This window comes from Rhea pennata, chromosome 14, assembly GCF_028389875.1.
Source record: "Rhea pennata isolate bPtePen1 chromosome 14, bPtePen1.pri, whole genome shotgun sequence".
Taxonomy (NCBI): Eukaryota; Metazoa; Chordata; class Aves; order Rheiformes; family Rheidae; genus Rhea; species Rhea pennata.
Genome location: NC_084676.1, coordinates 17,110,813 through 17,181,351, shown reverse-complemented (window position 1 = coordinate 17,181,351; position 70,539 = coordinate 17,110,813). Strand labels below are relative to the sequence as shown.

At 42.0% G+C, this 70,539-nt stretch overlaps 3 protein-coding genes across 9 annotated transcripts; 1 reads left to right on the top strand and 2 right to left on the bottom strand.

Annotated features, from left to right (window-relative positions):
• Positions 1-18,077: 18,077 nt before the first annotated feature.
• Positions 18,078-26,297, bottom strand: NME5 (NME/NM23 family member 5). The gene is made up of 6 exons (XM_062587560.1): positions 26,253-26,297; positions 25,194-25,356; positions 22,776-22,981; positions 22,321-22,421; positions 21,184-21,302; positions 18,078-18,263 (listed from the first exon to the last, which is right to left on the bottom strand). The coding sequence occupies exons 2-6, from the start codon at positions 25,317-25,319 to the stop codon at positions 18,177-18,179; spliced, it is 639 nt and encodes a 212-aa protein (XP_062443544.1). The 5' UTR covers positions 25,320-25,356; positions 26,253-26,297; the 3' UTR covers positions 18,078-18,176.
• A 7,647-nt stretch (positions 26,298-33,944) lies between these two features.
• Positions 33,945-65,101, top strand: HNRNPAB (heterogeneous nuclear ribonucleoprotein A/B). 7 transcript variants are annotated; one of them, XM_062586959.1, is made up of 9 exons: positions 33,945-34,026; positions 34,313-34,605; positions 37,724-37,892; positions 37,974-38,132; positions 38,528-38,659; positions 40,330-40,438; positions 40,531-40,683; positions 40,762-40,846; positions 60,254-64,509. In XM_062586959.1, the coding sequence occupies exons 2-8, from the start codon at positions 34,349-34,351 to the stop codon at positions 40,830-40,832; spliced, it is 1,050 nt and encodes a 349-aa protein (XP_062442943.1). In that variant the 5' UTR covers positions 33,945-34,026; positions 34,313-34,348; the 3' UTR covers positions 40,833-40,846; positions 60,254-64,509. The 7 variants fall into 7 exon arrangements, with proteins under 7 accessions (XP_062442943.1, XP_062442945.1, XP_062442946.1 ...); XM_062586961.1 differs by lacking the exons at positions 33,945-34,026; positions 60,254-64,509 and adding exons at positions 34,058-34,167; positions 64,824-65,101; XM_062586962.1 differs by lacking the exons at positions 33,945-34,026; positions 60,254-64,509 and adding exons at positions 34,058-34,167; positions 64,688-64,817.
• PHYKPL (5-phosphohydroxy-L-lysine phospho-lyase) lies at positions 43,441-52,717 on the bottom strand. The gene is made up of 13 exons (XM_062586957.1): positions 52,636-52,717; positions 50,759-50,877; positions 49,734-49,893; positions 48,967-49,041; positions 48,020-48,107; positions 47,810-47,926; positions 47,497-47,579; positions 46,972-47,197; positions 46,552-46,706; positions 45,899-45,988; positions 45,561-45,691; positions 45,105-45,161; positions 43,441-43,602 (listed from the first exon to the last, which is right to left on the bottom strand). The coding sequence occupies exons 1-12, from the start codon at positions 52,692-52,694 to the stop codon at positions 45,109-45,111; spliced, it is 1,356 nt and encodes a 451-aa protein (XP_062442941.1). The 5' UTR covers positions 52,695-52,717; the 3' UTR covers positions 43,441-43,602; positions 45,105-45,108.
• Positions 65,102-70,539: the final 5,438 nt, after the last annotated feature.

Genomic DNA, 70,539 nt, shown 5'->3' with positions numbered 1-70,539 from the left:
GTTCAATTCGGGACTGTATTTTGCAATAAACACTGTAATTAAAACGACTGGCTTGCAGGATTCCTCCCAGGATGACCTTAAGGGTAAAATCGCCCGCTGCTGTGTAAAACCCGGCACTTCCCCGAGGTTCCTTATCGTCGATCCAAAGCTCACTGAAGCGTCTCTCTCGCGAGTGAAAGCTCGGGGCGAGCCGTGACCGTGCCGGCGGGCTCCCCGCTGCTCGGCGCCGGTTGCACCTCGGCCGGGGGAGGTCTAACCCGACCCCGAGCGCTCAGCTCTGCGGCGGGCCCGTAACCTCGCGTCCTTACGCAAACGTTACCTCCCCGCGATAAGCCAGGAGCGCGCGTACAAACCGCCCCGCCGCCCGCCCGCGCGGGGCTAAAAGCCGCCCGGGAGCGGCGGGACGGCACGCCGCCCGGCTGCGCGCGGCACCAGGGCTTGCGCTTGCTTGCGCTGCGTTTTTCAAGCTAATATTTATACAGAAGAAAGGAAATATGATGAGTTTGCAGGCGGCCAGAGCGGTTCCCGAGGCCTCTCCGCACAGACCCGTCGGAGGGGAGCAGGGTGCGGATATACGGAGGCTGCCGCTGCGGCCGCATCCGGCCCGGTCCCGGAGCCTCAGCGAGGGGCTCGCCGAGCCAGCGGCCGTACCCGCTCCACTGTGTTTAAATGCCGTGGAGGAAGGGATCTTCCCTGAATTTGTCCAATTGCTTTTTTTAAAATCCATTTATAGCACCCAGACTACCTAAGGCGATGAGCAAGCTTATGCAAAAAAACAAAGACGTGAATGCAAACTAAAGCGAGCTCCGCAGAAAGTTAAGTGCCGTCCCACGAGAAACAGAGAATGGGAGTTTGCAGAGATAAGACCGAGGTCTGAACATATACGAGAGACAACTATGTTACGTGGAGGTGCACCTGGACAGAGCGATCGCCGTCCTGCAGACCCCGCTTTCCCTCCCGCCCCCTCGTTGCTTAGACGCAACAGTCATCAACTCTCCCTGCAAAGCGGGAAAAACTCGGGATCGCCCTAAGCCATCACCGGCCCATCAGGGAGCCGCTGCGCCCCCCGAGCACGATTCTCGCCTTCGGAAATAACGCCGGCGCAAACGCCGCGCGTGCGGTGCGGAGCGGAGCAGAGCGGAGCGGCAAAGCGCCCGCTGCCCGCAGGGCGCCAGCCGACAGCGCTTCGGTGGCGAGCTTACCCGGACAGCAACATTTTGCGCAGCGATTTTCAAACAGCTAATGACAAACGGTGCGGTGAAAGGGTATCACCCGCCGTCTCGCAAGGGCTCCTTCTCTAGCCACAACCAGGCAGGGGTGTTCAAAGAGACTGATGGGGTCTTTAAACCTGAATGTATTTACTCATGATTACTTGAAGTCAACTCAAATTTGGGACACTAATCCCAACCACCTGTACATCATTTCATGCTTGCTGAAAAGGATAAACTGGCCTTAAAAGGCCTGGAGGAGGACTCTGATCACCCTCCAAGAACGGGAATGATTCTAATTACAACAACAAAAACAACAAAAAAAGAAAGTAAAACCCTGGATCCTGAACTCAAGAACGGCAGGAAATAGCAGCCCGGCGCCTGCCCCTAGGGACCTCCCGCCGGGAGGGTGTCGGGAAGCACAGAGGAGCGGGGGGAACCAGGCTGGGGGCATCGCTGAGCAGCCCGGGGCCCTGAACAGCTTGGACGGTCCCCGGGTGGCACCTTTACATCTGGCTCGACTTTGTCAGAAGAGCTGTTGACGTGGACTACGTATCGCTCCAGAAGGAGCAGCCTGTTCTCTAAGGAGGGTCTACAAAGGGTCGGATTGGCCCGAAATCACAGTGCTCTCTGGGCTAGCTTACTACCACCTTCCTAGCAGTATACGTGTGCCTCCACTGTGGAAAAGGATGGGTTTTTTAACTCCATTTTTGATCATGAAGTTTTCTAAGTAAAGGAACAGAATATGATTAAGCCCCAGCACTCCCACGGGCTGGGGAAGGGGTATGTCCAAGACTAACAGGGCTTCTGAAAATCAGTATTTTGATTTTCATGGTAATAGCTGGGGCTAAGCGAGCAAGCTCTGCAGGTCCTCCGGATTTCATCCAGGGCAATTCTCCACCATTTCACGCATTACCTCCCGAAAGCCCCTGCGCGCTCATCCTGCCGTCCGGGCGTGCGTCTCCCAGCATGCTGGCCGCCCGCAGCACTGCGAGCTCGGCCGCTGCGGCAGCCGCCGGCTCCTTTGCTTTTCTTCGCTTTTCTTATTCCCAGCACGCCGGCCTCGTGCGCCCCCGGGACCAGTAGGTCCCATTTGTATGGTGAGGTTGGCTAACGCACCGTCAACAACACCTGCCCGAACCCCTGCGCCCCTGACAGGTCTTTACAGAGAAACCCAGAAACAAGCAGATTCGGTTATTAAATGCAAAAAGTAGCCCCTGTCCCCCCACAACGCTCAGCCCACCCCGGACAGCCAGGGCACCAGCTGCGGCAAGTCGCTCCGACTGCAGGACCTTCCCACCGAAGCCATCGGTGGGGTCCAGGCAGCCCCAGCAAGAGCGACCTTCAGCTCCCTATTACCCTCCCCCAGGTTTATACTGGTGAAAGACAGAGAAAGCATTACGGGGAAAAGCCTAAATCCAGTGAAATCGAGAGTCACATCACTACAAGGCAACGGAGAGCAAAGTGAGAATCCTGTCTATCTAACCGAGGAGAGCGGTGCTGTTGACTACAGCAGGAACAGGACAGCGTCTGCCGGATACAACGACCAGTTCGCGAGGGAGACAGAGCTGCGAAGGTTTCGCCCTGCACAGCCAGCTTGCCTAGGTGGTCTTTGCAAAGATGGTCAGAAATGGCTGCATTTCAGCCAAGGACTGCTCATTTTCTCCAGGCTCCCTGGCAAGCTGAGGGCTGTTCTCCTCTGTGCTGTAACCCACAACAGCCCTGCCTCGGGAAGCCCGGCAACATTTCACCACCAGCCCTGCCTGTAAAGCCAGCCTCGCTTCGGCTGTTAAACTCTTTGCGTTGTGGATTACCTTTAATTTATGCTGGCAGTGCCCTTTCATGGATTATAATTCTATATGAGATGTTTGTGCTGTATCCTCCCCCCATATTAAAGTGTCAGGAACATATCCTCGGGCCATCCATCTTCAGCACTTCCGCATGGGCTTGGCAATCCTCTGACATGAATATTATGGCTCTCAATGCAGCGAGTCTCCATCACTCAAGTTGACAAGTGTTAGAATCTCCCCTCTTGAGCAGAGCCGACCTTTTCATATGCAGCGTAGATCCCCGGTCACGCTGCATCTGCTGCACTGAAACCAGTGAGTGCCAGCAATTCCCTGAAGTCTTAAAAAACAAGTCACAGGTCCTTTTCGACTTGCAAAACCAGCCCTTAGCATGACAAAGTTAAAGGGCCTTAATCAGCCCCTGCTAACTTCATCTCCATAGTGGAAGATGGAAAAGCATCTACGCAACACCTTCTGCGGGATTTATTGACAGGGATTTTGGGGGAACGAGGGATGTTTGGTTTGATTGAGTGTATAGAAAAGATTATTTATGACAAGTTAGAGACTTCAAAATTGCAGCTCTAACTTTAAGCTACATCTTTTAATTGAGGTGCTTAAAGTTAGACCCCTAAAACCCAACAGACTGATTTTCAAAGCTACTAAGCACTGATAATTCCCACAGTGAGTGCAGAAACTCCACTTAATCTATGTCTTGGAGAGAAGCAACGGGAAAAAGCAGCCCTTAAAAGCCCCTCCACTTTCATCTTTCATAGCTGTGTTGCAGTGAGGACACTCCAGTCCACCTTGCTTGGCAAAAGTGAACCCACTGAAGCTGAACTGCGTGACCATTCAGGTTAAATCCATTCTACAAAATTCAGTGCTTTACCCCAAACCTTTGGCTAAGCTGGTGTCTATTTTTTTATCCTCTCCAGAGAGCAAATGTACTTTCAGAGCAGCTTTGCTACCTTTCTGCTCCTAAGCTCTGTGCAGCAGCTTCTAGCCAGACCAGCACAACCGAAACTTGTTAACACCTTTTCAGCTCAGTCTTATTAAAGTCAATGCAATTAACAGCTTCACCATTTACAAAACAAATCCTCTTTGCAACACCTGAGAAAAGGAGTTACGAGTGTTTCCCAAACACTTCTCAGTTGGGGAGAACACCTACAATAACTGTCTACCACATCTGGTCTCTCTGCCTGTAGAAGACGGATCTATATTTACAACAAATTCACGTTGCACTTTCATCTAGGAGGCCAGATCAGCAAGCACAGGGGGTATTCTGGAAAAGTTTGTAATCCAAGGGCTATTCCAAGCAGAAACAGGCAAATAGCCAGGGTGTGAATTTATAGCTCACCTGCTAGTCCACATTCACTTCTGGTGTGAACATGCATGACTGCCTCTTGTATAAGGTAGGTTGCTCCCCACCAAAGATGTCCATACAGGAACCTGATGATGAGTAGGCAGCGTACTGCTGCTCTACACCTCTGCAGTGCTCCACAGGCTTTATTTTTCTTTCGTTCTTTTTTCTTTTTTTCCCCCAGTTCCCTGCTTTCTCCTATGGTATGTCCCATGCCCCCCACTTTGAAAATCAGTACTCTAGCTTAGTATGCAGTAAATTCCTGGCTTTCAAACAGGCCCCAAGATGAGCAATATAACAGCCGACTGATGGAACGGACAAGCAAATAAATGTAACTCGCAATGTACTTTTGAAATGAATTCCCTCTTTTCCTCTCCCATCCACTCCCCCTTCGTCCAAATACACACAGTGCCTTCCTTGTGGTATCTAATTTTCAAACAAGAAAGGTGACATGTTCCCTAACTCAAGGAGATTAAATATTATTGGAGTGCAGAGATGATCTGCAGGGCACTACTAATATTCCCCAGTGAAATCTGAATTTACCAAACAACAGATGCTGAACAACTTCACTCAAGAACCAGTCAAAGGGGACTCAATACAGACACTTACAGCTTTAGAACAGATCATGGCTAAAGCCCCATATCATCCTCTGGGGCACAAGTGACCTCTTTCAGGGAGTCTGAAATGCAGAGAGGAAGGAAGAGGGAGCTGGTGGCAACTGCAGGTACAGGAAGGAGCAGGGTGCAATGACTGCAGCTAGGAAGTGTTCAGTAAAGGCAAGGAGGAGGCAAGAAGATCAGCAGCCGCCTGAGATAGGGCCAGGAAATGCAGGACAAGAAGTCTAAATCTGCTGTAGAAGGGGAATGTAGAAGTTTACATAGAAAAAGAAAACATGATGGGAAAAAGAGAAGAAAATCTGGGGTACTATTTTAGATTTTCTTCTTCCTCTTTTCGGTCTTTCTTCAATGTCCCTATGCAACATTAATCGAAGCCACTTGTGGGCAAATCCAGGAGAGAATAGCTCGTCAGGAGACAGATAACCACAGAGCCTGGACAGTATACAGCCCTTAGTTTCCTCCTCTGATGCTTTCAATAGCTCACAGTATGCCATAAAAGATGATAATGACGAGGTCAGTATAAAGACTGTAAAACAGTGGGGAGAGGTACAAATGGTAACCTCACTTGGGCTCAAACTCAGGCCATATATGGACTGAGTTTTCTGCTTTCAAGCTCTTCTCTTTGGGACAGTGACTGCACTCCGAATCCCACCATACAGCCTGGCTGCTGGCTGCCCGTGCTCAAGACTGAACTGTGACGAGTAACGTGATCTGAAATGTTCGGGTTATGAAGTCAGTGGGACTCTTGGCACTGATTTCAAAGGCTTTAGATCAAACCCGACAGTTCAGTCAGGCACGGTCAAGGATGAGGGCAACAGTTCTCACGTCCTTCCCAACTCCACAGACATTTCCAAATCACAACATTACAGCTTCTGGCCTGACCCTTCTAGGTGCTAGTCCATCAAGAATACAGCCGGCAGCTTTAAATAAAGTAATTTATACTTTGCTGCTTTTTGCCCAATACCATAAAGTTAAAAGTGACTCAGATCTCCACCCCTACTCGTGCCTGGCTGAGACTTCTGCTGGATAACTTCCACTAACTGTTAAAGGGATAAGGCACCTCCTCCCTATCATTAAGAGGATTTCTAAGGTAATAAGCAAGAGAATAATTAAATTAACTCAGCCCAGAGTACCTCCTAAGGTGCTGAGTATTCCTGGCACTTCAGCAGCCCTGAGGTTCTCCAGAGAGAAGAATTGGCAGAGTGCAGGTAATACCGGCTCCTTGGCAGGTCGCACATGTGGCTCCAGGGGCACTTCTGTGCTGGTGCAGGAGCACCGCAGGCAGCTCGTCCAGGACAGGAGTGCTGGCAAGCACAGCACTGAGACACTCAAGATGGCTTTGCTCCAGCTAGCGCAGATCCAGAAGTAAAACAACTGCATATATAGTGCGCTGTGCTTAAGCTTAGAACACCTATCCCAGCCAAACACAGTTATACGTCTTCCCAACTTACTATATGCTATATGCTCATGGTGGTTTCTTGGCCCCTGGGGCCTTCCCCCAGGCGCTGCTGGGGATATAATCTCAAGTAGCAGTCTCTGCCTCTGTTTTACCAAAGAGCCTACTATTTAAATTCCCTGTGAAACATCTGTATGTTTTTGACAGCAGCACATTCATTCCTCCCCCACCCCATATACGACAGACAGACTCAGGCTGCAAGACCTGAATCTGGATTTCAGACAGCCCAGGGTCCAGAAGCGATCAGGTCGCAGATCCAGCTCAGCTCCATCACCAAGGTGTGCGGTCGTGAGTCTGAGCCAGTTCTTGCTAGCAGAATCAGTGACGAGGCAGACACCATGCATGCTGCAGAGCTTTATCTCACTTATCACCAGAGTGGTCACAAATCACCATCCGATTCCTTTTAAGCAGTTGGGAGCACTAAATTGTACCTTTTGTATCCAAACACCACCCGCTCCAATCTCAGAGCCAGGCCAGGTACATTGATAAGGAGATAGCGTAAATGGTCAAACAGGATGGAGCTCAAAATTCACAATTTCCTGTGCTTTAACCTAGCCAGTGTCCTATCAGTAGGGGAGTCTTATTTAGATCATTTTAGATTATCTCACTTTCTGAAGGGGACTGTTCTGAGCCAAGGATTTGCCACAGTGCTGCTTCAGTGAAGAGTATCTCAGACTTTTGCATGGAACTAAGTACAGAGTGCATTGTACATTTTCAGCACAGTTTTAATTATAACAGAAGTATTTAGGGAAAATACTGCAATAAAGTGACAATGGCAGTTTCTTCTAACGAGAAGCTGGACTGAGTCTTAAACTCCAGATGGTCACTTCTACATACTTTGCTCTATAAAGAATTAATTTCCACATCATTGTGATTTGTACAGTACTGTATGTTTAGCCACCCAGCTTTGTAACCAAGCTAACCGCTGACAAAAACTCTTTGATTCATCCCTTTCAAATTTGACTGTGGGACGACTCTGACCTCACCCAAGGGAACTATTTTCCAGAGACCTTTTTTAGCATTAGAAATGCAGTTACATCTTGCCAAGCTATTAAATCCACATATGAAAATTAACTTGTAAATGCATCTTAGCTTAATTTTAAGGAGATATAAATGCATTAAAACATTTCATTAAACCAATCTACATAATTTGCTTTATTTTCCCAGACAGGCTATTTGTCCATTGAAGATTTTTCAGCTTTTGGTAAAAATATATCAGCTAAGGAGTCATGGAATAAAAAAATTGTCCTTCAAGTGCTACACGCTGGAATAAATGCCACCCTGGCTTATGTTTTGAGTGACAGCTATTTAAACAGATCTGTTCAACCATTAGATACTTCCTTTTCACAGCCACGTGGTAATGAAGAAAAAAGTAAGGCTTGAAGGCTGGAAAAATTAAAACAAAAAGCAGCAAAGCACTGCTGAGAAAAGTAAACCAGTGCTTACAGGAGCCTCGAGAGACCTGCCAAAGAGACAGGGCCCCCAGTAGCCGCTCTCAGCGGTAGTTTTGTCATTAGGACTGCAGATGTCTGAAGGGAGCGGTGGACGCTCGCGGCAGGCCCATACCTCGTGTTCTCTGGTCTGTCAAGTGAATGTCCATCGATCATCATTCAGCGTCTATTGAACAGGATAGGTGCTCCTCAATCAGCACCTGGCTGCAAAAGACAGGCAGTGAGCAATAGCACATGAAATCCTCAGTCTCCCCAGTGTGTAGCAGTTTCTGCAACAGACCAAAGACGTATCCTTCTTTTCTGGCATACCAGAGAAAGATCATACAGTTCTTCGCTTGCTGGAAGATAAAGATTTTGAAGACAGCTAAGTGAAACAGCCCAGTAAATGACTAATGGCAAAAAAAAAAACAAAAAACCCAGGCAAAATCCTTAAGAACAAGGATTCTGAGGCACTAGCCTTCATTCTTAACACTAGCTGTATCTCTACAGCCATGTTCACAGAGCTTTTCAATCTGTTCACCTACTAGTCCTCAAAGAAAAGGAAGAAAACCTTTCTGAGCTTTCACCTGAGCTAGTAGTAGTCCTCACTTCTCTAAGACAACCCAGCTGGTAAGACAGTACTTTACGGTCCCAACAGCTGTTGCTGCAATGGAGTGGTTTCCATTGCAAATCATGTAACAAGTTACAAAATGTTCTTTTTGCTGGAATGGCCTTAGTAGGCACAAAAAGCAGCACGAAACCCCCTCATCAGCCAGTCATAAGCCCCTGCAGCCTCCACCGAGAAGGCAGGTGGAGGGGATGCTTGACTCCACCAAGACTGTGCACACAAAACGGGAAAGCTGGAGGAGCTGAAATGTAGCACTGAATGCCCTTTGGAATTTACTGAAGAACCACAGCAGGCTAGTGGCCTGGAGCAACCTCTCTTTGGCTTCTCACTCCTCTGCCCTACTGGCAATAAGGCTTTGAGAACACTAAGAGCTCACCCAGAAACACTTCCAGTCTGTGGATAAGCTGGATTGCCTCCTTACAACTATAAATCTGTGCTTTTTAGGCTGTTAGAAGGATCTGCTGGAAGAGTGCGATGTGGCCTTATTTAGCCTTGAGCTTGCTGGCAAACTTCTGATGTAGTACTGTTTATAAGCTTAGTTGCCCAAAGACAACCTAATAGCAGGTCTAGGTGGACAGGAAATACATTATCTAGCAGGACAAAAGTGCTTCAAGATCACCCTGCTGCTATTCTTCCTTCCAGAGCTGCCAGGCAATGAGGGGACAGAAAGGCAAATTTCTTTTGATTTGGCCTCAAACTCCTGTTACTTTAAGTATTTCAAGGAATGTTTTGATTCTCTGGCTGTTTGTCCACTGCTATGCAAGAGTATACAATTTGCTTCCTAGACTCTGTCACTCTGCATGGTGGCGAAAAACAGATGGCAGAGTAAGCTGTTTTCACATCAGTATATGTTTTCACATTACTTTGCATTATGAACTAATGCTTCTATGTTTGCATACCGAGTGTACACTCCTTCCATATTAATCACATAGGAGGAACAAAAACCTTTTGTGCCATGCCAGTGTATTGACACTTGCACTGGAGAGCCTTTCCCCCAGGGATTGCTCACTCCATGACAGAAGTTGTGTTGGTCAAGCATGTTGGTAAGCCAGACTGTCAAAGCAAGATTGTCACACTTGGACATCTGAGGGAAGAAAGTACAAGGGAAGCTTGTAAGAAAGGGAGTAAATTCATGCTTCCTGCAATAATGAAGGCAGATTTACTGATTGGGCCTGAAAGGATTTGAGAAAAGAAGACCTTTATCTTTTCCGCAGCACAAATTGCTAGAATAGGCCTAAGCCAGCAACAGAGCCTACGGATGAGTGATAGCTCAACTGAATTCATAAACTTTATCTCTTTTAGAAGCAAACTCTAGTCCATAAACCAGTTTTTGAGTGTTTCAAAATGCCCCACTGCGATCAAGTAAACTTGGAATAAAGCTGGCAAGTCACCATGCGAAGGCAGGCCGCTGCTGACCCACAGCTTTCTGGGGACAGCTGATGTAGCAAGCCAGAGTAAGTCAAGTCTAGAATAAAGCATGCAGTGAGCTTTTACTGCTGCTCCCTGTGAGCATGGCTCCATTTTTAGGTGGGCACTTTTCCTTCAAAGCGAGGGTCTAGATACCTTCTCAGAACATTGTCTCTAATTATAGTCATTCAAGGAACCATTAGCTCTGCAAAACTAGAGAGTGATGACGAAAGGACTTGATTTTCCCAAAGGAAAGTCGGGTATGACTGCACTGAAGACCAGACTGCCCAGTCTACCTGCAGACTTCACAAAACCCCAAGGTAATACCTCAGCCCTCTACTACAGCCTTGATTCAAAGATGTTAGTCTCCCCTCATCGCCAAGTGCCTTACAGATTTAGCTGAATGGGTTAATTGTGACTCATCTTATTATTTCTTCCAAAGAAAAGATCCAGAAAGTTGCTGCATTCCCATTAGGTGTCTGCACCCCCTACTGTGGCTTGAACTTAAGACACCAGAGGAGCTGCAATATTAGCTGCACAGGAATGTTTTGGTTTTCCCTTGCAAAACAGGCCCATCTTTCCAAGTGTGAATGTGCTTCAGTTACCAAAACACACTTGAGAAGGGAAAAAGAGAAATTTCCATTTTTTCTATTTAACTAAAGAATTCCCGCTTCTGTTGAAACCAAACCAAACAAAAAGAAAAAAGACATGCCTTAACATGTTCCCCCTTTTTCTATACACCAAAATAATACCAAATTTTTAAGACTTTTTTTTTTCTAAAGATTATATTCCCTTAAGCAATCCGTCATCTCTGGACCAGTGCTTAAATCCCATGACCTCTGTAAGCAGAGGCAATTTAATGTTACATGCACACATGTGCACATAAAAAAAAACAACATTTATTTCTGGAAAAGATATTTGGCACCAGAAACTAGTATTTTACTTGCACAAGGGGCTTGGCACGTATTAATGGTGACTTCTTAAAATTCTTTTGTATTTAAACTTTGTCAGCTATAAGGAAGAAAACCTGTTACAAATCAGTTAATTAATTAATACTATATTCAAATGAATCAGATGATTTTAATTGGAACTATATAGATAAAGGTCTAATTTCTTGTAGGTACAAAGGAGTGAAAACAAAAACCTGCCAGTTTACACTATGAGGGCTCCATTCTCAGCGCATGCTCAATGTGGCATTCACCTCAGCAGAACTGCACCAGACTATATGACCTCAGGATGTGGCCTCTGATTTTCTTCTTCAGTAACTCTTTAAGAAAAAACATTAATATTGTTCACTTCATTTTAAAAATACACTTTGCCTCACACCTTTTTCCTCCCATTACCTGATGCAGGTCACAATACCTATTTGCACCCAGAAAACAGCGGTTAGAGAAAAAAATAGCTAGAAAGTTTAATAGTCCGCCTGTCTTTTTGCTCTCTCCGTCCATGGCACACTGGCAAACACACACCTGTGATTCTCACCGAGGTGAGTTTTGTTCAGTAAGATTATTAACGTTTGCAAGGTGGAGGCTTAGGGAAATTTTTATTATATTGACTTGCAGGAACAGAGGAGGACACAGGTAACTGAAGCTAACTTCACAGAGAACAGAAACATTTCTGTCCTCATTTGGTCTTTTCTCTACCTATCTCTCACTAATTCAGGAAGTCTAGAAAAAGTCATTAAGAGTCATTACTCCAGTGATAGCAGCTTTCTACATTAAAACTTTGTCCATTAAACCATCAGTATGTTTACAGAAATTCTCTACACATATTTAGATAACAGCCACTATCTCTGAGGAAACATTTCAAAACATTAATTGCCAAATGATCCAGGCTCAAACAACTGGCAAACTATGCAGAATGCAGATGTTAAAACTCCCCATTTCTGCATACAGGTAGGGACTTAAATGTGTGGATCACAGTAGCACATATGCAGTAATCATCTGCCTGTGCAACTACCCATATTTCCACTCCAAAGCCTAGGGCAGACAGTAGGTGCAGAGGCACAAATGCTCTAAGAAATGGACTGTTTAACCTAGCAGTACACTGTGTATTGGATGATCATGTGAATATTTGCCTATGTTCAGATGAGAAAATTGAGATATTAACCACACAGAGAGGATAGTGGACAAGTCTGGATTAGAGTTCAGTACCCTTTTTTAATTCTGTTCCAAGAAGGGTAATGAAGAGACTTCCACATTAATTCAAAGGACATTAGATAAGGCTATAGATCCAACACATAGTGCCGATTCGCCTCAATTACAAGCCAGTGTTTCTCACTGGAGAGAGATGCTGCTGAGTGGATATGACACAAAGGTGGAACTAAAGAGATACAGATTTTATTCTCAGTTCTGCTGCTGCTCCAAAGAATGACCAGAGAGGAGTCATTTCATTTCTCTGTAGCTGACTTTCCCACCCGTAGCACTTGGGTACTGGTAGTTCCTTTGCACAGCATTCTGACATCTGCTGAGAAGAGATCATTTAAACAAACTACATACAATTAAAACTACATTTGTGGATGTAGTTAAAATTATTCATCACAGAAATCCCATGTAGTCTTAGAAAAGGACAGAGGGGATGAACAACTGGAATTACAAATATGCATCATGACTGCTTTGTAGCGTGGTGACTTTCTTTGCCACATGTAACGACGAGTTAACAGCAATTATAACAGTAAGTTTGGAGAATGCCTTTACAATAAGTGCTCAGGTGAGGCAGTTTTTATTGCCATTCATAAAAAAAATCAATAAAAGGCTTAAAACTATCACTGATCCTAATTGCATGAACCTAATAATCAGTATGATAAAGTATCATTTACATGAATAGGAAATTGAATGGCCATTTCATTTCCTAGGTTTTTGTTGCTCCCATTCAATTGCACCGATGGTGCTATTCAGGGAGACCAGCATGGTGTCTGTTTACAAGAGAACTTTGCAAAACAAAGACAGTCATGGTCAAAACTTTGTTGGTCAATTCAGTATATTTACATGGAACACCTCTGAAGAAAAAAAAGTATTCTGAAATAGCCTCATGGGATAGTTCTGTCAGAGGTGGTAAGTTAGCAGAGAATGATCTCACAGCTATCTAGATTCGCTATGGCCAGAAAAAGAAGCATCTGGTCTTCAAATAGAGGCTGGATCAAACTCTCCTTGTCCAGGCAAAATACCGGCATATGAAATAAAGCGTGCTGCAAGTAGAAAGCACTGTTGTCCCAGCCTGGCGCCAGAGAAATCAGACACAAACCTCTTTCCTTTAAGCAGTAGAGGATGTGCCATGGCAACAGCTGACAATACATTTTAGATGCATGTGTAATGTACCAGCTGAGCAGCTCCCAGAATTAATCAGATTTTTCATTCTTTAAGTAAGAGAATTGAATCACTTGGATTTACAATGAAGTAACTGAAAGCGCAGTTGGGACCAATGTTTTTAAAGAGTCCTTGCTATGCCATAACTTTTCACAGTTCAGTTGCTAAATTACACATTATAAAAATAAGTAAGTGCAATTGAGAGACTCTGTTAATCTCAGAAGTTTAAACATCAGCCTGTAATGACTGCTTTATATTGGCCCATAGTAAACTACTTTATGGGGCATGCAGGCGATTTATCCACACGCGTATGTTAAATACCCCTGGGAATTTTCTCACATACAGAGATGAGGCCTGACACAAAACTAAATACGTACAAAACATTGCTGTCATTCACACTGCAACAGGAATGCCACCCAGTAAGAAGCAACTTTTACAACACCTAAAAGAGATAAGAAACGATAGCCAGCATAGCAATAAGATGTTGCTTTTGGAAGTGCAGAATTTCCTAACCTGACAATCAGTGCGGATTCTGGAAACGTAACAAAAAACAACTGTCTCTTCGCAAAGGAAATGAGAGCTTAGGCATTGACTATAAATAGATTATAAAGAAGTATGGGTGGTTTATAGAGTAGTTTACAAAGCCAAGAGAATTTAGAGCCAAATCAGGTTCTTGCACATAAAAATTCCCTGGAATTTAGGGTGAGTTCATATGTGACTACTCATCCAGACAGTCTGGAGCTGGCAGACTGCATTCAGCTGCCCCTTGCAGTTTTTCTCTCTAGTAATAAAGAAGACCCATCCAGGCTGACTCGGAGATCTCAAAACATGAAAAGACTTTTAAGTAAATTTGACGGTAAAGAAGTCACAGAGATGATAGTGTCATTTTTTTCCTATAATTAGGTTTCAGAATAGTACCACAGTTAAGCAAGAGTGACTCAACCTAAAATTCATCACTATCTAAAGAGTCAGGTTTTGAAATAATCCGGAGAGAAAATACGATGCCACACAAGACAAACGTAAGCATACCCCGCAATGCACTACACGAACTACTTTGTGTAAGAGTATTGCCTCCCTCAAGCTGTGAAACGCTCACAAGTAATATATTGAAGAGAATTCTTAATCCTTTAGTGTGATCATTATTAGAGTATCATTCACCAGCTTGTCTGCAAACTGCTTTCTTCTCCCACTGACTCTTTCGTCTTACAACAATGCCTCATTTCTGGCTCAGAAAACCAACAATAGGGTCTCCCTGGAGCTTGTGGCAGTGTCTCTATGATCACCTGGCAGGAGGTAGCATAACAATAATTTGACAGGCATCCTCCCAAGGACACTCTGCATATCAGTCATGCAGCTGACACACTCCACACCCAGGAGCGCATCCAGACTTCAGAAGCTTTCTAGGTACAGGCAGCTGCTAATGGCAGACCACGTGAAAGATAGCAGGCTTTTCTGCTTCACTAGTAACAGAACAAGAAACTACCTATTTCCTGTGAGGGTCCTTGTGATGTTGTTACACTGGTTAGAGCTACGTCTGAGTAAAGCAAAGCATATCAGCTAATCAGGAGAGGGGTCTGAAGTCCTATTTCCAGCTCAAGAGCAAATCTACCAACTGTCACTTAGAAGAAAACAGCACTGCAAAAGCAAACAAGAGTTAACTCTTCATAACGTGAAGTTTCTCTTTCTAACAAAGAAAAACAATTACTCTTCAGATTTCTACATGAAAGCTTTAAAAAAAGGGGAAACCACACTATTTTCACCACAGTATTTTATGAGGATGCACTGCTATTCAGCGTGGACAAAAACAACTAACACTTGCTGTCCAGAGTAAGGCAATTTATCTTGATCTGACTGTTCTGGCTTAACAAATTAAAATTAACTAAGGCCCTTGTGTCTTTAAATTGAGTCCGTTATTCTAATACGGCACTGAAAAGGTTAGGGTTTGTGTTACTCCTTCTCTTCATATAGTAATGAGACAACCACCCTTCAGTTTTATCACCAATGTATCAATTTTATTTAGACCACTGGTATATAAAGGATGATCCATATCAGTAACTTCAACGAAAGAAGAAAGAAAAATTCTCTCTTCTTTCCCTAAGTGAGAAATACGAGGATTTGCAAATCTCCAAGTAAATTTTTCTTGCTTGAAGTTGCTGAATGAAAGTCCTAAGGTCCAAGCAGTGACTCATTCCTGAAGCTTGGCATGTTACAATGCTCTGATTTTGTAGGCAAAAGGGAACTGACTTGGATTGTGGTTTCTGCCATTTGTAAAGTATGTTCGAGGTTCCTGGCAGCTTAACTGGCCTATTCTTAAATAAAATCCCTTATGAGACAGGAAGGCTGAACCATCATATACTTCACACTAGCTCAGTCTGCATAGCTCTAAGAATAACTTCCAGGATAGGTGATAGCAAGCATACTATAAGCAAAGTTCCAGGATGAAGTCAGCTGAAAAAACAGAATTATGGGAAAGAGAGACTGAACTGCCATTTTTATGGACATAGGTTTGTGTGAGATCTATTCTAGCACTTAAGCAGTAAAACTAAATGAACTCACTCAATGTTAAAAATACCCAATAAATTTAAATAGGGAAAGAAATTATTTTGACTACAGAGCAAGAGAGGACAGGTCACTAGTTCCCACAGAGAATAGTTTACCTCGCTGACACCAAATCCTAAGACATGGCCCAAGTCTTCTGCTTTTTCCAAAGGTATGTTTTCTGTAATATGGATTTATATCATTGGCCAAGCCTGTAACGCTCTGGACCAAATAAAGACCTACAGTCCTAATCAAAAGTCAGCAGCACTTCTTCCAAAAGCCTCTCCTGTGGTGTCGCAGCTCCCCCATGGGACCAGGCCATTTTGCCTGTGGTCTGTTTTACATTCCCAGGACTGACCTTCCGCCTACATCCTGCTTGCTAATGCAGATTCCTTAAGATCTCAGCAGTGAGACCTGCTGGATCAACACTTGATCAAGGCGTACAGACACAGTGGGTCCAGATGGCATCCAATGTATGAAGGCAGCTTCTGTATTTCTGTTTGTCCTTTAGGAAAATGGGAAGTGAATGCCAATCAGCAATAGAAGGTGTTAGTTCTAACATCAGAGAATAACATCCATAATATATATATTCTTGAATGACTGGAACTTCATATTGACAGAGTTATAAAAATAACATTGGCAACATCAGCTGCTTTTGCCTTTCCCCTGGCCCCTCCTGGTATACCTTAAAGACTCACATACTCCCTATGTAAGCTGACGAATCTTCTACACGTATAAAATAACACAACTCTGTCATGAAAACAGAAAACACCAACAATAATATAAAGGAGATTTTTATTGTCAAGCAGTATCACATCAAGAGATGTAAGCAAATGCCATTCTAACTAAAAAAGTGTAGGAGAAAATGTTCTAATTGCAATGACTTTTTGTTTCTGACATCTCTAAAGAAGGAAATATTTGGTTTTGCAGACAAGAAACTACAACACAGAAGTATCCTGTGACTGGAGCAATCAGAAACTTACAGGTGGCGGAAATAATTATAGGCAAAAGAAATCAGTTATAAACAGATCTCTTTACTGTTGTTTCTAACCATCTTTTTTTTTTTTTTTTTTTTTTTTTTTTTTTTTTTTTAGGTTTCATTTTGTTCTGTTTATTTGTCTTTTGGTAGGGAGAGTTTGCAAAAAGTCACAGTTGTTTTTTTTAGGTCTCACTATTTTTGGGACCAATCATCTGAATGTTTATTCTTTGAGTTGGCAATACTGGTTCTTTCCATTGAGAAGATAAACAATTAGCTGACAGAAAAAAAAATAATGCTACAAATGACTTATGTTTCTATAATTATTCAAGTTGGGGGAAGCAAGTATTTTTTTATAAAATAAATTATGAAATTTCTTATTTGTCTAGTATTGGTCAAGCACATTAAAGTTGTGAGAACTACTTTTTCTCCACCCTAGCCAGGAAAGCCATAAGATACAAACCTTGAAGCTAACAGTGTAAGTACAGCTCTGAAAAAGAAATCAAACAAAAAAACCTCTGTTCAATTACTTTATGAAAAGTAATCCTGCACTATTGTACAGGATTAAACCATTGCCTTTTGAATAGCATGGTCCCTAACCCATTCTCTTGAAATTCTCTAACAGAACAAATTAAAGTGTAAACAACAATGAAGAAAACAAAAATTTCAGCATACCTTTCAAATGCAATAGAAGAACACAAATACCATGCTTTAGGGTGAGTTGTTGCAATCAAGCATTTTCTTTCAAGCAAATGCTGGAACACATCATTGTTCTTTGCCAAAAACACACCTGCTTGTTATTTTTAATGGAAATTGAAGACTGATTTATAATCATTGTGCCTTTTGCCAGTGAGATAGGAAAGATGCATTTAATGTCTTCCTCCAAATTATATTTTGACAAAATATCTCACACAAAAGTGAATGACCTTTAAGAGTGACCTCAGTTGGGTGGTTTAATCAGCAATTATAATGCTGAAATCGCTAATACGCATCCAGTAATTGTTCTTCTGAGTTACATCCAGGTACCTCCAATCATAATGGAATGTGTATCTGCTGAACAAGTGCTGAAACACAAGCCTCAGTTTCACAAAGTAGCTACCAGCTGTATGTCATTGGGGAAGTTGCAGTGGCATAAATAATTTCCTTTTCCCCAGATAGCTAAATCAAGATAAACAAGGAAAATGGCAGTTAAATAACTAATGATGATTCTTTCTTTCTTTTTTTAATCAGCCTGGCACAGTATGTTTATCATGAGATTCTATATTCACTAAGTCAACAGAAAAACTCCTAGAACTGCTAAATCCTTAAGATTATTTATTCCATAAAGCTTATTTATCCCATAAAGATACAGAAGTTAAGACGGTAACATTTACGCCAGATAATATTAATTACATATCCAAGAAATGCAATGGAAATGCTAATACATATCTTTAACTTGGAATGCTGGAGATGGTTTCCCCTGAGCATTCACCCTTGAGGCGCTGCCTCAACAGTCTGATGTTGTAACCTAGGTTTATTGGGATTGTGTTCAATCAGCCATTCAGCGAGCCAAGTCTGTGGAACAAAAAGAACATTTTCAGTGTTCTGAGTTTTTTTTTCCTGTAGATTACCTGGGAGAAAATGGAAAGTATTATTTGAAACTTACAGAGACTCTCCTACTGTACTGAGAAATGAAGACAACCTGTTTTTTAAATGTTATTTTACATCTTCACAGCTTCATTTGAAGAATTCATACTGATCTTTAGAAGACAACTTTTCTTGATAATGTCTATCTTTGAACATTTTAGCAATACTTCAAACAATGAGAACTCTGTTTTGGAATGAGGCTGCAGAATATGCATAAAGGTGCTTAATGAAATATTATTTCTAATAACATTTACAGATACTTTATCTAATCCAATTAAGTGTCACAGTCTTCTGCACTGAAATCACTTTATAATGCCTAAAACATAAAAATGAAACATTGTTAATTTCTGAAATTCATTTTTACAGTTTTCCAGCAAATTGTATTCAAATAAAAATGTGGGAGGTAGGAATGTCTTGAGTTTTAACTTCATCTGCCAATAGTTTGGTTTGGCCTTAGGCAAATTAACCTCTTTGCCTCAATCCCTCCACTTGTAAAGAGACGTTTTTAACACATCCTTATTTACTTCACAAGGCTGTTGACAATTTGTTTCTGCAGTGATAAGTAGAGCCAACTTCATACTGCACTGTGAAGTAGAAGAATTGATAGAATAGTTGACCAGCAAGGTAAGCAACACTCTCCTTGTAATTCCACATACAAAAAGATTGGTTGTAAAGACTCTGAGACAAAGAAGCAGCGCACTAAGGCAATCCTCATAGGTTACTCAGTCAGCAATAGCAGCAGAGTAGTAAGAATTCAAGGCAGAAGCGGGGGAAAAAATCCAAAAGCCCTTAGAAAGACTATTGAGAAAAATTAGAAATTTTTACATCACCTGAGCCTGACCAAATTTATCCTGTGTTCCTTAGGGAATTGTCTGAGACAATACCTGTGCTGCTAGCAATTATTTCTGAGAGGACAGGCAAAGTTTCTGAAGCCTGGGAAAGGTCCATCTTATAGAAGGGAAGAAAGAAGGGCCCAATCACCCAACTTCAGTTCCAGGAAGAATACTAGAAAAAAAAATCCATCAACGGTTTGTACTGTTAAGCAATAGTTAATATGTATTTGTCAAAATGAATCACATCAAATCAACTTTGTTTTCTTTCTGTGACAAGGCCACAGACTATGAACAGGGAAGGAGTAAGCATCGTGTATCATGTCTTCATTCTATTTAAAGCTATGGATATTGCTTCATGTGACTTTCTTACAAGTAAGGAAGTGATATATAGTCTAGATAAAGCTACTCTAAGTTATTACATAACTGTCTAGAGAACTGCTCAGGATGTAGAGGTTAACTGGAAACAGCGATCAAAGGGTTATAAACTGTCAAGGTAGGTATGACAGGAAAAAATCTGTTTTGTACAGTGCAGAGATGACTGAAGGGCAAAAAAAATGGTAACACTTCAAATATACAATAGGTTGCTGCAAAAAGGGAGATATCATATTATCTCTAATGTCCTCTGGGGAATATTAAAAAAAGTGTTTAAAATTGGAACACAGCAGACATAAGCTAAATTTTAGAGAAAGCTTTTCAACTAAGTATAATTAAGCACTGAAACAGATTGCCTAGGGAGATTGTAGATTCTGCTAAAGAACAGGCCAGACAAATATTTGTTAGGAATGGTTGGGTACAACTCATCTGGCCTTCGGGCAAACAGATGGAAGAAATGACTTCTTTAGGAACCTTCCGTCTCTATTTTTCAGATGTCTATAATAACAGTGGCAGACATACAGATAAAGTGAAAGGATTATAAAACCAGAACAATCGCAGAACATTTAATCTGAGCCTTATGTATATCACCTAATACCAGAGATAGGTCTCTGAATTATTTTAAGCCTTTTTCTTCTGAAATGTATCTCTTAGAAGAATGCAATCTTGATTAAGAAACTGATAAAGATGCAGAATCCACCACAACTGCCAGTAAGTTGTCACACTGACTAACTATCCACATTCTTAAAGAATACTAGTGTGAATGGCTGAACTTTGAAAACGCAAAAAGAATTTACTATATTTTTTCCAGATGAGAGAAAATTAACTTTTGCTTAGAGTCTGAAAAGAAAGCATGAAACTATCTTTAGTCTTTCCACTCAGAACTGCAATTTGGATGAGATCCTTGGTTAAAACCAATAATTCACGAGAGGAGGGCAAGATGCATCAACTTGAACAACCAGAAAGGGGCCATGAGAATTTTCTGCAGGTCAGTCTGATCATTCCACTCAAAGTTAATACTCAATTTCACTCAGAAGCAGCATAGTTTTGCTGGTGAACAGCAGCCCAAGTGAATGCTAATTAATGCATGTATAGCCAATTCCTTATCCTAATGGAGAATTAAATTGGTATCATTGAATTAAATAAACATAATGATGACAAAATGTAAACAGCCTTGCTAAGAAGTCAACTGTTTTACTCAACTGCGTAGCTACTTTCAGAATGGCTAGCATCTAATCTCATTTAGTATCTACTGCATCATAGATATTTCACCTCAAACTTGTCTCAGAAGCAGTAAATTAAGACTGATACTTGACATTATATGAGAGCACCTGTTTACTTTTCTCGCCATCATATGTGAAACTTTAACAACTATGTGTTAGAAACATTTTTATAGAAGTCCCCTAAAAATACTGTTGCTTCATCAAAGCTGATTTCATTTAGTTCTTGCCTTCATTTTACCTGTCAGCTAACCAGTCAGCTTCTTGGAAGGCAAATGTCATTCTGTCTACCTTATCAGCAAGTAGCTAAAATAGCAGAGCTTAGCCCTTAACAAAAAAGCAGCTCTTCTATTAACAGGGCACATTAATATTAAAGTGTTTCACAAGTATACAACACAATACTGACTGATATACTGCACACACCATTGGATCTGCTGGCTTCTCTTTACAAAGTGCAGTGAGTCCAGCTAGTAAAGTAGGATTTACATAAAGGTTTAAGTAGTCCACAGCTCCTTGTCGAGTTGGAATTGGCTCCAGGATCACTGTAAAGAGTAACCACAGATGTTGGAAAACAACTTGTAGTGTTTAAAATAGGCATTCTTTCAAAGGTAGTTTATATGTGATTCTGTATTTACCTCAATGTTAGGTAACATGATGATTACAATAATATGTAATGGTAGCTTCTCACACAACAAACTGCAAAGAAACTACTTGAACTCCTTTACAATGTCCCTGAGGTGACCTTACTAACTATAGCCTATTATGAAAAGTGAGGAAATCAGACCATCTAGGGAAACATCTACATCCTTGAAGATTTATTGGGGGTAAGGGAGAAACAATGTCCCCCAGATGTCCCACTTCCTTCTTGCAGTGTGAGGCTGGTTTCTGAATAGCCTGAAAGTCTCATGTCAGTCTAGCTTTGCTGTTGGGGTGAAGAAGAGAGATAAACAGTTTACATGAGGCAAGGTTTGTAGGGAAGTGAAATATATTTTATTAAATTAACTGAAAGAGCTGGCTTGCTTTCGGCATCTTTCTGTCAAAGACCAAAGTCACTTTTCAAATGTTACATTACAAATAAGGACTCTTTCTCAACCTTTACAGGTTCTATGGCCCATTTCTCTGGCACTTAACTCTGGAATTGCACTATCAAGTGAGCATCAGCAGCTGTTGAACAGGAATTACTCAACCTGAACCTAAGAAGAGAGTCAGTCTTCTCAAACCAACAGGAGCCCCTGGGCTGACTCTGCCATAAAACATGCTGAAGTATAATAGCTTCCTCACATTTACTAGCTTTGTCCGCTCCCATTCTGTTTCCAAACCACAGAGTTTGAAAAGCATAAGCAGTCCCTCTAACTATAATGGTTCTTCAAATAGATTTTAGTATGCCATTCATAGCAGAAAACAGCAACTTACATGGAAAGAGATTCACATTATCTTAAAGCAAACAAACCCCAACCCTTCTAAACCCAATTATATCCAGGGTTCAGACAGAGACAAGTAATACCTGGGAAGGACACTATTCTCACAAAGACTGACAATATATTAGTTACATCATTTTACCTTCTGGAAACATGAATCGAATCTCTCTTTCTGCTGAGGAAAAGTTATGACTGCCATGAAGTGCATTCCTCAGATCATCAGTGCCATAGATTGCTCTTAAACTAAAAGCAAGAGAAAGGAATGTTTGGCAGGCAACTGCAAATCCCTTTCAAGCCTCTACACTCTGAGGGCATATAAAAGCAATATATATGGACTAATTAACAAGACATTGGCTTAATGATTTTATTTTCAACAAAATAAGCTGCTAACTAAAATTTGTATGCATGCACTCAGCGTTCTCCATAAAATGAGTGAACTTTATACACTAAAAATATCGGTGAAAAGCTTTGTTACACATAATTTCTAAGAGATAACAGGTCATTCCAGATCTGTGTTTCTGTTGTATGAAAGAAATAGAGAAATTCTGTTCTCAATTAAAAGAACGACAAAATCCCATGGACCTTTCAGTGAGTTACCTGTCAGGATGAGTTTCCCTAGCTTTTATGCTGTTTGATGGTCCAAGCAACTCCTTCCAGTATGAGATTGCACAATGTCTGGCAAGAACCATAGCAACCAAAGGTCCAGAACTCATATAGGCTGTTAAATTAGGAAAAAACATTTTTCCATATTGGTCTGCATAAAAGTTGCTACATTGCTCTGGGCTTAACTGGAGCTTCCGTTTCTATAAAGTGTAAAAGAAAAAAAGAAAAACTAATGAAGAATAAGAATAGTCATTTTAAACTTTAGTTTGAGAAAACATCAAAACATTTTCAGAACATTTGTAACAAGCTATTATTATCTCCACTATTATGTTTTCTCTAAAGTAATCTGAAAAGAGAAAATACAGCACTTTGGGGCCTCACAGTTTTCTTACTGGGTATGGTCATATAGCCATAAAAAGCGTGTCTGCTGCATGGACAGGAACACTCATTCTAGTTTTAATTCTCCAGCAAGGATAACAGTAAACAGTGAAGTCACAGCAGCCTGAACTTCGGTATGGCCTGCCTCTCCACGTACTCAGTGATATTTTTGCACGCAAAATCTATAATACTGTTTGTTAACCACTGTTGTTAATTTTGCTTGCTAAATTAAGCTTGCTACCTAAGGTAGAATATATATATACACACATATACATATATATATATATGTATGTATAATCCTTTGGTGCAGTCATGATCTCAGTTACAAGCTGGACAGATCCATATCTGCTCTTTAACTAGGTGATTCTCCCAGACCAGGTCCTCTCTCTCAGAGATCCAGATGAACAAAAAGTAAGTTTTCTTAGTAAAATAAGCAGGTTTCAGTTAATTAAACCCATCTGAGCAAGACACCACTTTAGTCACTCTTCTACAAAAAGTAATCTTTTAAAATAGCCAGGTGACTTAATGTACAGCCAGAGCACCGAATAGAAAAGCAAAGCAGTAGAGTCAGGATTTACTTACTCAGCTACTTCAGCATCATGTTCTGCTTTTTCTCTTCAACCCACACCATTAATTATGCAGTTTTTCTATTTTTCATTCAGCATACTTATGCTTTATGATTTTCAGAACAGCTGTCTAGCCTGCAGGTGGCCAGGATTAGGACAAGTGTGGTAAGCTGTCATAAGGGTATCGTTGTGGAAAAAAAAAATTGCAATAAAAAGTGCACTCCTTGAGACTTAAAGTGAACTTCGGAGTGGCTTGTGAAATAGGGGACATTCAGCACTTACTAATTCCAGTGCTAAAATCACTGGCAATATCAGAAGCTGCTATAAATATTTTTGCATCTCGTTCTCTTTGGGGATTCTGATGAATTTCCTACAAATAAAAGAAAGGGGGGGTGTAAAAAAGAAGGGGTGTGAAGGAGAGAGGGGCACTCACAAAAATTAAGAGAAATGCTTGCTATACATATGCTCCCTCTCTCTCTAAATATTGCTATTGCTAAACATTTCTATTTAGAAAGCCAGGTCTCGCTCACTGAAAGGCTCCACAGCGCCGCAGGCGGCCGAGGGCGCTGCCGCGGGAGCCCAAGCGTCTTAGTATGCGGAGTAGAAGGAAGGGAGGAGGAGGAAGAGGAGGAGGAAGGGGAGGGCGAGCCCCGGCGGAGGCGGCGCCGCGGCGGCCCCGGCAGCCGCTGTGGGACAGCGCCACCCGGCGGCGGCGCGGCGCCACCAGCAGAAGGAGGAGGCAGTGAGTGCTACCTGCTCCTCACCCCCCCAAGCTGTTTCCAAATGCTTTTTTAAGAGCCTTAAAAGACTTAAAGAATACATTTCCGTGCTAGTTAAAGAAAAGTTTTCCCATAACCCATTCTCTGCTCGAAACCACACTTTAGAGTCTTCTCAAAAAGCCCACGGTTTGATACTGGTGCTCCTGGCAGCGTTTCCATCACCATCACACCAGTCCCAAAACTTAGAAACACAAGCTCAATAAGGCCTACTGAAATGAAACATTTGTTGTACATCTAAAAAGCCACAGAGCCAATTTACAATAAAAACGTCGGAAATATTTAAAAACATGTCAGATGTGTCAGATTCAATTAATTCTGGAAGTATCTGTTTGGCAAATGCATGCTATATAAAACACTGCGATACTAGAAAATTAGGCTCTCCAGAGTTACTCTGGAGAGTCAACATTAGCTGCAACATATGTTTGCTACATCAGAGCTTATGAACAAAGTCTGTGTTTTCCTGTGGTCAGCATAATAGTGAAGATGTCTATCAGCAAGCTCTGTTCCATCTCATGTGGTAGCAAAATACATCCTGCCAGTATCTGGCAGTGGTGGCTGGACATACAAAAAATACAAATGAATTTTTGGATATTATCCTACTTTTACTAGCTTAATTGCTGACAGTTAAGCAAAGTATTTTTTTCTGACTTATAAAACATAATTATTTTATCTGGAACACAGTCTGTTACCTGAGTAATCAGGAATCCTGATCTGAGAATGATATCTTCTATTTCTTCTTCTTTATCAATGACATCTGGTTTGATGAGGGCCAGAGTTTTTTCCACAGAAATCTGAGGCTCAGGCATCACCTGCATCTTGACTTCTGACTAAAATTCAGGTGCTTCTTGTGTACTGCAATTACATCAGTTTGTGATATTTGGCATTTATTGAGCATACAGTAAAGTATTGTGACATTTGTTGTGTGCTCTAGGAGTGAAGCAGGTTATCCCCACTTCAGAACACCTATGCAAGATTTTCTTTGGAACAGTTAGCATTCTGTAATTCACACCCTTGTTCGCAGTGCCGTGACATTTTGTAGAAAATAAGCCAATAATTAAATGATATTAGCCAAACATAAAATGGTATCAACTATTGCTAAAATTTCACCAAGTCAGAGCAGCGCATGAGAGAAAGATAACTGTTACCACGTGCAACAGAGAACAAAAGCTAAGACTCCCTCATGGAAAGAAATACTGAACCACCTCAGGTGCAAAAAAGAACAGGCTCACTGTAGTGCTCCCCCACCCACCATCTAACAACCATGTATGTTCTGCTAAACCCCAAAGCTGTATTCTCATGCACGAAGATTTTGGTGCGGGGCCTGCTGCTTGGAGCTGGGCCAGCTGCGTGCCTCAGAGTATTTCTCCGTTTTTATTTAACCCTTCTTTTCCGTAGCTGTCTCAGGCCATCAGTGAGCGCTCAGGATACCAAACCGTCCTGCGCAGCGCAGAGCCCGCATGGCCTGGTTTCCTATAGATTTGTGATCACTGCCTTTTCTCCCTCCACAGTCCTGTCTCTCCCCACCCGCACTGAACACCACACAGGATTTACCATAGGCACCTAGCTGCCCGGCCTGTTCTCTTTCAAATTAGGTTGCAATTAGACTTGTCCAGCATGCCCGAATCCAGACCAGTGTCCCCCTACTTAAGCGGGGAGGCTTCCCCCAAGGCCCGCTCCGCCCAGCGCCGCGGCCGCCCCCGCCCCGCCGCCCCCGGGCGCCTTCCCGCCGCCGGCGCCATGACACGCACCTTCGCGCGCTGCCGCCGTTGCTAGGAGACGGGGCGGTGGGGCCGGCGCCGAGCGCAGGCGGCCACAAGATGGCCTCCGCGCCCCTCGCACGCGCCGCCGGCCGTTGGCCGCGGGGGGAGACGGGGGGAGGATCAAAAATGGCGGCCGGCAGCGCGAAGGGCGGCGCGAGGCTTGGTGTGGCCGCGAGACGGCCCTCGCAGGCCTCGGATATGCGCTGGGTCTCCGCTGCAAATACTCAACAGCCACGTTTTCTAGTTTATTAGCACCTTAGGTAATAAGAGCACAAGCAAGGGAGTAATGCGATTTATTTAGGTGGAGGTTACCAAGTCTGCTTTCTCTGGGACATTCAAGAGCTGACAAGCTGTCTTCTCTGTTCACGTGCAGGGAAGAATAATCTTAAACTAGGCTAATTTAAAGACAAGTAGTAGTATTTATTAGATTAAGTGGTATTGTTGGAAAAAAAAAAAAACACTTGCTGAGCACATAAGCGCCTTTTCAGGTTACTTAATTACTGTTTACTGTGGGAGCATGCATGAGCATCTTTCTTGTTTATACACCCAATCAACATCTGTAGAATGGGGAGTTCAGTCTTCCAGCATACCAGACATCTTAATAAGTTTAAAATCCTTTAATATTATTTTCCTGCATTAAGTTTGAATTAAGGTTCTGTCCAGTGCTACTTGACTTTTACCGCAAAAAAGGAGCATCTAATAAGAGAGTCACTGCTCTCTGAGCTAATAAAACGTGCGACACACTCCACGCGCTCTTGCCATGGCTCTGCACCTCGGCTGCGCCAACGCCGTTCAGTGCCCGTGCGCCCCAGGCCTCCCAGAGCCGCGGGTCGCTCCTGCGCAGAGCGTGTGGCCGTATCCAGACCCGTTAACGCCGGACGCGCTTTGGGTTCACGGTGCCGGTCCGCTCTCGGGTGCCGCCGTGGACCCGGAGGGCGGAGCGGCGGGTCCCGCCGGCTCGCGCCCCGGCGGCGCGGCCTGCCCGCGCTCCCCGTTGGCCCCTTCCGCGGCTGAACGCGTGCCAGCTGGCCGGGCAGCGCCCGGGTGTGCACCGGCCGACACAAGAGATAACTCGCAGCCTCTCCTTCTCCAGCTTCGCCACTGCGGGCCTCGTCCACCCCCTTGCCAGCTTCTCAAAAATTACAGGGTCTCAGTTATTACTAAGACCTCAGTCATTCTGTCAAACTCAGCTGGAACTGGCCAGTGCATTCAAGAGACTGACAAGAAAAGACGGATAGAAAACAGTTACATAGGCTTAATTTTTAAGTGAAGCCAAATAGCAAATACATGCAGAGGAGAGGAGGTGACAGCTGACAAACTTTATAAGAGCTATAGATGCTGATCTCAGGTACCCCTGGTTAGTATCTTTTGTTATTTCTTTAACAAGTTATTTTTAGTATTAAAGAAAGACAACCCCACCACACAGTTTGCTTTAATTTTATTTTTCATTAAAGTTTTTTTTATTATTGGTTGGTATATCTTTAAGAATTCACTCTATTAAGTGAATGTAAAAGCAGAAACAAAGTCACATATCACTTACCAGCCCATTGGAAATATGCTTAAAAACAAAGAGAGAAAATGGTTTTCATTAAAATAAAAAATAAGTACAAGTTCCAAGAGGAAAAATACATGACTGAGTAATTCATGTAGAGACTTTCCATCATTAGTATAGGCGTATGGCATTCATTTCTTTAACAGGGACAACTTTTCTAATATATAATTTGAAAACATTGTAACCACAGAACTACACACAAATAGCAGGTAAAAAATATTTTATTATAGGTAGGCTGGTAGAAAGATTTGGGCGTTCACATGTTTTTCAGTTTATTTCCGAGCTAATTTGGCAAAAGTCCTTTTTTTCAGCGTAAATAAATACAAGTCCCACAGCCCTACCTTAGACTTGGAAGTGCAAAGGCCTCTGGAGTCAGCATCAGTGAGTGGCTTGAAATTATTACATAAGTGATGAATTTAATATCGCTTGAAAAACACTGATAACATTAATCATTTTCAATTTGTTTGCATTTTTCCCAGTTATCCAAGACAGAAAAAAAAAAGTCTTTGCATCCGTATATGCCAAAGCTTCCCTACGAGCAGCATCCGTGGACTTCACTCCTTCTCCCCTTCCCTCCCTCCCCCAGGCCATCTTTCTGTGTCAGAATTTCTGCTCCTCGCTGTTTCCAGAAGCATTTCTGGAGGGCGGAGATTGTCTAATTTTAGTACCTCGGAGAATCCCTGGCTCTCCAATGAGCAGGCTGCTGCATCTGAAGCTTCAGCCAATTACCCTGGGTTTCCTCCTGCTACCCTTCCCACGATGTTTTAATAATACAGACTTAGAAATTTAAAGTGCCCCACATTCTAAGTGAAAATAGTGTTATGCCTTCACTAACAAAGATGCATCTTTTTACAGTAGTAGAAGCTCTGACTCTTTGGATAATCATATACATATTGTCATTTTAGCATTTGAAAAGACATTTCTGGTTGCTAAACAGCTGGTCTGAAACATCCTCCCTAACTACAGAAGGCCAGGGATGTGACTTTGTCATTACAATTTTGCTCCCCTCACCCTTAACTCGATGTAACAAACATCAGTTACAACTCTGAATACTTCTCTGAGTATAGCTCTGCTGCTGTATCTTATCTGTTAAGAGGTTTAACAAGCCTTAGTTGCCTTGCTTATTTTTAGCTGGCACAGAATATAACAACACTGAAAGATTCTGCCTGCAGGTGCCTTTGCATTCCAGTAACAAAAGATAAGTACACTTCTTAAACGAAAATTAGTTCATGCCTTTTTATTCTACTAGTGCAAGAAGGTGGAGAAATTAATTACCTGTAGTCTGTTAGTTTGGAAAAAAAACAAGAAAATAATAGTATTTTTATAAAAAATAGCTTTGCATGAGAGAAAATAACAGTAAGGAAAAGCTAATGAAATAATGACTAGTTGCATTGATTAAAAGTGAAGCTTACACACCTTTCAGCTTTGCCTTTTAATGTTAAGCACCACAAGCACTTACTTGTTTTAGAAATGTTTTGCTACCTATGCATTTATCTCATGCACAACTTTTTTTCATCACTGATTTCTTTGCTTCTGTCTTTTAGTATAAATTCTGCCTTACCTACCCGCAATACTGGCTTACTTTCATCACTTGCTTCATCCATTCTTGCTTTTGCAGTGTGAAGTGCCTCTGACGGAAATCCTGTGATCAAACTCACTTCCTCTACTGCAAGGCTGTTCTTTCCTCCATTTCTGCCTTCTTGTAAAGAATTCCACTTCTCCAGCTTAACCACACGCTTGTAATCCTAGCTAGTTTTTCACTACGCTGACTAACCCCTGCCAAGTTTTCCCTTCTGTTTTCCTCTATGAGCCATCTCACCATTTTCTTTAAAGATCAAATTAACAAAGCATTCTCTTGATGCTTTCTCTAAGTAGCAAATAAAGTCTTATCTAAACACCTTATGTAATGCCACCACTGGCCCTTTTAACCTCACCCTATTTCGTTTCCTCTCTGTCCCCTCTCCCCGCCTCCCCCAGCATCCATACAGACAAGCCCTGGTCTCTTCCACATTCAGAAGGGAGGAAAAGAAAGGGAGGGCAGGAGAGCTTTAACCAGAAGTGTCTTTTCATCTGACTTTTACAAGTCTTCCAAGCAATCTGTCTTCAAGCTCTGCCTTTAAGCCTCTCCAAACCTGATTTTGCTTCCTCTAGTCATTGGAAAGATTCTCAGCTCGAGTAGCTCTTCTCTGGCTTTTTCAGCCACTGCTAATGTAGTCAGTCATCTTCCTATCTTAATTTTTGCAGTTATTCTCACCTATCACTTCTTCCCCAATCACTATTTCACCTTGGCTTGTCAGTACTTTTTCCTCGTATTTCTTTCCATTGTCTCCAAGAGTACTGATGAGCTCTGCTCTTGGTTCCCTCCTCCCTTTCCATCTAGCTCATAGCTCAAAATCCTAATTGGCAAATGCAGATGTGATTACCTCACATTAGTGTCTCCTTTTAAGCTTCTGGTGTCTCCTGTTGCAACTGAAGTCTTGGTAATGAGCTTGTTAAGAGCAATGAGCTGACTGAAAACCAACCATCTTTTTGCTGAGTTAGTTTACAGCACTCTGCAAAGGAGTGGGTGGAACCTCACAGCCAGGAATGCGGGGTTTGGACTCACATTGGTCTAAACTTCTGTGGAGCTGCAAGCCAAGCTATGATTTGTGTTATTTATTGACATGGCTGGGAATCCTGCTCACGCTTTCATCGTTTCAGTGAGTGCTGACATCCTTTCTGCTGTTTCAGCAAATAAATCATTCATTTCCATTCAGAAAACTTACGCAAAACTATTTTCTTCGTTCATTGGTTTAACTATGTCAGTTCTCCACATCTTCCCAAAGGCACAGCCTTCTCTATCACACACTAAACTGTTAGTCTTCAACTGCAAGCCCATTCACACTGTTCCAGTCCTACTTACCCTTGGTTTGACAGTGAAAGGTTACCTCCTGTTTCCCATCAGCTGGTACAATCGAATTGCCATTACTGCATTTCCAAATAAGCACCTCTGTACTTTATCTTGTTGCTCAGGATCAGCTTCCCTTGAATGCCTATAAATACAACTTCATCCTCCTTCCAAGGCAACTACATACAACACAAAAGATACTGCCTTATTGTTTTCTATAAATCTCTGCCTCATCTGCATCAAGATATTCCTTCTTGGCTTTCACCTAACCTATAAGCTTTCTAGACCACAAACTCTCTCTCTGCTGTTGTTCTACATGGTATTTAACATCATATTGCCTTGAATTATCCCTGAGCTCAGGGATGCAAATGATATCATTCAGTCTGAGTAATGTATGAATAAACACATACAGATCTTTTATATAGCAAGTTACAAGAGACAATCAGTTAAATGAGTTTTCAGAACAGCTATGATAGTTCTTTTCTGTATCTGGTGATGTACGTAGGAAAACACTTAAAGTAGATATTTCGTTTAACTGAAAACTTTTAGAGTAAATTCAGAATTAAGCAGTAGATATAACTGTCTACGTGTCACCTAGCTAGCTAGGTTTGGATAAAATCTGATCCTAAATACTGTCAATGCATTTTTTTTTCAAAAAGTAGAGTAATTTCAGAAACATAGGAAGATTACCAGGTTGTTTTTGAAGTTATATTGCCAATTTTTCCTTAAATCTATATTCTCTTAAGCTTAATTCCATGTAGCATAAGACATCACTTTTGCCATTTTTACTTAGTTTGAGCTCTTATTTTCATCCATTCCATTAAAATCAGTGGGATTACTTGCATAATTATTATTAGTAAACCTATTTGTATATACTGTGCATAAGAACTAAATCCGATAGATGCTCTATATTGAAGGTATTTTGTATATGGTAGGCAGTCTCTGACCTGAGATGCTTAAAATTTAGACAAGACAGAGGGGAAAGAGAGAGATTACACCAAGAATTTCAGGGCAGTGAATAGTCTATTGGTTCTCTTTTTCTAAAGGGGGAGAGGAAACTAGAAGAATCAAAACAATGAAAATAATAGGGAAGTATAAAGAAGATAAAGAAGAAAAGAAAGAGGCAATACAGACTAGTATGATTTAAATCTGGTGTGACTAGAGAGCAAGGGCAGGGTTTAGAGTAAACAAATTTGGTAGAATGGCAAAATTAGGCCTAAGATCCTGAAGTACATACATAGTTAACATTCAGTTGGATTTCAATCATCATCATGAATAACCACAGTAATTACATGATTAAACAAATAGCGAACAATGTCTTTTTCTCTCATCAGTAAACGTATCATGTAAGGATTAACACCCAAGAAAGTTGTGTGTCCTTTCTTTGATTTTTTTTTTATTAACCACAGGCTTTGAATGTGGAATGAAACACAAGACCAAAACCCAAGTAGAACACTAAAAAATTAATATCTTCATGAATTGAGCATTAGTATGTTTTACTGCTTGTATTCTTTAAATTACTTGTGTTGACCATTTTTTAGATTGCTTTAGTACTTCTGCATTTGTAAGCAGCAAAAATGTGAGAAAAACAGATTTACCAGGACAAATAGCCAATATTACTGAGGATTTAAACTCAAGAAATAAAACCAGCTGCAATTCCAGTAACAATATTATGCAGTCATGTTGCACATGTATATGGGAATCAAAGCAGAAAGCTCAGCTTGGACTAGTTAAAATGATGCTCATGGCTTGTACCACAAGCACTACAACAAAAACGTGGCTTGGAATTCTTGGCCATAGTGGGGAAGGCCAGGACTATTTTTTCATATGCTCTCAGAAAACTAAGTTCTTTTATTATTATTATTATTATTTCTTAAAGGTCTGGCTTATAGCCTGAAGCAATAGAATGTTTCTTTCTTTTTTTCTTTTCTTTTTTTTTTTAAGTGGATCAGGCTCTTAATCTGAACAAACCATGCTGATTTTGTGTTCATCTTCAATGTTCTGCTTATTATACTGGTATGAAGCTTACAACCCCAAATACAATGGCCTCTAGTTTAGTTTCTCTAAGGTGCTACTTAAGAAAATGAATCCAGTAGAGGATACAAACTGCTGTAAAGGCAACCTGCTCAGGGACAACCCAGATCCTAAACTAGATTGCTAAACAACAAAATGCATCACCACTATTTATTTTTATTTGGAAGTAGCCATGTGCGCTCTTTCTGAATTGTAGTAGCAGGTGCAAATATGCACGTTGAGCCAGAGGAGCTATTTGCCAGAGGGGGGAGCAAGCAAATAATAATATATGCATTCATTACTACAGAAAGGTAGTAACTGTCACTTTTTTACCTGCAAGTACTCTTTTTTTTTTTTTAATATGTGGTGATACGTCTTGACAGTGTCCATAGTTAAGTGAGGTATTTGGAATAGTAAGTTGTACAAGAATTTGAGGTATGATTACAGTGTGTATGTGCATGTGTGTGTTCAGCTTCATCAACAGAGTTGATATATCCTTGGGCAAACGGAGTTAAGGCCTACGCATACACTTAGGGCTCCAGCTCCCAGTGTTATGTAATATCCAAATCTAAGTTTCCATTAAAAACAATAAATTCTGGCACTCTCCGTTGCAAAACCAGCAGAGCTGGAAACATTAAGTAAAACTCTGGTACTGGAGCAACTGAGTCAGCACACGCACCACACCTCAGGGGAGAGCAGAACAGCTCTGGAAGTAAATACGCCGCTCCAGCCAGAGGCGCCTTCCCCGACGCTGACCGGGGAAGACCTGCGGGCCCGCGCCGCTGCCCTCCTCCCGGAGAGGCGCCGCGGCCGGGCGCTTGCGGTTTTAGACCTCGCGTCGAGGGGCCGGCAGCGCCTGACGGGACGGGACGGGGCAGGACGGGGCGGCCCGGCCCTTCCCCGCCCGCCGACAACGGCCGCGGCCCCGCGGGCCTTGGGGGAGGGGGCAACGAGAGGCGGCGTCCCGGGCCGCCCCGGGCTTCCGCAGCGGGAGCAGCGCGGCGCGCGGCCTCCTGCCTCCCCTCGCACCGGCCGCGGCCGGGAACGCTCCGCTCCTCCGCGCCGAAGCGGCAGGCGCGAGGCCTCCGCTCCCCTCCCAGCCCGGTCCCGTCCGCGTCCCGCGGGCCGCCATTCGCCTCACCCCGCGCGGCCCGGCTCGACCCGCCCCCCTGCCGCGGGGAGAGCCAACGGGAGCCGCCGAACGGCGCGAGCGACAGCGGCCAGCAGCCAACGAGGAGGCGCCTTATTGCTGTGTGACGGAGGCTCCGGCGCTATAAAGGCGGCCACGCGTTAAGGCTGCGGGTCGGCGAGTACGTGTCTCGGGGGGAGGAGGAGGTGGCGGCGGGGCCGGGGCAGCCGAGCGCCGCGGGGAGGGGTGTCAGCACCAGCGCGCGTGGGGGATTTTAATCCGATTCCGGCCGGCCCGGATTTTATTGGGAGCGGGTTTTAAAGTGAGTATGAGCCGCGGCGGGATGGCGACGGCGGAAAAGGGGGGGAGGGGCGGGACCGGACCGGATTAGACCGGCCCAGGCGAGGCGGGGTGGGGGGGGGGGAGCCGCCTCGCTCACCCGTGAGCGGCGCGCTCGTGTCTTGCAGGCGCCTCTCGTGTCTCGCCTCTGCGGACGGGGCAGCATGTCCGAAGCGGAGCAGCAGTTGGCGGCCGGCGCCACCCAGAACGGGCACGAAGCGGCCGAGAGCGCCGGAGAGCAGCAGGCCGAAACCGGCGGGGCCCCGGCGGCGACGGGCGCAGCGGCGGCAGCGACGGCGACGACGGCGGGAACAGCGGCGGCGGGAGCTGGACCGGCGGCGGGAACAGCGGCGGCGGCCGCCAGCCAGAACGGGGCCGAAGGCGACCAGATCAACGCCAGCAAGAACGAGGAGGACGCGGGGTAAGCGCCGCGCCTTGCTCGGCCGGCCGAGGCGGGAGCAGGCCGCGCCCCCCCCCCCCTTCCCCTCGCGGCGCCATGTGCAGCGGCGGAGCGCGGCCGCCAGGCCCGGCCCGGCCCTTCGGCGGGGAGCGGAAGCGGTGCGGGCGCGCCCCGGCGGCCTGGGCCCCGCGGCGGCCGGCCGGGGCGGGGGGAGCGGCGGGTGGCGGGCGGCCGCGCCGCGCCGCGGAGGGATCGGGCGGGCGGTGAGGCGGCGGCCTGCAGCACCAGCGCTTCCTTTGTTCTGGAGCTGCCTTTTGTTGGCGCCATGTGGTGGCTGGGGGAGGGGCGGGGGAGCGGGCTTGTTGCCGTCTCACGCCGTAAAATGGAAGGGGATTTACCTCCGCGCGCTCTGCACCCCCGCGTTTTCCGCTTTTGTTCCCCCCCTTTTTTTAAACGAAGGGGGCGGTGGGGGCAGGAAGGAGTTGCTTTCTGTCGGGGGTGGCGGCTGGCTCAAACTTTCTGGCGATTGCATGCTCGATCGGCGTTGGTGTCAGCGTGAACCTGTTTTGTTAATACGTATAAAAGAGCCACCCTGGTCTCGGCAGACACTGGTAGACAATGTTTTTAGAGAGAGTAAAGGGAAAACGGTATAGTTGAGATGGTGTGCAGTGTGTCTAAAATAGTAAGAGTGAGTTTTTTTCGTATACTTCTTGTGGCATTGTCAGAAAGAGGCTTATTGAGTATTATTTAGAGGACTTGAGGCAGTTTCTCTGTACTTCAGTAGCTGCATCCTTATGTACAAATGAATTGTTTCTTTCATAAACATAAATGGATCTATGACATGTATGTACTTGCCTCAAAAGAACCCCCAAACAAGACAACAAAAAAACCCTACAGTCTTCCTATTTCTCAAGTGGTCTTTGTGATTTAAGTGACCCCATGTATTTAATTCGAGCTGTTACCACTGAGTTCTAAACCAAGAGTTGTCTGCTTCAGGTTGAACAGAAAGCTCTAGCCACGGTAGAATGATAGGCTTGAACTTGAGCTTGAAAGCAAGAAGCAAGACTTGCACGCTTCCCCCGAGCTTAGATGGGATGTGTTCTGCAGACTCCAAGGATTGAGAACTAGGCCTATGAGCTCTGTGCAAACTATTTTTGCTGCTTTTTGTTTTTTTTCTTCGGTATTGTACACTGAAAAGCTGTATGTTTTCCCCTTTCTCACATAGGAGGTGACAAATTCTGACCCAAAACTAGTGTGAAAGGCAACTTCTAAGAAATTAAGTTACAGGAATTCAGTGTGGAACTTAAAATTTAAATTAAGAGCAGTTTGAGGAACCAGCATTTAAGTATTTTGTTAATAGCTGAAGCATACCTTGATTTATGAGCACTAATACAATGGGGGGAGGGGAAGTAGAGTATATGTTAAGTTTGCAATTTTCAAATTAGTGTGGCCCTCTGAAGGGAAGGCCAAGTAACTTCTAAGACTATCTCAGCCTTAATTTTGAAGGCTTTATTATGTGTTAATTAAGTATACCCAGGTATTGATTACAAGGATTACAATCCTTTGTTTTGTAAGTTAAAGTGTAATATCTCTTGCTGTGGTAAGAGGTGATTTTAGCATATGGCAATACCTGAGTGTACTGTAGCCCCCCCCCCCATCCTTACCAAATTAACCTGCAGACAAATCCCCCACCCCATGTCACCACTATTGAATTTCTCTTTGATCATTCTGTAATTGCATTCAGTGATGCTGGGGTATGTTATGTGTAACTATTGTCAGTCAGTACAATTTACAGCAGTTTTGCAAAATTACTCTTGATCAGTAAGCTATTCTGTTGAGAATGAAGCCATGAAGTTACCTTGCTTTCACTTGTTGTTGAAAGCCTTAGTAAGCATTGTGTAAAATCTTTTCTGTAAGGCTCTATTGTAATGGTTCAAAAAAAAAAAAACCACAGACTTTGCTTAGACCCTTGTCTGTTAAAGAGTCTGCAGCTTCATCTGAACAATTCCAGGTTTAGCCTGGAAGATTTTTCCTTCAGTTGAAGGAAAAAATCTAGAAAAAAATAATAGCACCTATGTCTTTTCTCATATTGCCTTTAGAACATAAATGGATGCTAACTTTAACAAATGAAAATTGCATGTTAACACTAAAAGCCAGTTTTATTTAGGAGTATTCTAGTTTCTGAGGTGTTGCTAGCTTGTAGGGCCAAATTCAGGTTGCCTCTAAACAGAATAATAACAACTCTGATTTAGTCTATAGTTGGACAGAAAGCTTGAATCTTTTTTAAAAGCTTGATTTGTTACCTTGGAAACTCTGAAAATAGAAAATAGTCATGTTAATGTTTTCATTTGAAGAAATGAAAGAAAATTTGAAAAGTGCTTTATTGATTGATCTTATTTTTGCTTATTAGCTTCACTTCTGTATCACATATTTCACTAGTATTTAGTCTTCTGAGGTGCTCTGGAAGTTACTCTGAGGGGAAGGTGGGCCGGGAAGTACTGTAGTGTGATCTTTCACAAAAGTAAGGACTAGCAATTTGAATTTATAGTACTGTCAAATACAATGAGATTCAGTAACTAAGCAGGAAGAAGTGCGTAACCTGCTTGTTACAGGCAGGTCCAAAGTCCGATCTGTTGTATGAGACTATTCTTAGGGGTCACAGATACCTGATTTAAGTTCTGCAGGTGGCTTGGGGGATTATATTTTCATAACCATTTGTTCAAATGGTGAGAGAGCTGAAGTATTTTGCTTTTGCTGCACTCCTGTAGCCTGAATGCTTTCAAAGCAGTAGAATGACCCTAGGTTCTTTCCAAAATCTGAATTGGCAGTACTTGATAGTCAATATTACTTAGCAAATACTGTTCAAAGAACAAAAGTTACTGATGGGAATTATTTTAGGCAAATTTTACTCTGTTTTAAGTCTGTAGTAAACTGAAGAGTGCATTTTATCATTTATTTGAAAACAGAGAAAAAGCAGTCCTGTAGCATTTACTAGCTTTTAACAGAATGCAAAATTACTTGACCTTTACAGCTGGTTCTGTTTCTGACAATGCCTGAGATGTGTATGAGTATGTTGCTGAATGTGCCTTTCTGTAGTATTTCCTGTATCTAACTAGCTCTTATCTTCTTGAAATTTCAGGAAAATGTTTGTTGGTGGCCTCAGTTGGGATACAAGCAAAAAAGACTTGAAAGACTACTTCACCAAATTTGGTGAGGTAACCGACTGTACGATAAAGATGGACCCTAACACAGGAAGATCCAGAGGCTTTGGATTTATTCTCTTCAAAGAACCTGGAAGTGTTGAAAAGGTAATTTAAGATTCATATTTCAGATTCTTAACTTGTAGTGAAACTTTTCAAATGAGTTAATCTTGCCAATCTGTCTTTCAGGTTCTGGAACAGAAAGAACACAGGCTAGATGGACGATTAATTGACCCCAAGAAGGCCATGGCAATGAAAAAGGATCCAGTGAAGAAAATATTCGTTGGTGGACTTAATCCAGAAGCCACAGAAGAGAAAATCAGGGAATACTTTGGAGAATTTGGAGAGGTGTGTAACATTATCTTAACCACTGAAATAGAGTAGTCTCTCATGGACGTTAGTGGACTAATCATTTGCAAGTTGATGAATCTAAGCAGTTAAGGTACTTCAAGTCTCTCATAACTGACCAAGAGGTTTCTCATCTTGAAAGAATGGTAAACAGATTATACTGAATTCTTGCACTGCTAGTTGGATTCCTTGTCTTTGTTAACTCAGGCCACTTAATCTCATGCTAAAATGGTGTAAACGTGACTGTGGTCTGAAAGCTAGGGATACTATACAGAAGAATATTTAAGTTTGGTGCTATGTAATATACGTAGATAGGAAACTTACATTTTAGGACTATGCATAACATTTGGGACACTGAAACTGAAACAGTCTGAAGTAATATTTCATGTCTTCAGATTGAAGCTATTGAACTTCCCATGGATCCGAAGACCAACAAAAGGAGGGGTTTTGTGTTCATCACCTTCAAGGAAGAGGATCCAGTGAAGAAGATCTTGGAGAAGAAATTCCATAACGTCAGTGGAAGCAAGGTAGAAACTTAGACTTACAGATCTCTGATCAAGTTTTTAAGCATAATACCGCTACATCTATAATCTGAGAAGGATTTTGTAGACTTCTGATTTCAAGGTACCCAAATTACAATAAGGACAGCTTATTTACAATAGGCTTTTTGCCATAGTTCAGTTTACAGAGCTTGCAAGATTCTCTGCCAGTATTTTTGGCTGTGTTTGCTGTGTGTTAGGCTTTTTCATATGTAAAGGGTCAAATAGCACTTTGAAATACATGTAGGAAAACCAGCTAGTTCATGTACCAGTATAGCAGCATTAGCCACCCCAGCAGATAAACACTGTTATTTTTTTGTTTTTCCCAAGCATAGAGCACTTGCATAAATTCAGTGCTTACTGGTGCTAACTTCAGAACCATAGAGTAACTGCATGCTTATTGCCACTTGTACCCAGTCTCCTTAAGAGCCTTTGCAAGTGAGGTCAAACAAGACCATTGAGATTTGAACTACTGCAAAAGTGGTGGGAGAGGGTCTGAACAGCTGACAGCAGCTATCTGGTGGAATAGCTAATAAGTGTACAGCAGTCTGTAGGCTAAAGAGGCTCATCTCTTGCACTAATGAAGAGAGGACTGGAGTCAAAGGATGAGTGCTGACTGGATGTGTCCCTTTTCCCTTGCTCTTTGGCTGGCCACACACATACTGCAACTTGAAGCCCATTAGACCTGTTTATATTGCCTGATACAGTGACTTAGATTACCCTTAGTTTAAAACTGCTCTTGAAACAGCACAGAGTAAATACTGGCAAGCTTAATGCATTGGTAGCTATCATGACACTGCAGTTAGCAATAAAGATTGTTTTCAGAAGAGATGAAAGCTCATGCGCAAAGGGAGCACAAATCATATCTGTATCTTGTAATTATGGCTTATTTTTGTGGCATAATGATTAAAAAAAAAAAAAGATGGTAGATTACCTGGAATCTTCTGCATGGGGAACTCCAGGTTTGTGTAGCTGCTGTCATTGCAGGGAGTTGTTCTGTTGACAACAGCAGTAGTTTGTTTTCTCAGATCGTGCACAGATTCAGGAAGTAGAAGCTGGCTGACAATTTGAACTGCAGCTTAGGAACCTGGTTTGGAAATGTCAATTCTGGTTGTTTTTTCAGTAGTCTTAATATTAGGTGATATTTTTTGAGTGCTGGTAAATTGGCTTCATGGCGCAACACAGATGTGCGATGTACAGGGCATAGGAAGGCTGCTAGAAAAACTCGCTTTGACTGACTTTTCAGAGCCTTGCTCTCAGTACTGCTTCAGTTAGTATAGGTCAGGTGATGTGGTCTGAGAGCAACAGCCTAGTCCCAGGGCTTCTGCAGGATAGAAGGCAGCCACTACCACATGAATAGTAATGGTTATGTAGGGCACTGCCTCTTCCACTGGGAAGCTGGCTGTAGGAGAGAGGCAGTGTGAAGTGCTCTGAAATCAGTGGCCTTCTTGGAACAGCTAATTGCGACTTACCTTTGCCCAGGCAGCACAATAAATCAAATGCTTTTTGATGTGCAGTAGTGGTGGTCACATGACTGGGAGCACAGCATGAACACCTCCTTTGCCTCTAGAATAACTTCTCTGACTTTCCTAGCGGGTTAGATTGGGCAGTGCCGCTGTAAGACAATATACATACTCTTCCTTGGTTTTTATTTTCAGTGTGAGATTAAGGTAGCACAGCCAAAAGAAGTATACCAGCAGCAACAGTTCAGTAGTGGTGGAGGAAGAGGTAGCTATGGAGGAAGAGGCAGAGGTGGAAGAGGCGGTGGTAAGTACTACACGCACTACTTTAGTATGGACACTTTAAAATAAGTTGTGTGTACTAAAATGGGATTTTGTGGATGGTTTTCCCTTCTATAGCTCAAAGTCAAAATTGGAATCAAGGTTATGGCAATTACTGGAACCAGGGTTATGGGAATCAAGGATACGGCTATCAGCAAGGTTATGGTGGCTATGGAGGCTATGATTATTCAGGATATGGGTATTATGGATATGGACCAGGCTATGATTACAGTAAGTAAAGAGAACTGTATTGGGTATCAGCAAACGTAACTAATTAGCAGTTTAATGCATTTGTTCTCTTGTTCATAGGTCAAGGCAGTGCAAATTATGGGAAGACACCAAGACGTGGTGGTCATCAGAATAACTACAAGCCATATTGATCAAACTTATTCAGGTATGCAGTGGCATGGTCTCTTTTGGAAAATGACTGCATAGGTTTTGTATACAATGCTGTAGATGGATATTTCAGTTCTGTACCAAATTTAACTTTACAATAAATTTCTATGGCCTGTTAAATGTGCATCTTACTTGGAAGAGCTCCCTGGAAACGTTTTACATGTTTAATACTTACAGATACTAGTTGTCTAGACAGTGTGGTGTGTAAATTTCAGCCTTGCTGAAGATATTAATTAATGATTTTATTAATAGGTTAAACTGAAACTGATTTTGAGGGTCTGCTTAAAGCTGCAGCTCTGCATCTAGGGACTGCCTCTTGGAGTTAACTATGGACTCTGCATTACTCCAGTTGTACAGAATGAGATGCATCTTAGGGAACCAGTGTCACTTTCCACCTTTTTATTTTGTATTGTTTTTGTGTCATACATTTCCTGTAATGGAAGTGTTAATTTTACTGTACTTTTTGGTACCTTTTTGGAATCTAATGTATTGTAAGGTATTTTACATGTGTTCTGATTCACCATGACATGGATATTGAAGCTATCCTAGCTTTTGAAATAAAAAAGGCGTAATCTAGTGTCTTGTGCCATTCTTCAGCTTATGTACTAGTAAAATGCCAGTACTTTGTAGAATTTAGTTCACAGCAATACCTTGCTAGGTGAAGAGGTGGGCTTTAATGCTCTTAAACTAGAGGGCTGTATTAGTAGTAGTGCTCCCTTGTAGATACGGGGCAGCTGAAAACTGTGCTTGCTGCTGCTTGGAGGCTACAGAATAGAACTTGGGTGGAATTCCCCAGGTGCTGTGGAAGCTGTGCTGGAGTGATGTTGGCTCATGTTCTAGGCAAGTGCAGTGGCTCAGCATAACTGTATGAGTATCTGTGTTGTATGGTTCTTGCAGGTTGAACCAGAGGCATATGTTTCAGGTAGGGCTTGAGTCTAGACAGTCTTGCAGGAGGAAGTTGTAAAGAGCTAGCTGTGCTTCCTTCATATTTTACTCTTTAAAGTCTGAGGGATTTACAAAAGTTCTTAATAGAGTTGTATACCTGCCCTGAAAGACAGGTTAGATGCAAATAAAATTACCAGTGCAAAGACTGAATTTTGCAGCCTTTTTGAATACCAAAAAAGGCTGCAGAGCTTCAACTAAAGTTGTCAAAAGGAAAAAAACAAAGCTGCCCCTAAAGCAGCCTTTCTCTGAAGATGAGTAACCAGCTAGAAATAAGGCCTCCTTTTCTGACTAGTTTTTCACTGTTTTAGGGAATAGTTTGTAACTTGTCTGTCTTGCTGCAGAATACTCTTCCAAACTTAGTTTCATAAATACTTCAAGTGCTACTGCTCAAAGTAAACTTCTAATCTTGATAGAGATTAGTTTGATTCTATTTCCCTTTTAAAGCTAAATATAACAGTAGCTCTTGTAACAAATGCCATTTGAACAAACAGGAATTGTAAGTGAAAGTAAGAAAACAGGTGTTACTAGTGATCTTAACTTTTTTTAAGTGCTGCAGCTATTGCTGCAGGGAGTATAGTCTGCTGCTCCCTACTGGCTGTCCTTGGGAAAAAAAAACTTGCTATAAAGTTAGAAATCCATGAGACTTGTCTGTATACAGAGTTTATGCTCTCGAGTATAAACAAGATTTAAAATCTTACTTTAGCTTGAGAGTTGACATGACAGCTTTACAGTTGGAGTATGTAACCTTATGTCCAACTTTAAAAAGAAAATGCAAAACTGCAGTCCATTAAAACAAATGAGTACAGTACTTAAAAGTGCTACTGTCTCAAAGCTGAAGATCTAAAATGAAATGTTTAATTATTGCATACTGTTACTAAGGCAGCAGAAACTTTTTTTTTTTAAAAAAAAAAAAAAAAGCAAGCAATTTGCCCTCTAAAGGGAAATTTGCATAAAAATCTGCCAGGACTGTACTATTGCAGCATTTCTGGCCAGTGTGTTGATAGCAGCTTGTTAGCTGGCTGTTGCATTGGTTCTTTTTGGAAATAGGTAGGTCCTCAGGTGAATCTTCCTTTAGAGGTGATATGGCCTTCAGCAGAAACTGAGGCAACTAGCATGCTGTTACAGAGCTGGCTTTCTCTTTCTTTGTGTGAGTGCAAAGAACACTTAATTACCCAGTGAAAATGGGCTTGTACATGAGTTTGTTTCTCAAGGCTTTAGTGTGCTCTAATTAATCCTACTTGCTTATTTCTTAAGGACAGAGGATTTCCTAGGAACAGGTTTGAGAGCCTTCTGGCCTTCAGCTGTCTGTTCTTTGATGTTACAAATTCAAGATTGAAGCTTTTGACTTAATCTATTTGAGATCTTTGCTGAAGTTAGTGCTAGTAGGAGCACATTAGCATGAAACTGGCTTCTGAAACTTACCAGAGGAGCTGGGGAAGGACTGAGTGCACAGACAGCTAGAATGGAGTTTGCCATAGGAAGCAGCAGATGACAAAAACAGGAGTACCTTTTGGCTTATCTTAATTTTCAAACAGTCATAACTTGAAATAGTATGAATTTAGAAAATGTAGTTCATAATAGCTACTAGAAATGGATTCCTTGATAACCAGTTTCAGATAGGATGTTAAATAAAAGCTAATCCCACACTTTGCTACAGTTGAAACAAGCCATTGTAAGATTTATTTCTCTTAAAGCTATTATTAATAACAAGATAACTTATCTGATTTAAGACGTGGTAGACTGATTAAATGTGCATTATTACAGTAGAGAAATGTTTCTTGGTAGTAGATCTTGAATATTGCTTGAAACCTATGGAAAGAAAATGATATGTTTTCTTGCAAAAGCATAATTAAAAAGGAGTCTACTTCACTTGCCTCACTTTCACTTACATATATGTAAGTGTCAGTTTTTAGTACTGTATTTACTAAGAGGCATTTTGCATTCTTGATTTCATGTAGAAAATAAAGGCATTTTTCTTGTTTAGTTTAGATTGAAAAAGTACATCAGGTCATTGGGCCTCAATGAATTAAACTGGCGCTGATGACTAATCTTCCTGTTCTCAAGACTTAGTAGTACAAACAGCTGTATGTCTTGCCATTAACCTGCTAAATAAAATATTAACACATTTTTCTTGTGCCTGCTATGAGATACTACTGTTGCACTGAAACAGAAGCATATTTTTCCTTAGGTTGTGGCACAGTGGTGTAAATCTGTTGTGGGGTTAAGGCCATAGGATTCTTAGTGATGACATTCAGTATGTTCATACTGATGTGCCAGAGCTTACTGTGCACTTGGTTAAAAACACACCAATTAGTAGGTTAAAGGTGTACTGAGGTGTGTTACATTGAGTTGTGGTGTTCATGAGGAATTATGAGGAGAAGATAGCTGTAAGTGTGCTTTCTGAATGTGTGACAAAATGAGTAGTACCTAGATGTTCTCTGTGAGCAAGCTACAGGGGTTCTTGATAGATAACAGGAGTTGCAAGGTTTGGAAAACATTGAGGACTGAGTCTTACTGATGTCCAAATGAACTTTGTGTATAAGGTTTAACACTACAACAGCCATGAACCTGAAATGATCCTATGAAGTAGTTATAAGGAATATGCTTGGGAGAAGGCAGTATAATTTCAGAGTCAAATGTTAAGAGAAACATAAGCTACAGTACTAAAAATACTGCTTTAGTATTTTTTCTTTTTTTTTTTTTACTAAATACTTTTATGAAGTGTTCATAAACTTCATAAAACTGTCTTAGCTTAAGTGGATGTTCCCAAATTGTGGTATGCAGAAGGTACAGTGCTGCAACATGAGCTCTTAAAAGGAGTTAACTCGCTCTGAGCAAGCTTTCCCTTATTCTGTTGACTAACTGGACACTGTAAAAAGCTGCAACTGTGTCTGAAGTTACTGAAGGCACTGACCGGCTAGTGTAGGAGCTCTATTTTGCCCTTGTGTGCATGTGTTGACATAGTAACCTTTGACATGCATGCTACACTGTGAAAGCTTCCTAGATGAGCATAGCATGCTACCAGAAAGCATTTCTGGGACATGTTGGACATAATTTGCACACAAACGAATACACAGTGTTACTAGAAGTGTCAGGCTGTGTGACAGGAAGTAGCTATGAATGAATGCCAGATGCACAGAAATCTGGTTTGTGCCTCTAGATTGCTAGAAATCCCAGTAAACTAATTTATATAAAAAAGCATCTCTAGGGAAACGTGGTCCTGCTCTGCTGCCAGTGAGTGTCCAACGAAGCAAAATTTAGGAACCCCAGCTTTTTTTAAATACTTGTAAACAGTGAAGATAGACAAATACCTGCTCAGGTAAAACAAGTGGATTTTTCCTGTTGGCTCAGGCATTGCTTTTCCATATCTAGAGAGACAGTAAGCAATAATTTAGCAAATCCGTAATACAGAGACAAATTCTTGGACTAACTTGGTAAACACTGTAGAAGTTTCTATAAAGAGCTACGCAGTTCCCATGCTCAGGTAGGTAAACACTTTAGCCTGTGCCAGAGCAAAACTATTTTAAGTCTTCTACAATTGTGGAATAAATAAACTAATTCTGCTGAAAAGTTCTCTAACAAAAGTAGAAGTGAAGACTAAAAGTTTCAAAGAACAAGGCTAACCTCCATATGTGCTCAGCACCTACCCTCTCCACCTCTATTTTAGGACTTCTGAAGAGCAGGCTTAGCTGCTCAGCACTGACTTCTTAAGGTAGTCCATCAGCAACCACTGTAAAGCAGAGTCTGTGCCTTTTGTTCTGTACTACCTGTTAGTATTCTGTCAACTGCATCCACAACAAATTTTGCATCCTCCATACTGAAGCACATTGGGGGCTTGAATTTAAGCACATTTCTTCCTGGCCCATCTGTACTCAGTAGAATATATTCTTCCTTAAGCCTGGAAAGAGAGATGAGGATAAGAATTGTCACATTTCTGAATGTTGTTCAGAAAAACTTAACAGCATTGGTGTGGAGGCTGTTGAGACCATTTTGCCATTCTGCACTGACTGGTTTCTTTCTTTGCCAGATGGCTATATTTTAACAACTGCTGCATGACAGATTACTTCAAAATTGACGTGTGCTTGTTTGCACACTGAAGAACTACCTTGTTACCAGATACTCTGCCTCTGCTGTGGCTGGGGTCCTTTCTGCTTGGTCCTTAATTAAGTCCACACCAATGAATAAGCCAGTACCCCTTTAAAAGAAAAGCAGATATTCAAGCTGTAGTTAGAAGAAGGAACTGAGTGAACTAAACATGCAGAAAACTTCTGTGAGAATGTGCCTTAATGCATGAGAATTACTAATTTTCCTTTCCCATTACTGGGAAAGGTTCTGCTTTGCAGAAATGTATTGCAGTACAGGTTTTTCTCTGCACAGAATGGTAAAGCAGGACAAGAGCTTAAGTACAGTTTCCATCCAACTCATTAATTCTGTTCTTTGTGTAATTGGGGTAGAGTTAAAACAGGAAAGTGAATTCCTTTAGCAGCTAATAAATCAGAAATGTCTTCCCAGAGCTGTATTGAAATCAGTAAGACAGTGCTGGCTTAGGGTGGCAAAGCACATCTGGCTTTTGATCAGCTCAAGCTGGTGTTTTCATCTACAGCAGATTTATTTTTGCTGAAAACAGGTGATGAATTTCTTTTTAAAAATCAGTCTTATGCAAAGTTACATCACTTGGATTTTGAGTAGTTTACTGCAATGCTTGTCTGATGAACCAAATTAAAAAAGCAGCTGAAAAAGAAAATAAAATACTGATACCTGACATCACCAATGATTGGATGTTTGATTTTCTGCTGATTGAGTAACTTCATCAAGAAGTTGCCTACTTCTGTGGCATGAGCTTGAAGATGTTCTTTCTCAATCACATTTAATACAGCTAGTCCAACAGCACATGAAACTGGGTTTCCTCCAAACTGAATTCAAGAAAAGAATATATGCAGACAGGGACAGGAAAGATGTGATCTTGTCACTGAAAGCGTAGCTTCAGTGACACGTGAGCATACTGGCACTTATATTGGGTGGAGTCAGGACACAGGAAGTTACACACTAGAAAGATGTAAATAGAACAAACAGTAATTAAGGTGAATAACCATTAATGAAAAAGCTCTGTGATTGTCTGTTGTGGTTTTAGTACTGAGGCTGTGTAGAGAAGGAGAATTTGGTTAACCTCTTACTCACTGTGTTAAAATACTCCACTCCTGTGGCTGCAAATGCTTCTGCAACTTCCTTTGTTGTTGCTACACAGGCAATAGGGTGCCCATTTCCTATTGGTTTCCCCATAGTGACAATATCAGGTATAAAATCTTCTCCCTGAAGCTGGAATGCCCAGAAGTGCTTTCCAGCTCTGCCAAAGCCAACTTGAATTTCATCAGCAATAAATAGACCTCCTGCCTTGTGCACATGCCTGTAACCGAACAAGTTTTATTCTACGTTAAGAGGAGACTGGACATAATATTTAGTGTTAAAGAACATGCAGAAATCATTACCTTACAGACTTTAAGGAAACAAACTTGTGCAGGTCTGTATTCTGCACTGTTTGTAAAAAGAGGTCTGTCTTTGTCATATCAAGTTTGCATTCTAATACAGAAAAGGTAGAGGTATTTTTGTTCTTGCAAAACTATGCAACAGTAGGCAGAGAATTTCTTATCTGCATTTAGTAGGTATTTTAAATGTAAAGAGTTAAGATAATAGAGGACAACTTACTCTGCAACCTTCTGAAAATAGCCAGCTGGTGGAATGATCTGACCACCAACACTTGGCAGAGATTCAATGAAAAAAGCAGCAATCTGAAACATAGGTAACATGTAATGTTTGAACACATACAGAAAGTCACTAAAAATGCGTTAACAATTTCCAGGCTCTTCATCTTTAGCTAGTTCTTGCAAATATCCTTTATTACTTGTTCTATACTTTCATACAAGTCTCTGTCACATAGCTCACTAATGCTGAATGGCAGTGACAGCCGCTCATACTTGTTTCTAAGGCAAGACAAATGATTTAGGAATCCACTTCTTACCTTTCTGCCTCGCCCATGTGCTTGTTCAATAATCCTTTTCACTTCATTAGCATAGGCTGTTACTGAATCTTCATGGTCTTCTCTATATATTCCTCTGTATGTGTCTGGAACAGGAGCCTATGCAAAGGAACAGTATCCTTTGTTCAGTATATCATAAATAAGACTTAGTAAATTTGCAAATAGTCAGTAGTTATAGGCTAAAGTACGTACCACATGGACCCACTCCTTTTGTCCTTCTAGATTTCTGAATTTATATGGGCTTATGTCAATCAAGGATGTCAGATGTCCATGGTAAGCACTTAAAAACAATCAGCAGAACTAAGCAGTAATTTCCTCATTATCAGAATTCTTTAAGATTAGCATGACTGACAACAAAAGAGTAGAATTGGTTATGTTAGCTGATGGGAATTTAGTCACTTAGCTGGAAATAGCTCAGAGACCTCCATCAATCAGCGTAGTAGGGTTTTTTTTTTACGTCTAAATATAAGGTGTGCCAAGGAACAGCACACTACTACTTGTCACTGGTTTTAGGTAGCCAGGGAGTCGAATCACAGCTGAGAAAGTCAAGCAGTATTATGAAATTGTAGAATAAATGGCAGGGATCTGTCTGGCCTGCTTTTGAGCATCTTCCAAGGATGGAGATTGCACAGTCTCTCTGGGCATTTCATTCTACTATTTGACCACACTCATGGCAAAAAAGTTTTTCCTTATGTCTCATCAGAATGTCTCATGTTCGAACTCTTGTGTTCATGGCCTCTTCTCCTGTAGCCACCTGTCTTTGAGTCTGTCTCTCTTTTCCATGCCCTCCCATTAGATTGTTTTAGATAGTAAAGATTTCCCCTTAGCCTTCTCTTCTTAAGGCTGAACAAATCCATTTCTATTAACCTGCCAAGCATTCTGCTCTCTAATATGACAGGCCTCTGCTGGGCTCAGCCCAGTATGGAAATCCCTGTTATGTACTAGGGAGTCCAGCTTGGATGCAGTACTCCAGAGATGGGCTCACAAATGCTGAACAGAGGGGAAGAATTACTTCCCTTCAACCTCATGGCAACATTCTTTCTTTCTAAAATGGCAGATTTTCAGAAGTGTTCTGACAACAGATCAAAATTGGGCCTAGTTTTCCCACAGTAGTAGATAAACATTGCCAATATACTTACTGGTCCAAAACTATCACGTCTTCGTGTTTTGTATACTGTCGTGCCATTCTTAAGGCAAGATCATTAGCTTCGGATCTACAAGTGAAAAATTTGATAAGTGTTTCACTGCAGGTGTCTGAGTTGAAATTCTGACTTCCCTTGCAATGCTGTTTGCCTCCAAAGAGAACACACACAACTAGAGGCAAGGTACTGACAGATTCCTTAGTAATAAACAGTGCTTTGCACTATTATTAAGTAGTAGCGCGTAGCAGCAGAACCAAATTCTTTATAGAAAGTTGGATACAGAGTACTTTCGATGCAGCTTCCCCCACCCTTTTTTTTAAAGCTACAGTTTGCTTACAAATACAAAATCCTCATAAGCAAGTATGCACTGTTATACTGAAGTTTGATGAGAGAAGTAATTCTAAACTCAGTAGACATGTCAGAAACACCTGAAACTAATTTAGTAAAGCTTTACATTGAGGTTTGGTAGTCCAAAGCATTTTAAACAAAACAAAACCCTTCTTAAAGCACTAGTTTAGTTTTAAAGCACTAGTTTAGTTTCTTGATAGCTTGCTCAGTGTGAACTTGAGAGCCGCTAATCTTCTAAAAAGAACGATGGTTTCTTCAAAAAAATAAATAAAAGAACGAAAAACCCCCAAACTACTTTTTTCTTATTATATAATTATCTACACCAGATGATGTAGTTGGCTGTTTTGATAAGGAAGTATACTTGTCTGTGCATAAATAGCAATAATACAGCAGCGCTCTTACTGTACCTTACTTACCCAGAATTCAAAAAATAGAAGATGCACAACTTCTCAGGTAGTGTTTTTGAAAGTCTGTCTGCATAATCAACTAAGTTGTCATGAAGATAACGAGAATTTGTATTTAACAATTGATTTTGTTCATGGGCTGCTTTTACTACATCAGGATGACAGTGTCCAACTACAAGAAAGTATAGAGAGATGGGTCTGAGAGTTATTTCGTGTCGTGCATGGTGTTTGTCAAATGCATACTGACTTTGCACCTGTATTTTTGGTAGTACAGAGCTATTACCACTGATTGTATTTCATCAATGGGGCATTAATGATATTGTCAGCAGAAGACAATGTGCCTTGAAAGCTTTTTTTTAAAAACTTTCCTTTTTTTTTGTTGTTTAGAAAGTTTTAATTTGGCTGCTTCTTTTATTTCCCGGTTTGTATTTGAATACTGGAAACTGATATGATAAAATAAGTAGTGTCTTAATTTAATACTTTGGATTGAGACATTTGAATAATTTGTTCATAATAGCAACTAATAATTTTGAATAATTTGGAGTTTGCTCTGTGCAGGTAAGCTTTACCTTCAAAGAGTTAATGTGTTTAGCTCTAGGATGATTTTGACAGCACTCTGTAGAGATTTCAAATACTGCCAGAAAGAAACAGTTACTTCATAAAATACAATTAAGGCACCACACCAAGCAACGATCCTGTTAAAGCACCCGCAGCAGTAACTTTTACAGACTGAACAAACTGCAAAGTCACTTGTTTCTACAGTTAGATGCTTGACTTGAGCTTTCATGCAAGAAGTCCTTTAAATGTTAAATGACTCCACTTCTGTGAAGACAGAACAGGAAGCAAGTCTGGAAAGCATCGCATTCCTGCACACGTAAATTGAAATGTGGACAATAATTCCCCAAAGTATAAGCTCAAGAAGGATATCTCCATTTTCCAGTTAAACATCCCCCCCCCACACAATCCAACAGTTGTAAAAAGTACTGACTGTTACACTTTGAAAAACATCGTACCAAATAATAGGACTTCTAGCTTACCATGAGCAACGTTGTTAATGCAATCAAGATACTGTCTTCCCTTTTCATCGTACATATACTGGCCTTTTGCCTTGACAATCTTCACTGGATCGTCAGAAAAAAAGAGTTTGCAGGAAGAGCTGTAGCAAACATAAGAATTCCAAATAAATTTTAGTGAAGTCTAAAAAAAAAAAAACCAAATAGTTCATTCTGCTAGTAATATTTTCAGTTAAGTTAATCAAGAGAAAGACATTTTCTGGACTAGATAAAAAGTGCTGTCATCCTGCTCCTAGCTCCTAATGCACAGTTTGGGGTGGGAAGGAGGATTTTGACTTAATATTCAAATTTTGTTAGACCTGCAGTTTCCAGAATTGCAGATACTTCACTAGGAATGTCCGGGCACAGAACACAGGTAGGACTTATCTCTAGAGTTTAATCTGGTCTTAATTATAGTTCCTTACTGTTTATACTGTCTGCCTTTTGTGTTCTTGAAACTCAGTTTGGTGCCTGTCTCTAACGTTAAGATAATTGTCTTTATATTCTTACTATTTTAAGGTTCTGTTTCTCTAGATAGCGTGATGCTGGTGATTCTTATGTCCACATAGAGTTTCATTACCTTAGCTGAAGCCTTAAGTGATTTAAGGCTGGGTCTGCTTAATTGGGTTTGTTTTGTTTCACTTCAAAATAAATTACCAAACAAAATTGGAACGTGCGTAAACAAAAGTTGTACAGATTTAATTCCGGCTGAAAGGCAGTGCAAAAATGAAGTCTAATCAAATGTCATGGTTTCTACCTAATCTGTTTTCTCTAAAGCTTTTCATGCTTCATTTAGTAAAAGATTACAAAAAGAAAAATAATTTGACTATAGATAAAAAGCCGTTGTCACCTGGACAAAAAAGGGCAATGATAAACTGAGAAAACAGTTTCACTGTCCCTCCCCTGCAAGAATCTTGTAGCTCCTGTATGAACTGGCAGTAAGATGGAAACAACAGGTTGTAGGGTTTTTTTTTTGAGTTCGCGTGATTGTTGAAGAGATAATAAAAAGATTGCATTGTCTTGTAACTGACTTGTCCTGTTACCAGAACAGATTAAATGCCTATCTAGCACAGTTCTAATTCCAGAATTCTATTTCAACCTAACTTCTGTCATAAAACATTTACTGACAAAGACTGAGTGTACACCTTGCCTCTATTCTGAAAGCAAAGTGTACTATATTAAAATAGTTACTTAATAGAGTGAGTTACTTAATTCTCGCAGGTTGGACAGGTATATGTTAATCCTCTCAAGTTTTTGGTGCAATAAAAATTTTGGAAGGTTTATACCAGGTCAGACCAAACCTCCACCTAGCTCAGCACCCTGTTTCTAGCAGCAGCCGACAGCGGCTGCCTTAAGGAGAGGAAGACGCCGGGGCAGAGGCAGCCAGCGTGTTTCTGTGGTACAGCCTGCAGCGACTCTGGGGTTTGGTTTGTTCAGATCCCGCTAGTGCTCGCAGTAAATTGTGAAGAAGCGGATCTGCGCTGCTTGAGGTATTAGCAGGTACACAAGGTAGCGTACCAGTTTTTAAGGATCTTTATGCTTTGGTTTCATAATTTCTCTCCCCTGTATCAGAAAGAGGAAGGGTCGTGTTAGAAGTGACCCTGCTCTTAATGCAGATGTAGCACAGTAACAACGCTGGCCTTTACTCCTGTGTGCTGTTAGTTTAAAATAAATCCTAGGGAAGGAAGGGATCACCCTGTGGCCCGGAGCGCAACTGCAGTTTCTGAGAAGCGAGCTCGGAGTTGCTCTCGGCCGCGGCCTTGCGGCCACGTCGGGCGTCGGCACGGGACGCGGAGCCCCGGGGCTGCCGGGGCGCTCCGCGGCTGCACCCCCGCCCCGTCCTTCCCCGCCGCGGCACCTACCCGATGAGCTGCCGCCGCAAGGCCAGGGTCTCCTCCCGGGAGCGCTGCGCCGGCCTCATGGCCGCTCTCGCCGGGGCCGGGGCCGGGGCGGGCGGGGCGGCGCCGCCTCCCTCCGCGGGCCGGGGAGGGGCGCGGCGCGGCGGCGCCACCGCGGCGCCCCCTGGCGGCCGCGCGCGGCACCGAGCGCCGCTCGCCACAGGGCACCTCGTACTTGCCACGTGTTAGGCGCTTGAAGGCCGGGACCAAGCCCTGCTAAACTCAGCTCCGCAGGAGCAGCAGCCCCTCTTGACAGTTAGCAGAAGCTACCCTAGAAATACAAACATTGCATGGGCTATAGCAGGAGCGTAACAGCCCCTGTCCTCCCACCTGCTCCCAAAACATCTCGTTGGTGAGCTGAGTTTGCAAAGAACAGAACTGTAACTTACCAGTGCTTTAGGACTCCTCCACGCTGGCTGGACTCCACGCTTCTAGCTGCAGGAGCGGTGGCTTTGTTTCAGAGTTCCTGCAGCACGAACTGGGAAAGAGGCTACCCCAGCTGGGATCCAGCAAGACTGCTGTCACCTCACGTGAAACCAGAATGCAAACTGCAGTGCATGGCATTGCACCACTGTTAGTGGCATGTGGCCCCAGATCCCTCTCTGGTACCAGATGCCTCTGAGGTATAGTGTTTTCAAGGCCCTTCATATCCTTACATCCCTAACATTCTCTTTTGAGGTATTTATAATTTGAAAAAGGTTGTTTTTTTCTTAAAACAGGGTGGTGGCCTACGTGTCACAACTGCATTAATTGCTGAATGCATATACCACTGCCCAAACAAAAGTTGAAACAAGACCTTTACATCGTGCTCCTGTGTTTGGCTGACAGAAGAGCAAACCTGAATGACTATACTGAAAAGCTGTAGGGGCAATGGGTTAGGATTGAAGGGGGAACCACCATCATCAATTAGAGTGGTCATTCTCTAACAGGAACAGTGTTCCTGTTCAAGATTGGAATCGCTAAGAAAAATAGGAGGATAAAAAAACAGAAGGGACATCCTGGGATGCATCCATTCCTCCACCACTGCAGGTGTTATATTGTATAACTGAGCTCATAAGCTTACCAAGCTGCATTCTAAAAGAAGGCAAGTTCACCCTCGTATTTACGTTATTTTAAACTGACAACATCTGCTAAGAGCACTCTAGAAAATAGAGCAAGCCTTTCTCAATTATATGCTTGACAGACTGATGCTGACTAAATACAGTCACTGATAATCATCTCTAGTTGCACTTACTTCATAAACACAGGAACAATTTCAGTTGCGTGTAATGTGGAGGATCCAAAAACAAATAGTCATTGCACTTAAACAACGTTGAACTTACGAAGTAAAACTTAATTGCTGCCTAAAAGTCTGTTTTTAAAGTAACAGAAGACAGTAGAGGAAAAGTTAATACAGGATAATCTTTATTTGAACTTCTGTCCGAGTAAGATATTTAGTAACTATTTATAATAAGAACCTGAACATATACAATTTGGAAAGTTTATTCTTTGTTACAAATGCAGAATTCATTATACATATTCACACAATTGTAAAAGCCATCTGTACAGAGACCATTTTTAAAGATCTAGTGTTCACTTTTGTTACAGATGAAAGCTCCAGAAAGCACGTTTTTGGAGGTCTCAAACTAATGCACTGTCCATTACAGTTTAAACTAGAAATAAATGATGCCGTACTAATTAATATCATTTTTACATATTAAAAGAATCTGTAAGTAATACTGTTAATAATGCCTTCATTTTTAAAGCAGTTGTTCACCCCCAAAAATGAGTAAATGGAACACTTTTCATGGTACATACATGCTTAAAAACTGCAAAGAGTTTGCAAATAAAGATGTTAAGTACATTTTTTGTATTTTTATATATATATATATATATAAAAATATATATATATATATACACACACACAAAGATACATATTTATATTTTTAAAGGTGATACACTTCACAGAAATTTAGGTCAGCTTTGTATAAAATGCCATGTAAATACATTCAAACAAACAGTTTTTTGCAAGATATGCAGACTGTGCACACACACATGCGAGTAGCCCTTACTCTTACAGTCTTACTGTAGTGATGAAACCACTTACATAAATAAGGGACACTTGCATAACATGGTAGAGGATCAAGCCTCATCAGCATAACTTCAAACAAATAAGGACAGATAATGCACATATTGCATGTATTTTCCTAAACTGTATAAATAAGTCAGATTTTCAAATACCAGCAGTTACAATTTTTCAAAACATGTAACCTCAAAAATTGCAACTAAATGCTAGAATGCATGCCAGTTCTAAAAGACTCGTATGTCCAAAGTAAATGAATACAACAGAGTAGGTGGCTTTGCTTCAGGTTTGATTATCAGCTTTAACTGTTATTTTGTGTTGAACCATTTTAGTGAATACTTTTTTTTTTTTTTTTTTGGTAAGATGCCACAAATAATTTATGTTAGGAAATTTTCTCTAACACTTCACGCCATCTGTGAAGCTAGCCAGCAAACACCAGAACTCCAACTCTGTTTCTAACTAATGCCATTTTACCTCTTCTGTCTGATTTGGAAATTCAGTGGCTAATGTGGGTGCTTACTGCTTTGCAAAACTAGGTCCTTTTTTATTATTCAATCTCAGAAAAGCAGATTTGATATGCACCTGCTTCATATAACCATGTAAAATACCTTTCAAAAGTTAAGCATACAATTCAGTGTTTAACAGCATAGAAAAAAGCAGCAAGCACTATTAGTGTCATTTACTGAGAAATATATTTCAGATACATGAGGCATCTCCATTTTAACCTTCTGTTTCATTAATACCTGCATTATATAAGAAACCACACACAGACTTGCACAAAAACAGCCAACTGTTGCATTAAACTTAGCAGTGATGAGGGAACTTCTACCAGAACTCAGTGGACAGAGACTGATTGTTGTCCTAAGACATAAGAAAACCACAAACGCTAATGCACTTCTTAGTGCGCTGCTTTGCCAATAATGCTACCTGTTGTGCATTCAAAACTCATATATTCTATCTTTCCTGTAGTTTTCCCCCAGGGTCTCGACAGTAGTATAGAGTCCTACAAGCTATTAAGTCATTCTGCCATTTGTTTTTAAGAGACAGGTTTTCAGCGCTTATTTAGCTGCACATCATACAATAGTTGGACATTCCTTTTGTTATGCCATCTAATGATACACAAATTCATAGGAAAGTCACAATATTTCAATTGGGAACATGGAAATTCTAGCAGATGACACTTTTAGTTTACAAATGTAAACAAATGTGAGCAACAGATTCCCCAGAATGGAGCTATGAAGTATTTCAAACTGTACACTACTATTTGGCCAGGGACACCATTGAAAGGCCAGAGACTCCCAATAAATAACAGGGAGACTGGAGCAGAGTGACCAGATGTTACTCTTTCCCTTATTTGCTATAACTTTTCTTTTTAATCACTGTTGCAAAAGATGTCAAGAAATGTTTATTCTTACATAAATGCAGTTCTGTAAAGTTGCCAAGGTCAGCACCTCTAAAGGCAGCATGCCACATTGATTGCCTTGCAAGCTCAAGTGTCTTAGGCCTCTCAAAACGTATCAGAATATTTCATCTCTCACTTGGAAAATCTCCCAGGTTCAACTACTGGAAGCTTAGCTGTGCTATGAAGCACACTAGCAAATACCAAGTAAAACTCACTGTGTGCTTCAAATGAGCACACAAATAAACTAGTATTGAGGTTTTACTTTGTGCTTAGATAGTGAAGACAGTGGGACTAACTGCTTTCAGCTATAATAATGTAAATTGGAAACAAACTCACTCATCAGAATTGGACCAGATACATACAGTATTTGTCTAAGATAAGTGGTTTTGGAACACTTAAGTGTTCTTAAACATTTTAATCATTTGTTATTACCAGTATTTTTGTGCCTCTTCATACAAATCTGTTGCGTGTAAAGAAAATAATTTGAAACTTCCTCTCTCTCTACAATTTCAGAGTGGAAACTCGACTTATAACCAACTACAGAGAGGTTTTATTTAACACTAAATTTATTGTCTGGGTAACACCTAGACTACGCAAAGGAAATGAGACTATTATGGCATTGCCCATGACAGAAATACAAAAGTTAGGAGGGAACAAGTTAAGAGTTTCTATTTACGCACACCCACTCTACAAAGACCTACGCAAAATGCAAAAGAAGCACCCTCACTGTGCGTCCTGTCTATTAGGGGACAGTATCAGGAGAAAAAGTTTCTGTTCCCTCCTGGCATAAAATTTGTTTCTATATATAAAAGATATCCTGTAGAGGGCAGCATTAAGTAAGTATTGAAGGGCCATGAAACCTAAGCCATAGACTATCTTACACAAACGTACTGAATTTACAAGCTAATGGGACACAGTTATATTGACTGAGGGTGACTATCTGTCATTATAGTAAAACTGGCAGTTTCAAGCATCACAGGACTTTAATTTAGCTATGTATTACAAAAGGGTGAAGGCTCTTTAGTTCTAGCCCGAGAGTCAAGTAGATGGGGCTGATAGTGCCACATTCACAAAAATTCACAGATCTGCTCTGAGCTGCGGGCTGGCCAGACAATAAACACTGAAGACGGAAATCCTTGCTGGTGTAAACTGGTTTAGCGCTATTGTAGTCAATATAGTTGTGCATAGTTTCAGCAGGTGAAGCCTGACACTGATTTTCCACTTTGGGGGAGAAGACTAAAGTAACCAAACTAGAAAACAGGCTTTGTAGCATGAAAGCTTTGGCCATAATGAACATTCAGTTTCACATATAATCAATGATCATAACAATCTTTAAAATCATGGGTAATAACCTGTGTCGTTCTCCACAGAATACACTTAATAAATATTGTACCTTGGATAGCATTCAGCCACTCCAGTTCATCATTGCACAGGATGGCTTGAACTGCTGAAACCTCACATGCATTTCACTGGTTTGCTTAATTGCACATGCTAAAATTTATGAAATGACAAAACATAAAAGCTCACTTAAATATTTCATCTTTTTGTTTCCTAAAAAAAGAAAGACACACCAGAAAGTCTCTGCATTTTATCATTCAAAGAAGCATTCATATTTTTAAATACACAGGAGAAAAATCCCTATGGAAATAAATTCATCATCATATACACAAAGTGTTAAAAACAGTGTATACAAGAAAGAAGACTCTCTCCTATGAAACTAAAGCATGTGGCAATGTCTTTTAAAAAAATAAAGTAAAATAACTGCAATCCCAATGCATTAAGGCTTGAAAGTGTTTTAAGTCTGGAGACAGGCTGGGTTTTCCCTGCCACCTGCTTCATAACCCGGAGAAATGTTCCCGAACTAACTAGCCAAGCGTGCAGTTAGATGAGCTGCAAAACTCATCTGCCCCTCAAACAGGCCAAAACATAGTGTTCACTCTCTGGCGAGTGCCTTATCTGGGGCATCCGATGTGCTGTTGGCACTAAACTGGAGTTACAAACAAGGGGGATATTTGGCCTTATTTACTTTTCCCCAAAATATATTCCCAGCAGAAACCCCAGAGAGCTTTCCCCGTTCTTGGACTAGTGCAGCATCACTCCTCCCAGAGCACTTCGTGCTAGTCCAGCCTGGAGGAACAGCGAGAGCTTTCCCTGGCAGCCCGCAGCGAAGGGTGCTGCGGCAACAGCCCTGCCTTTGCACAGCTGAAGCAAAGCAGTCGTTCAGCTCCCAGGGCAGGCGCCGGGCCAGGCTGACACGAAAACCCAGGCATGCAGCAAGCGGTTCTAGCTAGTTGTAAACTAGATCTGCTGGGTGTTGGGGCAAGGCAGCTCTGCCTGCAGAGCTTTGCAGGCCGAAATCTTTGTAGGGGTTTTGGTCAGTTCTGGCACCCTTAGGACTCAACTTAGAAACTTTGCTACGCTATCTCAGAGGATGTTGGTAATAACTGCAAAGTTGCTTGTTGGCTATGATTTTAAATAGACCAAGTCGATTTTTAAGCAAGCTACTTGCTCCTAGAAAGCAGACATAGTTTTCTGAGCCTAAGGGAAATCGCCATGCTTTTATAGTCAGTTAAATTAGACCACTGAATTTTCTTCTGTTTCATAAACAAGAAAAGAAATATATATGTGAATTTGGCTGTGCTTTAGATTTCTCCAAGACCAGTAAGTTCAGTGTTTTAACACAAATCTTTGTTTATTGATGAACTCATGAAGCTAACATGAAATATTTCAGTGAGCAACATAAATCAGTTGCTTGGTCTCAGAATGACCTGTATTTCATAAGCACTAGCAGCTTCCTTATCAATCATCTTTACTGCTACTGACATCTAGTGGTAGCATTTAGCTGTATTTCTGAATTGCTGTAGAAGAAATTTATATTCTCTCAAGTTGGAAGAATAGAGAGGGATTTTCTGTGGAGGAAAAAAAAAACAAAAACAAAACACTGTGCTTCATAAGAGGCTAGGTTACCTGCTGAGTTTTGAGTAAGGCAGCTAGTACTACCAGTAAGTAAAATTTATCTTCATGAGCTATTTGCAAATTCAAAGTGCTCAAAAAGACCAAATAAACATTTTCATATGGAAGGAGAAAATAATCAACTTACCTGACATGAATTTGCTGAGGAAAGTAAATAGTTTTAACTCTTCCCAATGAGATTATGACTGTCCTGAAACAATTTATCATTTAACAATGATATCTGTGTTTGGAAAACACACAGAATCTAAACAGATTTTCTCTTAGACCAAATACTATCAGTATGAAACGAACAGGTACTCTGATACAGTTTGTCAGTCTAACTAACTGATAAATAAGGATATTGCATTCAGAATCTACAGACCAAGTGTTCCAAGTTATGCCCAGAAAAGACTTTCACTGCAGATCATAGCTGCAGTCCCCTCAATAGCCTGGCTTAGGGCTCTGTACCTCACCTGGAGTTCTCCTTTGCACAGGTTTCAATTGCTTTAGTGCCGAAAGGATTTGGTAGACCAGACCTACGACTAGCAGATCCTTGAAGATCTGCTAGTTAAGTTTGTCATGGTTGAAGTGGCAGTAGTTGCCATATACTGCAAGATCCATTTCTGCCACTGTTTCTAAAGAAAATGGAAGTGGCAGAAAGCCAGAGAAACTACTGCACACCAGCTGCTGATTTGTTCACGTGCAGTAACTGAGACATCCAGAATGTACTCAACTCGCTGCTTTGTATGCGCTGGACTCACCATACTCAGGATGCAAAATTAACCTATGCAGAGGGCACCTGGCCAGGATTTTTTTTTTTTTTTTTTTTACAGATTATCACTAAAGATTTGGCAGCTAGCACGTTAGCACTGACAGGTATGGATGGATACCAGCCGCAAAGTCCTCATGCTGGGACAATGATTCTAGCCTTCCTCCTCGATTGGCATGAAAACCCCTTGAGTGGTTTGGCTGTGCCTTAGGCATGGGGAAGAAAATCCCCGGTTAGGAGGGTCGATCAATTTAAGAAGAGATGTCTTCATTATGAGCAGATGTCTTGGGTTCTGTGGCATCAGCGGCTCTGTGTTGGGAGGGGGAAGGCTGCCATGCAGAGCTGTTAGAGCAATAGGTAAAGCACTATTCTGGTATTCTGTATCAATGTTTTGCAGGCCTGGCAAGTGGTCACAGTTGATGCCTACAAGCACTGGATATTCCACACAAGTTGAAGACGGAATACTGACTTGTTTACCTGAAGATAATAGGACTTCGGGGTATTTCCTCAGAGAAAATATAAATTTTAATATAATTTCATAAGCTTCGGAGGTTAGCTTGTCTTGTAGCTTCAGTGATATCAAAATTCTTCAAGTAGGAGCTAGATAGAAAGCTGTTTAGTTTTTGCCATCATATGTAAAACAAGACTTTTCTATCTGCATTGTAGATTGTTTGTGGACACTTCCAGATTCTTGTGCTTTTCCGCAGTCATTCTGGGGACTGACCTCTCATTGATATCAACAGAAGTTCCATGAAAGGACGAGTGCAGGATATTGAGTGTAGAGGCCCACAGTGTGGTTTGGAGTAGTGTATTGCTTTAGTTTGGAGATGACTGGGGGAGATGGGAAGATCAACTGTATACTAAGGGAACAATTACAGATCTTCTTCCCAGTGACATCAATGAGAGATTTGCCTTCAACCTTCCACAGAAGAAGAATTTAGCTTTAATTTGGGACAGTAAAGGGGTTTTCCAAAAGCACTAAAGCCAGTGGGAGCTTGTTTTCCAGCTGCTCCTTTTGCCTTTAAAAAACCCCCACACCAAAAGCGATAGCTAACATCATGAAATGGAAGTAAATAAAATGCATTTTCCTTGCTGTTTGAGTTACATAATTCTTGTTTCTTGATTTGTTAGTTGATCTGCTCAGATTTAATCTATATGATGACCAAGAATAGGATCAACAACTGTCAATAACTGGTAAAAATGCAAAGTATAGCCACAAAGCGAGCAATGTGTACGTACAGAACCTAAGCAGCTGACAAAGACAGGTAGCAAAAATTCACTGCCTATAGCTCTGAGTCTTTTATGTCCACCTCTACTGTGCTAGATGTCCATTTCAGGATTTATCAGCAAACACTCCCCAGGTTAAGTTCAAGGACAGCTAGGACACAGTCACTGATAAACATTCACAAACATCAGTCAGACTTCACCCCATCTCCTTGTAGCACTGAGCATGTTGCTTCTGTTCTACAGAATACCAGAGCGAGAATTAACTTAGCACTAGGTCAGTTTGTACAGGGCATATTGCCCTTGGATCGCATCCCTCCCTCAAATCCTCGGTCGCCAGTTGCCCTCAAGAGGTGCAGCAGAACAAGGACCTAATGGAGGTTCAGATCTACTCAGCATACAAAAAAATAACTCCCTTTCCCCTTCTTTAAGTTCAAGGCTACAAAGAGCTCTTCCACATTGTTTGGTTTGTTGTCATGGATGGGCTGTTAATTCCACCTCAGACTCTATACTGAGCCTAGCAACTTGTATTTGGCCAAAACATTTCCTCCAGACATGATCTGTCAAATCAAAAAGCCATTAAAGGGAACAGGGATCCAATCACTGGTCTGGTTGTCATTAATTAGCCTCACTATTGACAATCCATGGCTTACTTTATGTTTGCGTAGCTTCAGCTTCCAGCCAATGGATGGATCTTTGTACATATTTCTCTGTTCAGTGTAAGAACTTGTTATATAAACCATCTCCTCCCTGCAAAGGAATCCAATTGCTTCCTGATCTTCATTTTAAGCTGAACAGACTCCTGTAAAGAATTTTCTTCCTCTCTGAAATATTTTTTATGGCTCTTTTACTACACAATCTGTAATTTTTTAACATCTTCAAAAATGTTAACAGTGGAATAGTTTGCAAATTTTTTATTGGTCTCATTAATGCCATATGCAGAGATAGATACTGTAATCTTCCTTTTATTCATTACTCTGCTCTGCATGGGATGTGCTGGAGATCAGACAATTTAAAGAAAGAGACCAAAAAGAGGGAAAGAGGCACTTGCAGACAGTTACCCAGTTTACAATTAAACCACGTAAACCAAGAAAATCAAATACAAAGGAAGCCCACAAGCCAGGAGAATTAAATACTACAAACTCCCAGGTTTTGAGAACCTCAGTAGCAAGCAACATTATTTGCTCTGTTGCCTAAGACTTCAGCAGAGCCCTTCCTATCCTGCAGCTCTCTTCACTGACAGTATTGCTAGATTTTATGTCTTGAAATACTGCAGTCGAGGTTTTCTAAGGAATTCGAGTTCTGCAGTAACAAAGCGTTTGCAAATCTTCAGCCAAAGAACCCATAACTGGATGCAGAGGTGTTTCCTCTTGAGATAAAAGTTTCTGTTGATAGTAGCTGAAATATCCACAGGTAGTCAAGATTGTTGCTTTTAACCGTAGGATTGCTATTTCCATTACAGCAACAGAAGGTAGCAATGAATGGAGCTTGGCTTTGTTTCCTCTGCAAACTGAAAGTCCTTTTCTTTGGCCAGATAGTATATGGCAAGTTCTTTCCTTTCTAGGGCTGCATCCTTTTTTTCTTTTTAGTTTTCAGCCAGTTTTTTTCATCCTTTTAATGTGCACGTGCAACGGAAAAACGGAGTTGAGAGCCTACTTAGGATAGGAATCTTCCCTCCTTCATGCTATAAAGCATGCTAGGCAACACACAGTCTCAGGCCTGTTAGTTCACACAGCAACATCAGCAGTGAATACTCTTCATTCCCAGCTACTGTTATAGGTACCTTGATCAAATCCAGATGTTATCATGCATATCTTACGGGTTTGGGAGCCTTAAAATATTTTCAAAGTCTATAAATGACAGAATCCAGTATAAAAAAGGTCAATATATTACTGTTGAAGAGTTTTTGTTCCTTTTTTATACAAAAATTAGAAAGATCAAAATATATCACATATTTACACACTGTGCTTCATGCTTAGAGATCACTGCAAAAGAACACAAATAACAAATGTTTTAATCAGAGAACTGCTCCATTACAGTTACTAATTTTCTTGTTAATATTGTAAGGATTGATATTCATTTTTTTTTCTTAACATTAAAAATACATCTAAATGACTTTCCAAAGAGCTAAAAACCTTTTACATGTTAAGGGCATGCTTACATTCTAACTGAGGGTTTGCAACCAGTTAGTAACGCTGCTTGCTATTAACTTGAATTACGTCCACGTACCATATGTTTGAAACCGGGTTAGTAATTCCATTCTGCTCCAGTGGCCTGGCCTTGTTGGAGAAGGAGATTACGGCACCCACCCTCTTAAAAGCTAGGATCAAAAGCTCATCTTAGGGGGGGGACCTGTCTAATCGCTCTCGCAGGAGCAATCTTTTGCACTGGACGGCCCTGCATTAACCACTGGCGTGCTGGGGCGTAGGGCGAGACATTTCCAAGTATCCGACCACCCGTACCCAGATCTGCCGACTGAAACGCTGAAGCAGTGTAGTGGTTGTGGAGGCATAATTACCGTGGCAGGAGAGTCTGTGTGGAAACGAGTGCTTTGTAACTCTGACAAAAAGGGTGATGGACTGTGAAGTCTCAGCTATAAGATACAGTGTGAACTGCTGTTGCACAAGCCTGACTTGCAGAACTGTGGAGTCTTTGCATGACTGGTTCCTAAACCACTCGGGCCAAAATAAAGGCCCAGGCTGCACTAGCCTGAAAAAGAGATTGTTACTGACACTATTAACAAGAATGACTTTTCATGGTTAGCAAGTTTTTTGGGGTGTTTTTTCCACTTCTTGGGCAGAAACCAGTCTACAACTGTGGGGAACAAGATAACCAAAGCAGATGGACTCCTGTTCTTGCAAGGCATGACACTCAGATGATACCATCTATTGCTTAACAGAAACAGAGCAGTACAAACAGTTACCGTGCAGCCAAAATTGCTCTGCCTACTCAAGGATATATAATTGTTATACCATACCTTTTGCCAACATCCTGCTACTGGCAGTCCATCTGGTCCCTGCAAAAGTGAGTTTAGAAATTTAATTTCTGTTGACAGTGACTTAAATGTCACAACGATGAAAGACTTGGCAGCACAATTCAAGACAGTTACCATGCAAAACCCATGTAACTTTGTCTACACAGAAAGAAAAAACACGCAGGCAATGTAGTCTGTGTGTCAAGCATAATGCAAAATTGAATACAGCCCAGGGTGAAAAAAATAACCATACTCTTTCTTTCTTTAAACAAAAAAGAAAATGTAAACAAACACAAAAATTTGGACCCACAGTTCATTAATTTCACAATCTGCTTTAAAAGACAGTGATTTTTGCAATCAGAAAAATACATGGAAAACATGATGTGGCAATGTACCTTTTGTTAGTATGTGCATTTTAGATTGCGGGAGATTAAAATTCTTTTTTCTTTTAATGATATCTTGGTTGTGTTAAATTCAAGTCTGCAGTGCTTAATTTCTTTGAGAAATCTTGAGTTGCTGAACTGATTGGAATAGGATGAATTGTGGACTATGCAAAGGGAGTAAGCATGGAGGGAAATATTTGTCTTTTTCTGATGGAGATACAAGAAAACATAGCCAAAATTGCTTATCTAGCAGGAGGAAACCAGTGAAATGGAAGGAAACGCTTAGAAGAGGAATGGACTATGTATGACCCACTCTGTCATTCAAGATAACTTTAGAAGAAACAGCTGACTTGCCTTGCCTTTTCTGATGTGGGATTTTTTTTAAGGCTCTTGGATCTCTGATTGCACGAATCTCTGCATGTACAGAAGAGCTACCGAGAGCACGTGGGCACTGCCCCTTCCCTCAGAGCCATCTCCAGATTAACTAGGGCTTGGAAGTCACACGGATGCGTATGCAGCGGAGATAACTGCTAGTGCAAATACAGGTCAAAAATGCATTTTCTACAATTTTTACTGTAAATGTCAGTCATCACATTTTTTGTATTCTGTATTGATTTTGTATGTAAAATAGCCTCTGCCCAATAAAACAGATGCAGTGAAGTAAGGTTACCCTCTCTAGCTACTCAGTGTACCACGTCAAGCAATTTTTACATACTTTCCTATAGCATAAACAGTAGCTAGGTATCATACAACTTTTTTCTGCTGACACCCGTCAATATTTTGTTCCATATCTATTAATAAAAAAAAGTCCAACCTGTACATTTATCATAGTTGTCTGGGGATAAAGGGCAAGGGGAGGGGGAACACACAGGGTAGTTGTTTGACCCAGGAAGATCCTGATGTGCTGGTAGAGCACATCCTAACCCACTGGTGGTCACAGCGATGATTTCTGCCCTGGGCCTTCTCTCCCTTCCGTGCACTCAAGATACCCGTCTTGGCAGTCACAAAACTGCACACATTTTTATCACGTTTCACTCAATTGATTCCAAAGTGACCTGCCAACTTAAAACACGCTTTGCAAACTGTGTATGAGGCTCATGCTATAAACTCATGGAGTGAAGGCAGTCACCGAGAGCACAGCAAACGGCCGACGCACGGTAGGGCGCACAACGAAGACACTCCCCCACAGCATGCAACTAACCCGTATGCATGGGAGCATGGAGATACAAAAAGTGCTTTATTAACTAGTCCCGTTGTACTTCTATAGAGAGAAATCTACTGCTATTTACTGTGCCTTCAGTATAGGTAGGTATTGTGCATTCTGTGTAGTTAAGATGGGAAATATTTGGTAAACAGGACATCTGGGGAGAAAATACGAAGAGTCAAAGAGGGCCTTCTGCTAGTAATTGGCTTCTTTGACACATATGAAAGCAATTTAACTCTCTGAAAGAGAAACAGCTTACTGCCCTTTTGTTTCTCTGAAGACAACTGCAAGTCATCTAACATGCAGCATTTTCTGCGCTTCAACAAAAAAGGAAAATAAAACAATGACCTCTTCTGGCTAGTCACGCAGAGGCCTCGCGGAGAACAGAGTCCGAACCTTTTAGAATAATCTTTGGACTTGAACCTGAGCACGTGCAGAACTATATGCCGCCACAGTAAATGCTCTTTTAATACCCAGAGCATCAGCAAACCTCTCCAGCCGCCGCTCCGTAGAGCTGTGGCTCTCGAGGCTGTTTGGCGGGGGAACCTGCCTGGCAGGGCTGTGGGAAGGGCAGGCAAGAGAGCATCCGAAATAGATTGCAGGTGGCAACTCAGCCAAGAACTAACTTTTAGCATCTATTCTGAATGACCAAGCAGTCACCATGTCATCTCCCATTGCTTGCATTCGGTATCTAAAGTCGTTTTTAACCTGGGAAGAAGGCACAACACGCTGGCACTCGGAGCAGGAGGCCGAAGTAAAACATCTTGTTTGCGCTCTGCTGATTTACGTTCCTTTCTCTCCCTAGAGGGATTCACTCCTTGGGAAAGGGCTTTGCAGCAGCAGAAACGGACACACAAACCATGCAAGAAAGGAAAAAAAAGCAGACAAGATACCAAAGAGCAGGGCACGCTCACCCCATCCAGGCCTGGTAAACCTGGCTCCCCTTTGTTGCCTTTAATATTACGATCTCCCTGTTTGAAAAAATAACTGCTTGTTGAGAATCGTAAAGGACACGGGAGTTACTTGAACAGACAGCAGTGTTTCAGCAGAAAAGAGGAGAACAGGTTCAAAACGTGACACATCCATTTCTGATGACACGGCAAGTCAACAGAATTATTTTACGGCTGGGAATCCACAGACACCACCAAGTCTGTCATCTGGGAAATCCCTTGTATGTACAAACCAGAGATTCACATTTATAACAGTGCAGTTAAAGAGAGGGTTAACTCAGGCAGCACGTAGAGAGAGAAAAGGTGATCTATTGCGAACAAAGTAATTGCAGCTCACGTGCACTCTCTAAGCAAAGTAAGGTATACTGACAAAGGGAGATGCTTGCTAGTATAACGGAAAAGCTGGTATAATCCCTATTCCTTGGACTCACAAACATCAAGGAGGCTTTTCTGGGAAGAGGGCTTTTGGGCTGTTTTTGTACAGGTGCTCCATGCTGGTGGCCCAGCACCTGCTGGAGAGAGGCCAGATCTGCGGTACCAGGTGCCACCTCAGCCAGGGGAACGGAGTCTGTTCGCCGAGGCTCCCGTTTCGGCAGCCTCGGGGATGCCAGCTCGGACATCGTGTCGACGTATCTTGGCGGCGGTAGGAGCCGCGCGGCTACCAACCCCGACCGGCTTCCCCGCACGGCAGAGCCAGACTCGTCCCCTATTCGACTTCCATCGGGGACGACGGCATAGAGCTGCCCTTGTTTTCAAATTGCCTCCCAGCCGCTGCATCGAATTACTGCCCGACTCCAAACGCACCGCAAACCCAAGCAGGCGGCTGTCGGCGGGGCTCGCGCTCTGCCGAGGAGCCTCACTGACGCCCCTTGTTCCCGACGACGACAACAAGGTCTTTACACAAAAACGCCTTATTTTTACTGCTGTGGCTTGTTCCCATCTGGCCAACGTGGAGCCACTACAGTGAGCTGTGAACTTCCAGCAGTGCGGATAAAACAAATCATTAAGAAAAGTGAGAAAACAATAACCATCTGCTCTGATTTACTGCAAAATAAAGAACTATCCAACGCTGCCTCCCTTTTCCCGGGCTGCAAAGCTACGATCCCTTCCAGTCGCTGCCGTGCAAGCTTAAGAGGAAAGAAAGAAAAGACTTACCACTGGACAAGGCTGATCCAGCCCAGGAGGGCCTGGTTCCCCTTTCTGCCCTTTAGCTCCTTTTCTCCCTGGTATTCCTCTCTCACCCTGTTGCCCCAACAGAAAAACCATGTCAAGGACAGAAGGGGCGAGAGGCAGGAAAAGGACAACTCAGTTTTAACTGGCACAGCAGTTGTGAGTTCCTGCCCCACACCTAGTTCAAACGAGGGAGATCTGCACTAATGTAACCTCAACCATGGAATTACATGAATGTGCAAATCTTCAGTTAAAGCTGGGTGGGAAAATTTCGATAGATTATATTAATTTTATAACAGACTACCTTCGTGGTTGGTTCCTGCTGGAAGGCATGTCGGTGCCCGCCAGTAGGCAGTTTTGGGCAGCTCTGCCCTCCCCACAAAGCTTCTCGGCGTGGCCGTATCCCCTCCTGACCCTCCTGCTCTGCTCTGCTTTATTTAAGGATCCCTGTAACAAACCCCCTGACTCGGATGTGTTTTCGAGGTCTGCGAAACCAAAGCCTAGCATATTTTCCCCAAGCAGGAGGTGCGAGGCCACGGCATTTGCAGGCGGCAGAGGTGAAGGCTTGCAAACCCGCTCCCAAGGCCACGGGAACCGGTGGCTTCACAGCACGTCCTGCCTCGTACTGGGGCCACGCAAATCCCAGCACAGCCAGAAGAGCAGCCAGTCTGCCCCCCTCGCACCCCTTCCCTGCTGCCCCCAACCAGCACCAGTACCGCCACAACCCACTCACCTTCTCCCCTCTTTCACTTCTTTCTCCTTTCTCTCCTCTTAGACCTGGGAAGCCCTGTCATAGCAATTTTTAGGCAAAAGGGGGGAAAGAGCTTTGTAAGTTGACTTCGTAAAGACCCCAGCATCTCAGCTCCACACAGTCAACCCCAAGCAATCAACCCGGCCTCCTGTGGTGAGGAACACTGGCTTCCTCTTTGACTTTACATCTCAGCAATTTCTTGGGAAAGCTTGTGCTTTGTGTGTAACATTTTATCCCACAGAAATTTTCATTTTATTGAGTCCCGTACAAATATTCTCAATAAAAAAGAAACTCTGCCAGCACCTTAGCTGAGAAATAATACATGGTGTGGTAGAGTTACAGCTGGCTTGAATTATGCTATATCCTACTGTTCCACAGGGCACCTGTTTAACTACAAATAGTATACACAGTATTAGCTATATATTTTCATGAGAATAGCAATCAATTTGATGGTATTTACATGCACGTTCATGTTTCTACATATCACACTTAATGTGTTACATACTCACATCTAATCCCGGTTCCCCTGGCTTTCCCTGCAGTTACAAAAAAAAAAAAAAAAAAAAAAAAAAAAAAAAAAAAAAAAAAAAGACAAGCCATGCCATATTTGAGTCTCATGTTGCAGGCAGACATACCTATTTGGAGATACACTACTGAACCGACAGCGCCAGCTTGTACAGGTTTCTCTGAACTTGCTGGACTGCAGTTTTGGACTCCTAACTAGTCATTCAAGCAGCACCTACTAGACCCAATTACTGATCTAAAGCTAATATAGTCCTTGAAAACAGCAATTCGTGGATGCTATAGTTCTGGAGACAAATGTTGGTAAACCCAAGAACCCTCTACAAGTAAGAGGCAGCATTTATGTCTTTTCACAGGGAAGGTCAGAGACTCTTAAAGGCAGTGCAATTACAGCCTGTAAATCCCATAAATTGGCTTCTGCGAATTCACAGCAGGGAGAAGCAGCAGGGCTAGCATTGCCATTTTCTCTAAACGTCGAGGAGTCGCATGTCCCCATGATATTTATGCTCCTGTAAACAAGGGCATAGAATTCACCCGTGCAAGAAGGCACCAAGCAGCCTCCTGCGGCACGGGGCACTAAAATGTATTATAAGCACTAAGGGAAGGATTTTCCCTGTTGCGAGGATTAGCTGGGCGGATGCAGCACCGCCACGTCTCTAAAGCCACCTCTGCAAGAGTCTTAGCTCTTTGCCTTCTCCCAGAATAAGCGTCCCTTAACATCTAATGGAGCCAGAAGGGAGGTGGTGGCAGCCGGGTGCCCAGCGCCCGGGAGCCCTCGGCTCGACGATGCTGGCGTCCTTCTCATCCTCTTTAACGTGACAAACTGCTCTGCAATTAAGCTGCATTTCCTTCAGATCTGGAGCTCAACAAATATTCCTCAGTCCTCTAGCCAACTGAGGTAATACCCAGCTGCCACAGCAAGCCATCGGCTACATTTAAATTAATTTTATAGTTCAGCTCCAAGTTTACAGTGTCTTAAAACAAGTTTAGAATAATCCTTCTAAACTAGTAGTAACTCCTACTAACTAATTAGAAGTGGTAAATCCTGCTCCTAAAGCACTAACTTAAAGTGAACTCATTCATGCTGAATGCAGCATGGTGCTGGTAACCCTGAACTAGACCGGTGGGACCACCAAAGGCAGCGGTTGCTACAGCTCCTCGCTCCTCTTCCAGGACTGCAAGAGGATTTCAGCGCTCCTTCCCCCCCACCGCTGCTTACCTTCTCTCCTTTGGTACCGGGTAAGCCAATAAGTCCTGGAGCACCAGGGAGACCCTTAAAAGATTAAAGAGAAAAGGCATTTAGAAAGTTGCTGAAAAGAAGGTTTCTGTCGTTAATGAGGAATCAGAGATGGGAAAGCTACTCACAGCTGGCCCAGTGTCACCGCGTTCCCCTTTCTCACCACTGTCACCTTTTTCTCCTTTGGCACCGTCCAAGCCCTGCATAAATAAAGCAACGTCAACCAAGAAGTAGGTTGTGCCAACAGAGGTCTCAAAACTGGCCTTTG

Coding starts and splice junctions, on each gene's coding strand:
- NME5 (XM_062587560.1), bottom strand. CDS start 25,319: ATGCAGGTGATGCCTGAGCCTCAGATTTCTGTGGAAAAAACTCTGGCC. Junction 22,982..25,193: donor CAGGATTCCTGATTACTCAG/GTAACAGACTGT, acceptor TACACTTTATAG/AAACGGAAGCTCCAGTTAAG. Junction 22,422..22,775: donor AGGGAAACTCATCCTGACAG/GTAACTCACTGA, acceptor TCTTGCTTTTAG/TTTAAGAGCAATCTATGGCA.
- HNRNPAB (XM_062586961.1), top strand. CDS start 34,349: ATGTCCGAAGCGGAGCAGCAGTTGGCGGCCGGCGCCACCCAGAACGGG. Junction 37,893..37,973: donor AACCTGGAAGTGTTGAAAAG/GTAATTTAAGAT, acceptor TCTGTCTTTCAG/GTTCTGGAACAGAAAGAACA. Junction 38,133..38,527: donor ACTTTGGAGAATTTGGAGAG/GTGTGTAACATT, acceptor TCATGTCTTCAG/ATTGAAGCTATTGAACTTCC.
- PHYKPL (XM_062586957.1), bottom strand. CDS start 52,694: ATGAGGCCGGCGCAGCGCTCCCGGGAGGAGACCCTGGCCTTGCGGCGG. Junction 50,878..52,635: donor TTGCGGCGGCAGCTCATCGG/GTAGGTGCCGCG, acceptor TGTTTGCTACAG/CTCTTCCTGCAAACTCTTTT. Junction 49,042..49,733: donor TTCTATTTTTTGAATTCTGG/GTAAGTAAGGTA, acceptor TTTCACTTGTAG/ATCCGAAGCTAATGATCTTG.